The following is a 72,089-nucleotide window of genomic DNA, read 5'->3' as shown; positions in this document are numbered from 1 at the left end:
AACAATCCCCCACTATTTCAAAATACTAATAGTCCCCCACTATTTTGGAATAGGATATTACAAAAGAAATGGGTTAATGAAATGCTAGAGAGAAACAAAAATGCAATGCCTAAGATATTGGTGCTTTACTGGCTTAAACCAGTCATAAGGTAACATGTCTTATATCATGTGAAAGTGGTGGATTAAAAAATCTTTGAACCAACATCCCTTGTAGTAAAATAGATGACGTGCATCCACACTGCTTTTTTATTATATGCCAGTTCTACGGTGTTGCGCTTTTTGGCCCTGCGCTACCTGTGTTTCATGAATGCTCTTGGATACAAGCCTAAATATCCATAAGAACCGACCCAGCTCTATATTCATATAGGTGGATATCCATCAAGTATACATTGCAATTAAAATACACTATCTCATAATAAAAATAGACTATGGATTCCAATCAGAGTAAAATAACTTATCCTTTCTCATTGCAATTCAAGTTATACAATGTATACAAAAATACTATCTCATCATAAAGTGGGACGTCTCAAAATAAAAGATGATAGTATATCAGAGTGACTAGGTGACTTGTTTTTCCTTTTGAACCTACTTCATGGAATCTCCAATCACATAAGTAGGGTTGTCGTCAGTATCACCTTATATCTTAGGTAAAAATCTCATCCCCCTCGACGTTTCAACCACTTGCCTCCTGCTAAGCGGTTTTGTCAGAAGATCGGCCAAATTTAACTCTGACCTCACATAATCTAGAGCCACAACTCTATATTCCAGAAGCTGCTTTATAGACTTGAGTCTCAAACGTATATGTCTGCTTTTCCTATTGTACAATTTGCTCTTTGCCTTTGCTATTGTGGCCTGATAGTCACAATGCATAGGTACAGCTGGAGGCAGTTTGGTACCAATAGGAAGATCTGCCAAGCGGTTTCGAAGCCACTCAGCCTCAGCACTTGCTTTATCTAAAGCAATAAGCTCGGAGTCCATAGTTGAACGAGCTATCAAGGTCAGCTTAGAAGATTTCCAAGCGACTTCACCTCCACTAAGGGTGAATATATAACCACTAGTGAACTTAATATCATGAGAATCAGATATCCAGTTTGCATAACAATAACCCTCTATCACAAGTGGAGTTTGTCTAAAACGTATGTCGTAATCCATTGTGCCTCTCAAGTACTTAGCTAGTCTCTCTAAAGCACTCCAATATTCCTTGCTAGGACAATGAGTGTATCTACTTAACTTGCTAACTGCATAAGCAATGTCAGGTCTAGTGCAATTCATCAAGTACATGAGACTACCAATAATTTGGGCATATTTAGACTAAGAGACACTATGTTGATTATTTTTCTTAAGTTCACTATTTGCCTCATAAGGTGTCGACACAGGCTTACTATCATAATAGTTGAACTCTTTCATAAACTTCTCAACATAATGCTCTTGTTAAAGCGTATAGCCATCACAGTTTCAAATGATTTTGATTCCAAGAATCACATCAGCTTCTCCCAAATCCTTCATTTCAAATTGGGAAGATAAGAACATCTTGGTGTTTCTCACAACATCAAGGCTATGACTCATGATTAACATATCATCCACATATAGACAGATAATCACATATGTATTCACATCAAAAGTTTTAAAGTAAATACATTTATCAACATCATTAACTTGATATCCATTGGACATCATGACACTGTCAAATTTTTCATGCCATTGTTTTGGCGCTTGTTTCAACCCATATAAAGACTTAAGTAATTTGCATACCTTATGTTCATTCCCTGCTACTATAGTACCCTCAGGCTACGTCATATATATTTCTTCATCAAGATCATCATTCAAAAATACAGTTTTCACATCCATTTGATGAATAAATAAATTATGAATAGCATCTAGAGCCATTAGAACTCTTATAGAGGAAATTCTAGTTATAGGAGCATAAGTATCAAAATAGTCAATGCCTTTTTTCTGGGAGAACCCCTTGACTACTAGTCTAGCCTTGTATTTATCAATGGAACCATCTAGTTTCAATTTCATTTTGAAGATCCACTTGTAACATATAGGTTTCACCCCAGGAGGTAGATAAACTATCTCCCATGTGTGATTAGATATAATTGAATCTAGTTATGAGTTTATAGCATCTTTCCATAAAGGTGCATCTCTAGAACTGATTGCCTCATTATACGTTATAGGATCATCATCAACAAGAAACGTGTAGAAGTCATCACCAAAATTGGTAGATTTTCTATCTCTTTTACTCATCCGAATTTCTTGATCAGAAATGTCAAGATTTGTTGATTGTTGTTCACTAGGAGCAACCAACCTTTCAATACCAATTTTCAAAGGAAACACATTCTCAAAGAAATCAACATTTTAACTCTCTATAATAGTGTTAGCATCAACAAGGTTATTATAAGATTTTACTACTAAAAATCTATATGCAGCACTATTATAAGCATAACCAATGAACATACAATCAACAATTCTAGGTCCCAATTTTCTCTTTTTAGGCTTGTTCACTAGAACGTTTGCAAGATACCCCCACATTTTGAAGTATTTCAGGTTAGGTACATGACCTTTCCCTAATTCATATGGTGTCTTCTTCCCTGTTTTCTTGTTGGGTATCCTATTCTGTATATGGCAAGTAGATAGAATTGCTTCCCCCCACAAGTTCAGGGAAACTCTAGAACTTACAAGCATAGCATTCATCATCTCTTTTAGTGTTATGTTTTTCCGTTCTGCTACTCCATTAGACTTAGGAGAGTGTAGTGGAGTAGTTTCATGAATAATGTCATTCTTGTCACAAAAGTCCTGGAAGGGGTTAAACTCATATTCTCCACCCTTATTAGACCAAAGTCTTTTAATCTTACAGTTAAGCTGGTTTTCAACTTTAGCTTTGTACTTGAGAAACATCTTACCTACCTCATGCTTGTTTCTAAGTAAATATACCATGGTGTACCTAGAGAAGTCATCTATGAATGTAATATAATAAAACTTCCCTCCTCTAGACATGGTACTTCTAAATTCAACCAAATCCGTATGAAGAAAGGTTAGCAATTCAGTTTTATCTCTAGAAACAGTTCTGCAAGGTTTCTTTGTGGCTTTAGTCTCAGCACATATTATACATTTATCATTAGAAAAATCAGAAATATCAGATAATAAACCACATGTTTTCATCATTTTCATATACTGAACATTCACATGCCCTAGTCTACCATGCCATATATTAAAAAAGTCAAGCAAGTAAGCAGAAGCAGATTCATTCTCATTAATAATAATGTTGTCAAGTACATTTAACATGAAAAGACCACTGTTATTACAATAACTTTTTCCAACAAAACTCTCATTCTTACTCAGAACGAACTTGTCACTTTTAAAAGTCACCTTGACGCCAGCTTTTCCCAGTAATAACACAGAAATCAGATTCTGACGAATCTCAGGAATATGGAGAACATTACTAAGTGAAAGGGTTTTCCCTGAAGTTAACTTCAGAAGAATCTTGCATGTTCCCTCAACAGGAACAAACCTTGAGTCACCCATATAGACCTAGGCCTTTTCATCTTTCACTAGTATGTAATCTAAGAAGGCTTCAACATCACCATAGACAAGGTGTGTGGCACCAGAATCTAGTATCCAATTCTTCTTCCCAGTGGCCATGAACACCGGCCTGTGACACGACAACAGCTATGATGTCCTCTCCCCCAACTAAATTAGCGAGTTGGGAAGATCATCAGTGTCCTTCTTGTGCATGCACTGAAAAGCCCTATGTCCTAGTTTACCACAAACATAACAATTTCCATTTCCATTACCACTCCTTTTAAAAGAAGTGTCTTTGACCTTGAAATTCTTATTTTTGTTGTACTTCTGCTTTTTAGAGTTTTTGTTGGATTTGCTGGGATTACCTTCAACGATATTGGCTTTGGAATCGAATTCCTTAGACAACACCTCATCCCGAGTCTTGTTATTTTCCTCTATGTGAATGTGAATGATCACATCCGTTTGCATTTATGCTTCATACTATTCTTATAGTGTTTCCAAGACTCAGGGAGTTTCTCAATTAAACATCCAGCAATAAAGGTCTCGGGTAAATCAATACCCTCAGTTTTCAAATAGTTAACTAGCACATGAAAATCATGGATTTGAGACGTTACATCTCTATCCTCTCTCATCTGGAACTTTAGAAAATTCTCTACAACATATTTTTAAGTACCAGCATCCTCTATTATGTATTTTTTTGTTCAAACTATCCCATATATCATGTGCATTCTTATTTGAACAATAAATATCAAAAATTTCATTGGACAAGGTACTCAAAATAGCATGACGACATACCTTATTCCCATTGGGCCAAGCAGCTTGATTTCTTTCAAAATCATTAGAACCCTCCATAGGTGTTGTATCAGTGAGATACTTTGCATAGTTGAGTACATCTAGGGCTGAAAACACCATTTCTCTCCATCGCTTGAAGTGTGAACCGTTGAAGAATTCAATCTTTGACACATTGGGTAAGTTGCGAGCAGACAATAGAAGTGCAACATCCCTCATATTCGAAGTAACCTCCATGACTCCTGGATTGGTTTCTTTGTTCGGCATGTCTGGTGGTGTAGACATCTCGATTCTTTCCTTAAGATTGTTGGATGCGAATAAAGAAAACAATAAAGATACAAGGACAGCAATAATAGGGAACAACCAAGGCATGGTGGATTAGGCTATCCTTAAGGAAAGATTTTGCCCTGTCTAGTGGTGCAGAAAGGCAACAGTGGCTTCTTCCTCATAGGATACAATGGTTTAGCAGACTGACTTGCACTCGAATAGGCTGCTCTCTAGAACGGCGGTATAACTCTCTCTGGTAGCTAACAGTAAAAAGAGAAGAAGAAGAGGCTACGGTTGTTTCGCGAGTTCTGTTTCTCTAGATGTGGAAGTGCTCTATATGGACGCACAGTCCTGATTATATAGAGGTAAGGTCAGTCATAGCTACGCTGAAGCAAAACAAGTTTAGGCAATTAGCCAAGCCACACACAATAAGCACAAGCCCAAGCCCGACTCGATATGTGTGGGTGTGCGAGCGTGTGGATTTGTGTTTTGTACCCTAAGGACACGCCCTTATGGTAGAGGAAGTCCGCATATACTTACATAGCTAGTAGGGGTGCAGATGGATAGCCTAATGTCCGAATCCGATTCGTATTCGTATTCGAAAAATAGGATATTATCCGAAATTTTCGGATATTGGATTCGGATTCGGATAAATTTTCACATCCGAACAGATTTCAAATACGGATACGAATGCTGGTACTATCCATCGGATAATATCCGAATCCAATTTAATTAATATAAATATATTATTATATTAAAACTATAAAATATAAATACAAATTTAATTTAGTTTAGGGTTTTTTTTCTTTCTCAAACCTAATCTCAACGTCGCAACCCGCAACCACCACTCCTCTTCTCAAATCTCAAATCTCAAATTCTCAATGCACCACCAGCCACCACTGCTCCTCTTCTTCTTCCTAAAAGCACCACCACCACGCAAAGGTATGTCAAATTCTCAAATCTTCTCCAATCTTCTTTCTTTTTAAAACAACATTTGTCTGTGTCTTTACTACACTCGTGTACACGTGGTTATTCATCATCAAGTACCACCTCTCAAAGTGTAACAAATAAGTGGACTCTAAAACAATTCATCGCTTGTCAGGTTTTGAATTCTAAAAAGGCGTCTGGCTCTTAAGCTTGTCTAAGCATGCTTAGTGAATAAAAGATGAAAAGAATATGTTGCAAATGTAAAGGAACTATTGGGGAAGGAGTGGTTAGAATCTAAGTTGAGTTAGGAAATCTTAACTTCTATATTATAATTTATCTCGTAATCAAGGTTTTAATTATCAACTAATAAAAAACAACCTTCTAAGTTTGAATGCTGATACTGTACGAGGACCTGTTATCCTTTCTACTGTTCCTTTAAAAGCTTCGTGAATCTTTTACGTTAATACCATCTCTACTGAAATGAAGAAAAGTTTAAAGTTGTTCTGTTTATGAAGTTTGACAAGTTGTTCTCTCTCTCTCTCTGTCACTCTCTATTTTGGTGTTTTTGGTGTTTTGAGGTGTTGTGAATGAAGTGGTGTATTTTGAATCCAAGTGTTAGATTTGTTGTTGGGTTTTGAAGTGGTGTTTATTTCTTAAAGTGTTTGAAATGTTCAAAAGTTCAAACGGCCATATGAATTCAAATCAAACGCTTACTTTATCACTTTGAGTGTGTAGTATGGTCAGTTTAGTTGGACGTTGGAATTTTCGTTTATTTTTTCCTAATTTTTAATTGAGCAGTGAAGTAGTGAATGCCATAGTATCATTTGGAGTCACGAAAATTGGATAAAAATTTTGAATTTTGAAGAATTTTTGAATTTTGAAGAATCTAGCAGTGTTGTCTGTCAGTCTATGTCTTTAATATTGACTCTATTTATTTTATTATGTAGGTGGAAATGGCTACCCCAACCCCAAGCAGTGCTGCATCAGCTCCTTCACCTAGTGGTAGTGTGAGTCATATGCCTATCAACGAGCCTACGCCTATTGATGCCGATACTGCTGCTGTAGTATATAATCGGATGAAGAAACAGCTCCTACTGAAAGTGTTGATCCGTTAAAAGGTAAACGTTCAAAAGTGTGGCTAGAGTTGAAATTAAAAAATTAGGAGATGGAACCTCTAAAGCTTATTGTAAACATTGCAAAAAGAGTTTTGATCCTAGTAGTAAGTTGGGTACTACGCATTTGAGAAATCATTTGAAAGCTTGCAAGATAAAAAAACATTCTACTTCAGGTCAAAAGCTTTTGTGTAATTCATTTAGCGCAAATGAAGCTCCAAAATTAGCAAGTTGGAAATATAACCCACGTACAAGTAGACTTGACTTTGCACTCATGGTTACTAAGCATGATTACCCTTTTCTTATGGCTGAGCATGAATACTTTAGAGTTTTCATAAATGATATTTGTCCTATGTTCAAATGGGTCTCAAGAACCACTGTTCGAGAAGATGTCATGCAACTTTACAATGAGTCAAGAACTGAGTTACAAGGTTTTTTATCAGTTGCCCATCAAAAGTTAGTTTTACAACTGATATGTGGACTCCTGACTATCAAATTATTGGTTATTGTTGTGTTACTTGTCATTATATTGATGATGAGTGGGTGTCGCGAAAAAAAAAATCATTGCTTATCTTACTGTCCCTACACCACATAGTGGTGTTGTTCTTAGTGAGGTTATCAAGGCTCAAGCGTTGGCATAGAATGTTGATAGAAAGTTATTTGCCATAACCGTTGATAATGCTTCTAACAATAATACTATGGTAGTGGAGCTCAAGGATTGACTTAAGAGGAAAGGGGTTTTATGTCTTGATGGTAGTTTGTTTCATATAAGATGTAGTGCCCATATTTTAAATCTTATTGTGCAAGATGGATTGAATGTGATTGCTCCTTTTATTGTTAAGATCGAGAGAGTGCTAGGTATGGCAAGAATTCTCAGAGTAGGCATGAAAAGTTTTTGAATGCATTAGCTCAGACAAGGTTAACTGGGAAAGGGGTTTCTATGGATGTTCCTACAAGATGGAACTCTACTTATGACATGCTCTGTAGTGCCATCCGAGTGCGTAGAGCCTTTGAGCGCTTGGCAGAGTTAGCTTCCGACTATAAGCATTTACCTTCTCCTGAAGAGTGGGAAATGGGAACTAAAATTTGCGAGTGTTTGAAAATTTTCAATGATGCTACACTTCATTTCTCTGGCATCCAATACCTAATAACCATAAAAAGATAGTCTTACTCACAAATAGAGCGATGAAACTCTAAACGAAAGTAAAACTATAAACTGTTTCTTATACTAGACTTATCAAAAATATTTGTTTTCTACTCTCGAATCTATTAACGTAGAGTTGGAATAGAAGATTCGTTCCACTCCTAGTCTTTTAGCATTAAAATTTTCTACAATTGATGGTCTATCCAAGGTCAATGAGAGATTTACGAAGAGAATTTATACTACGATGTGAATTCAAATAAAAAGATACAAATAACAGAATGACAGAATGCTAAGAGTTGAATCTAGATAAAGAATTAGGGGAATTTGATTCCACCTTGAATCCAACTTAATAAACTAGCATAGATTTGTTGTAAACCAATTCTTACGTTCTTACGGTAAGAATTGGTCGTTCTAATCCCTAATTATACATGGCATTTCTACCAATTCATAACTAGCATGTGAGGTCGTCCACCCATTCTCATAGCGAATCAACAACCTTCTAGAGTGGAATAGATTCTTACAACGATTCTATACTACACAATCAAGTTTTCATTAAGGCTTCATCAAACCCCTCTAATAGAGGTTTAGCCTTGATTCATCAAACTATCATTTCCAATTGAATTAAAAATAGACATAATATAAAGATTTGAACTTACTAATTTAACTACTCAAGAATTCAATTCGAAATTAAACAACTAAGGAATGAATAACAACTAAGAATTGAAATGAGATCTAAACAAATGTAAATGACAAAATCAAAATGATCAAGAATAAACTATTTTATTTATCTAATCAAGGATAACGATTCAAATAATTAATCTAAAACAAGGAATGAAACCAATTAATTAACTAATTCCAATTCAAAAACTAGATCTACAAGCTATTCTAATGACTACTTTCTATTCTAAGCTATCTATCTATCCCTTTCTTAAGAGCTAAGTCTTGTTTTATGTAAAGGATGAGACCAGATCCACAATTTCGTGCATGGGCTAAGGAGCCATGTTTTGGGCCGGAAAATCGAGCCCAAAGCCCAATTTCTTCAGTCCACAGAGCCCGTTTCAGTTGGCATTGACTTTAGCAGACTTTTCATCCATTTTTGCTCCTTTGATTGGGTTAAGGCTTAGACCATTGGAAATATCTTTCCGAGCCGGTCGTTTTGACATAAGGTAGGCCCAAATCTGAGACCTGAGTCCAAAGACACGGTCTTTGGAAGTTCTGCTAATTTGTGCACTATTTCTGCTTGTGTTGACTTTTCAGCTTTTGACTGGGCTTTATAAAGGCTCTATCTCCTTAAATCTTGGCCTTTATCACAGAACTTCTTATCAACCATCCCTTTGCTCCTTTATATCGCCAAAATGGCACATTTCTGCACATAATTGAGTTTCATGCCTGAAATACATAAAAGCATGTAATTAGCATTAACTCTTATTTATTACTCGCATAATTGGTCTAAAAGTAGTATTATTAAGGGGTTAAAACTACATTTTTGAGCTCTTATCAAACCACCCCTAAATTGCATTTTGCTTGTCCTCAAGCAAATATGAGAAATTAGCATAAGTGACCAAAAATGGAGTTCTAACTAATCTCGTTTAGCGAAAGTCGCGATTGCATTAACCATATGCAACAAGGCCTTAAACCACTAGGAATTCCCTAGTGGACGAAGTTATAGCCCTCGTGAAAGTTTTCCAATTGAAGGTACTCACCAACTTCATCTATACTACAAACGACTTTAAATAATTATTGTTTCTTTATCTATGTCTCAATTATCTATACATCTCACTAGCAATGAATCTGAGAATAATCAAGTGAAACCTAAGCTAATATATGCATAATAATCTATCATCTACTTAATAAATATATATACAATGAGTAATACTATGAGATGAACTAGCGGTCCGTTTCTGAAAACTCGAATAGCGTCCTTAAGTAGGTCCTCACATAAATGTCAAGACAAAACTACTCGATTTTTTCCGCTCAAGTTTTCATACTCCGTGTAAGCGGTGGGCACACTTTACCTTACAATCTCTATGACACACAAGGAAGCCAGAGTCGATCAAACACATCTGCCACTTACTATCACACTAACCTATTCATAATTGAGCTAGATCTCTTTATTAGGTGTTGCGGGGATTAGGAGATGGTTTTAAGAAGGAAGAAAATGGTTATTCAAAAAGGACAAGTCTGAGATAATAGAGGCTTCATATTATGTAACTAGAGAAACCCTTGTTCTTTACTTTTGCTTCTACACTTTGTTTCCATCCTTAGCCATTTTTTTTTCTTTGGCTTTTGACTCCTTTGATTTTTTTTTTTTTTTTTTTGAAGTTCTAACTCTTTCTTTTCTTTTATTTATTTAGATGGAAACTTCTTTTTCTTATCTGAAGCGACTAACGAATTCTTGATTTCAAAGGTTCTTCTCTTTTCTATTCTTCATCTTTATTCTCATACTTATTCAAAGAATTGGGTAGGTTGATTTTTTTATTTTATTTTATTTTGTTTTGTTTTGTAACAAGGTAAAGGATTTGTGGTTTATGAAAGGCTAAAGAAAGGCTCAGAGGGGCGACTAGCGGAAAATAATTCTTAGGTTTGAATTTCTGGCTATATCGATCCAAAGAGGGCCTAAATTCTCGCATAGGATATGGTATAGTAATCAAGCAAGTGGACGTGTGATTTCTCTATCTGGATTTTACTTCTCCCTTGTGTCATTTCTCAAATGATCACTCATATAAGGCTTTAGGCTATATTCTCACAGGATTTGTAGAATAAGTACTCTAGCCTAGATTTCAGAAACTTACTGCCAATAATCATAGATACTCATGGAACATATGTATAGATAGATGCAAGGATTATTACCTGCATATTAGCCTAAGTTTCTAAAAACTATTCTCATGCAAAAGCTACGTGAGACTTCTAGATTATTGAGAGCATAGAGAAAGAAAACAATACCAATATTCCTAAGTGTATAGCATACTTTTTACTTATATTTTTAAAAATTTTGAATTTTTTAGTTAGAAAACAAGTGCATATTATACATATCTATATCCTAACAGATGGCTTAATTACACGTGTTTCTATGCCCCCCCAAACAAGAAGCATGCTTTGTTCTCAAAGTATTTTAAATAAAGAGGGTAGGAAAATACCATTGAAACGCGTAAAATTCCGGAACATCTGCAAAACAAGGTTATAACATACTAATATAGAAAAGAAAACTAACGCAACTCTATAAGAGTTCCACCCGTAATGGGGTTAATGAGAAACAAATTGTTTGGGACATAAGCAGACACTAACTGAAACATGCACGTACCTGCACTCCCGTTTAAACATTTTCCTCCTCATTTCCCTCTTCAAAGAGATGAGGTTCCTTCACATCCTGCCATGCCATGATAACTTGCCAAGCCTGCCACCGTGTGTCGTTAACTTGTGCTAACTTGTCTAGTGTTACTATGTCTGATGGGGTGTAAGGAGCAACCAAATGAGGTTGCACCTGCCATCCCGGCCAAGTCATTACTCGAAATGAACGAACCACCCAATTGGTGGGTCTCATGACTTCAACCCTTTTCCAATCCGTGAACTGGGTACATAATTCTGGTAGACAACTGAGCATGATGCAGCAAACCAAAACAAGCATAAGAAGATACTTATGTCGCATGCTTTGGGCTCTCTTAAGACTAGCCACTAATACTCGGGGAACGTCATATCGGTGACGTCCTTCAGCTAAAGCAAGGAAAACGTCACTAGCGGTACTATTTGCAGAAGTAAACTGCCACTCCCCTAGAATATTCATTAGGATGAATAACATGGTGGTGCCTACATTTAAGGACATGCTACCAAGGGCTATGTTGTAACGCCCTTGGTCCATTATACGAAATACCCCTCCCCCATAATACTCATGGAAATATGTATAGTCATAGAGGTATGAATTATCGGTCATATATCCCCACGTGTGAATAGGATCAGGTATTGGTATTCCCGAAACTAATGCTACCACATACTTATTGAATTTTAGGGGTATGTCATCAACCGTGATGGAGAATTCTTGTTATCTGATAAAAGTGATTTTACGCATTCTAACTATCTATGCGTAAACACAAATAATCAATTTACGTAAATACGTGTTTATATCAATATTCCTACTCTCAATAACGAAGTAATATATTAGAGTCAGGATTCGTTCCACTCTTAAACCCTCAAGACTTAATTAGAATTCAACTACTCGACACAAGGAACAATGGTGAGAGTAATGGGTGATGTGAAATTTCTAATATCATTATACTATCATTTCTATATGAAATTGAATACAACATAATCTAAAGATTCTAACTTTATGAAATTTAACTAAACAATAATCCAACCCAACATCAATAACTACGAAATGACTAACAACCAAGAAATGAAATTAGATCTAAGCAATAGATAAATGACAAAATCGAATTTGATCAATAATAAACTACTTAATTTATCTAATGAAGCACTAACAATATTTTAATACTTTAAATTAAAACAAGGGAAATGAAAACTAATTAAAATGGAGATTTAATTCTAGATCTAAAAATTATTCTAACCCTAAACTCCATTAACATTAGCTTCCTAACCTAACTTATTTTCTAACCTAACTATCTACCATTAACAAAGAGCTAAGCTTTTGTTTTTTATATGTTCAGATCCAAAAATCGTGCATGGGCTTGGAGCCATGTTTTGGGCCAGAGAATCAGGCCCAAAACCCAATACTTTCAGTCCAAAAAGGCCTTTTCAGCTGCAGTTGACTTCGATAGACTTTTTGTCCACTTTTGCTCCTTTGATTGGGCCAAGGCTTGGACCATTGGAAAGCTCTTTCCGAGTCGGTCGTTTTGACGTAAGGTAGGCCCAATTCCGAGGTCTGAGTCCAAAGATATGGTCTTCAGAAGTTCTGTTGACTTTGTGCACTATTTCTGCCCGCGTGGACTTTGACTTTTCATCTTTTGATCGGGCTTTACAGAGGCTTTGTCTTCTTGGAAATTGGCCTTTAATCACAGAACTCCTTAGCAACCGAACTTTGCTCCTTTATCTCACTAAAGTGGCACATTTCTGCACATAATGAACTTTGAAGCCTGAAATGCATAAAAACACGTAATCAGTATTAACTCTTACTTATTATTCACATAATTGGTCTAAAAGTACGATTGTTAAGGGGTTAAAACTACATTTTTGGGCTCTTATCATTCTCCATCCTGGTTACAATAGAACTTAACATTATTGTAGAAAAATTCAGTAAGCTTAGGTGAATACAAGTCGTCTTCACTTACCAGAAGATGTCTCCATCCGAACTGCATGATCCTCTCGCGGAACCATTGTCCATAAGACTCGCTCCCCAACAAGTGTTCGAAAGACTGCTCCGGTATTACTATAGGAGAAGTCATCACAAAACTACTCTCTAGAACAGTTGCAACTATCGTGGAACAACCCTCAGAAAACTGGAAATTTTTGGTGCCCATTGTGGGTCGTATGTAGTGCGCGCCAAGGTATGCAGGATGGGCGTGGAGCGCTCTGTTGAATTTCGAAGTTCGGGCACTTGGGGCGAGTGGTGCGCTCACTTTTAGCTTGGGATGGGAGCGGGCGCTCTGAAATAAAATTGGAATTTAGTGTTTTGGGCGCAGGTGGCTCGGGTTTAAATTTGGAGAGGGTGCAGTCGCCTCGTGGTAGAATTTCTCGACAAGATCTTGAGGGCTTGAGTGCGCTTCGTAGAGTCTGATAGGCGAAGTCTTGAAGGAAGGAAAAATAAGGTAAAGTGGGAATGAAACGTGAGAGATGAATGTGAGATGTAGTTGGGGTTGTGAGTGTAGAATGAATGCCGTTTTTATAGGTTTTAAATTGCCAAACCGAATCGGGAATTTGCCAAAAAGCTTTAAGGCAATTTCCGAAAATAATAAAATTTCCAAAACCGAAAACAGAAACAACTCATATTCTTGATTCTAAAACAACCCTAATATCTTTTAGGTTGAATTTAGGATAGAAACTGCCTAACTCATTGAGATTTCATCCTAACACAATATCTATTTATAGCGATGCCCATATCGGCAATATTCTCAACCCTCACTCCAAAACAACTTCTTAAAATAGATGATCATATAACGAATTATGCTAGGCTAAAATAATACCATCCCCAAACAATTCAGAAAGGTACGATTAATGATAAAAACAACGCATAATTCGAAATTAGAATTCAAATAACATACGACAACCAAATTCAAATTTAATTACTGAACTAATCTTTTTACATCAGTACTAAATAAAAACAAATACAATAAAACAAATCAACTTATTAGATCCCTAAACCACTCGCTGCTAGTAGTGGAATGCGCTCGAGAAGCAGATGGCCCTTGGGCTTCTGATGGGCCAGAGCCATTCGTCTTACGGCGACGACGCTCGTGCCTCACAAACTGCTCCTCCGAAGAAGAACCCCCCTGGGGTGGGAAGCGTGCAAGCATGTCATCTCAGAACTGGTGCTGAGCTTCCATCTCGGCCCTCGTCTGTTCCCACTGCTCATCCTCGCGCCGGGCACGAGTCTCGAAGTTATGATGCATGGTAGCCTGCCGAGTTCGGAGGTCTTCACAAATAGTATTGAGAGAACGCATGCCACGGTGAATCACAGCCATGCATTTTGCATCCGACCTACACCTCTCCAAGGCATCAGCATCAAAACATGTCGTGTCATCCTCATCCTCCGAGTCAGTCTCCTCGACTACCCTCTCTTCAGGCAACCTCCAAACTCTTTGGATACACTCCGTATAAATATGATGATTTCGGTGCTCCTTCAAGCAAATCCTACCAGACCTCGGAGTCGCTCTTAAGGTTATCATGATCTTCGTTATCAAAACAGGGAGAGGTGCAATACTCTTTCCAACTCCCAAAATCATGTTATGTAAAAACTCTAAAATATAGAACTCATACTTCTGCTCCTGGAGTATCTATAGAACGTGAAGGAAGTTAAGACCGATATCGCTAACTTTCTCCTTCCCTATGACATTCCTACCAATCCACTGAGCTACAGCCAGCTGGTTGGTTCTGAGAGACGACTGGCGAACACAATGCGAGCTCGTATTGTGGTTCCCTTCCACAATAGTCGCGTTCATCAAAGGTTCTACAGCAGTAAACTGGGAATCTTGTAATGTGGCATCGAGATGGTGTCTAGGCGGAATGCCAAAAATCTCAGTCAACAACCCAGTAGTAACCTCTCTCCTCCTCCCAGCCACCTTAACAAAATTCGATTCCCATTCAACTCCCTTGTCCTATAAAACTCTTGGACCAAATCTTCGTGGTAAAAATCGTCTGTCGAGTACCACAAACCACTCCAGTCTCTCCTAACCATCTCATCACCATAAAATTGCGCGAAGTGGTCGGCAGTAAAAGCGTGCTCCGGCAATATCCGACGTCTTTGAGCCATTGGAGTTTTTATAAGATGTGTAGGTTTGAATAAGGTAGGGGGACTTATTTTGAAACACCCTAACTAAAAATAATGGCAGGAGGCGCGGTGGTGGTGGTGGCAGTTAAAATTTTTGAATTTTCGATGGTTTTTGGTTGTTTAAGTTGGGGGAGGTGGTGGTGGGTGTAGTTAGGAGAAGATTTGGGGTAGGTTTTAACTTTGGGCGTGGGTGTATTTAGGGTTTCTTTTTTTTTTTTTTTTAATTTAGGTTAGATTTTTGAAGCTTTGTTGTTTGTTAATGGCGGTTTGGAGAATGAAACACGACTGTTGGTGGAAGAAGGAGACGCATGTGTGCTGCACGTGTGCGCGAGGTTGGGCCCAAGCCCACTTGATTTTCCGATTTTGTTTTTCGATATTTCGCACAACTTCAAACTTAAATTGCCACTTCGTTACCGTGCTGATTTTTTGCGAATGAGGTGTGGAAATAATCAGGAAAGAATTTCCAATCCAATGATCCATAAAACACTCTAGTCCGACCGTTGGTGACATATAAGAAAATGGAAAATGCCTCGTAGTGCATGCATGAAGTAAGTTATGCGAACGAATGAAATCTAATTTCATAGATAATGTCAACCCGGATCGGAATACGATTAAATAGCCTAAACAACACAAATGGACAGTTGAACAATCCAGGACGGAAACCAGACACCCCAACCCCAAACAAATTTTTGACAACAGAGTTTAGAATTTTTTTTTTAAGTGGGTCTTTTAAAGTCAGATTCCCGAGACTTCTTAAATTACTATGTTTGTGATTTTAACAATTTTTTTATTTTTTATGAATAAAATTTAATATAAAAAAAACAAGAAAGCAATAAAGGCATAATTCACACCATAGAGGGACATGACTCAAAAACTGAGAAAACATGCAAGAGTGGAAAAGGTGAATTATGTTAACTGTGGACTTAGGATCCGGTACTTACATCCACACACTCCATAGGGAGGGCCCGGTTACCTGAATGGTGCACTTATCAATATATGGAAATGAAAGGAAGTACACCAATAAAAAAGGTCAGTCCTCGTAGACAGGGTCCTGTAAAAGGATTTCTTCTACATCAGGGGACAATAGCTCGTGAAAATCTTTCAACCGTTGGCCATTAGCTTGAAAGGTATTGTTATCCTTGGGATTTACCAAGGTGATTACCCCGTAAGGGGTGACTTCAGTAACCAGAAAAGGACCAGACTAACGGGTTTTTAATTTCCCTGGAAAAATATATAGACGGGAATTGTACAGTAATACCTTTTAACCTACCACAAACTTTTTGCGCAAGATTTGCTTATCATGAACATGTTTCATGTTAGCTTTATAATCCTTTGCAAGATCATAAGAGTCACTACGGATTTCTTCAAGCTCATTCAATTGCAACTTGCGTTTGACACCTGCCTCATCAAAATTGAAGTTAAGCCTTTTTATAGCCCACATAGCACGGTGCTCCAATTCAGTGGGCAAATGACAAGGTTTCCCAAATACAAGTCTAAAGGGAGACATACCAATAGGAGTTTTGAAAGAAGTCCTATACGCCCATAAGGCATCCGATAGACGCTTCGACCACTCTTTCCTACCAAGATTTACAGTTGTTTCTAAGATCTTTTTGATTTCCCTATTAGAAACTTCTACTTGTCCGCTAGTTTGTAGATGATACAGAGTTGCTACCTTATGTGTAACTTCATACTTCTTTACTAGTGATGCAACAAATCTGTTGCAAAAATGTGTTCCTCCATCACTAATGATGGCCTTAGGAATGCCAAATCGACAGAAAATATACTCTTTTATGAAAAACACAACTGTCTTATGGTCATTGCTATGGCAAGCCATGGCCTCTATCCATTTAGACATGTAGTCCACGGCAACTAGAATATAAATGAAACTGTGGGAAACTGGAAAGGGACCCATGAAATCAATGCCCCATACGTCAAAACTTTCTACCACCATGATTGGATTCAATGGCATCATATTACGCTTCATGATTTGCCTAAGTTGTTGGCAATGAATGCACGCCTTGCAATCCACTTGGGCATCTTTAAACAGAGTAGGCCAATAAAACCCACATTGTAGAATTTTAACAGCTGTTTTCATACCACTGAAATGGCCACCACACTCTTTTTCATGGCAGAATGAGAGTACCTCATTATATTCCCACTGGGGAATACAACGATGAATAATCTGATCCGCACAATACTTAAAAAGGTAGGGCTCATCCCAGTAGTATAACTTAACTCTGGCCAAAAACTTTTTACGTTCATTTCTTGACCAGTCATAAGGAATAACATCAGACGCTAAATAATTCACAATGTCAGCATACCATGGTGTAGAAAATATAGCATACAAATGCTCATCCGGAAAAGAGTCCGATATGGAGTTAGAATCACTTTCATCGTCGTTTGTAAGTCTAGATAAGTGGTCGGCAACTACGTTTTCGACCCCTCGTTTGTCCTTTCTTTCTAATGTGAATTCTTGCAGGAGAAGAATCCATCGGATCAATCTCTGCTTAGCATCCTTCTTAGCGAGAAGGTACCAAAGGGCTACATGGTCCGTGTAAACTAGAGTCTTAGAACCAACCAAATAAGGACGAAACTTATCTAAAGCATAAACGATAGCTAAGAATTATTTTTCAGTAGTTGTATAATTCCTTTGAACATCGTTTAGAGTTTTACTAGCATAATAAATAATAGTGGATTTATTATCTAGTTTCTGTCCTAAGACAGCACCAACTGCATAATCACTAGCATTGCACATAAGTTCGAAAGGTTTAGACCAATTGGGAGGCTGTATAATGGGTGCGGAAGTTAAGGCGGCTTTCAAAGTTTCAAAGCCTATTTACAGTTAAAATTAAAATCAAAGATGGCCTCCTTTAAAAGCAAATTAGTTAAGGGTCTAGCTATTTTCAAAAAATCTTTGATAAAACGCCTATAGAAACCTGCATGGCCTAGAAAGGCTCTAATATCACGGACAGTCTGTGGTATAGGTAGAGTCGCTATTTTATCTAGTTTGGCCATATCTACTTCGATGCCATCACTAGATATGATGTGACCTAGTACTATGCCTTTTTTCACCATGAAGTGACATTTTTCACAATTTAAAACGAGACTCTTCTCTTCACATCGTGTTAAAACTTTAGACAGGTTAGTCAGGCATTCAGTGAAAAAGTCTCCATAAATAAAAAAAATCATCCATGAACAATTCCATGAAACGCTCTACCATGTCACTAAATATATGAAGCATACACCGATGGAAGGTACCAGGAGCATTACAAAGGCCAAAAGGCATTCGTTTATAGGCGTATGTTCCAAAAAGACATGTGAAGGTAGTCTTTTCTTGGTCATCAATATCAATAATAATTTGGAAATAGCCAGAGTAACCATCCAAAAAATAATAAAAAACATGACCAGCTAGAAGTTCAAGCATCTGATCTATAAAGGGTAAAGGAAAATGATCATTTCATGTCATGGCATTTAACCGTCTGTAATCAATACAGATCCTCTATTTCATAGGGCCATGCGTGGCAACATATTCACCCTTGGCATTACGTACCATGGTAATCCCTGATTTCTTTGGAACTACATGAATGGGACTTACCCATTCGCTATCAGAGATTGGGTATATGATACCCGCATCGAGTAACTATAAGACTTCTTCCCTGACCACTTCTTTCATGGCAGGGTTTAAATGATGCTGAGGTTCGCGGGAAGTCTTTGCGTTATCCTCTAAATGGATATGATAAGTGCACACATTAGGGTCAATTCCCTTTATGTCGGCTAGGGACCAACCAATCGCAGAACGATGTTCCCTAATCACCCTGATCAACCGTGTCTCTTCTTCCTTTGATAACAGAAAAGATATAATTACAGGATGACTACCATCCGGATCAAGTTGAATATACTTTAACTCAGGAGGAAGAGGTTTAAGCACCAGGGTGGGAGAAATATCAATAAATGCTTCTAGAGGGTCCTCATCTTGAGTAATGAATACTTGCTTAGGCAGCAGGTCTTCAAACTCTGTATAAGGAGCAACCGAAGGGTCTACGATTTGTGTAGACTCGAAGATGGTGTCGACTTCCTCTATGTAGGAGTCATCGACAAAATCTAAATTTCCAAAAGAAAGGAATTTATGCATATGGTTTTCTGGAAATGTGTTATTAAAGTAATCTTGAGCTAAGCTTTCGATCATGCTAACCTTTCCATCTATAGACGAATCTGGTAACTATTTCATCAGTTTAAAAATATTTACCTCAACCGAAAGTTGGCCAAAAGACAAGGACATCGACCCATCGCGACAGTTTATAAGCGCGTTGGCAGTCGCCAAGAAGGGACGCCCTAAAATAATCGGAACAGAGTCATTAGCGACTTTTGTATGGAGGATAACAAAATCAGCAGGATAGTAGAAATCCTGGACCTTAACAAGCACATTTTCAACCACACCCTTAGGGTATTTAATTGATCGATCCGCTAATTGCAATGTCATTTTAGTGGGTTGCATCTCTTGTAGACCTATTTGTTTGTATAGATAATACGGGAGTAAGTTAACACTCGCCCCCAGGTCTAGTAAAGTGGTTGTCATGTGGGAATCTCCTAAGGTACATTGTACAGTAGGACAACCAGGGTTCTTGTACTTAACGATTCCATTGTGTTCTGTTAAAGTTGGAAATTGTTCAGTTAAAAAGGTGTCTTTAGGAATATTTGTCTTACGCCTTTTAGTGCACAACTCTTTGAGAAACTTAGAATGGTGAGGTAATTTTTTAATTGCATCCAGAAAAGGTAAGTTTATCGTTAGATTTTTAAAAACTTTCCTAATCTCATCGAAGTTTGTATCCCTGTTTAACATAGCTAATTTCTTGGGAAACAGTGGTTTCTCTCTATATTTAGCGTATGGATCAACTGGATGCCTAACCTTTGCTTTCTGTTTCTTAAGTTGTGGTTTAACTGGTACCTCTACAGGGGTAGGCTCTTCAGTTTCTATTACGATATCTAGTACAATCTCCGGTGTAGGGACAACTGGTGGGGTAACTATGGGCATAGTTACTTTGTTATCAACCACTCTCCTAGAATGGAGAGTGGAGATGGCATTTAGCTCACCTACATTTTTATTTTCGTTACTAGTATTACCATTTACCTCAAAGGCTGTGTTTGGTGTTTTTAGATTAGGTATCGCTTGTCCTGGAAACACACCTATGGGTAGCACTTTCTCTTGAGCTAACTGCTGTAAGGAAAGTTGGATGGCTTGTAAAATCTGTTGTTGAGATTGCATAAAGGTATTGAAACGATCCGGTTGTGGAAGAGTGTTAGCTATAGGTTGTATGACAGGAACTATGTCACGTTGATTATTAATGGAACGATACCTCTATTAGCATTATAATTATTATTGTTATAATTATTATAATTACCCTGACCTTGTGCTTGACTTTGTCGTGGTTGCGCTTGGTTTTTATAATTATTATAATTACCCTGACCTTGTCCTTGTCGTGGTGGAGCTTGGTTATAATTGTTTGCTTGCCTAACATTTTGATTATTAAACCATGGAGGTGTTATTTGTTGATTATTTCTCCAACTTAAGTTGGGATGTTGTCTCCATGGGGCGTTAGGAATAGGAAAACTATTAATCGAGCAAATATTATCTTGGTGTGATTGTTGTTGTTCATAGGCGAGAGGACAATAAGAGTCGAGATGCTCTGGACTCAAATAGAAATTACATGGATTGGTGTTGACATTCATGATGGAGATCGCCGTTTGTTGAACAAAAATAGCCTCTACCTTTTTAGTTAGAGATTCAATTAAATTTTTAAGTTCCGGATCGGGTTTTATCTCAAACATACCGGCGCCTTTAACTGTTATAGAAGAACTAATGAACGGAGAAATCGTCACCCCCAGTTATTATTACGCTTAGTTTGATCTTCTAAAAATTTATAAGCCTATGAGGCTCCCTTACTTAGAAAACTACCCCCATTCATTATGTCAAGCACCTCTTTGTGGTGGTGTAACAATCCCTTGAAAAAGGCACGCTTTCGCGAGTTTATGATGTGGACACTCTATAAATAGATCGGTGAAACGATTTCAAGCCTCTGAAAATGATTCATGAGGATTCTGTCAAAAGAAATGAATCTTGGAAAGCATTTCATCGTTCTTCAGTGGTGGGTAAAAATGTTCCATGAATAGTTGAACAAATTTAGCCCACGAGTCCACAGAATTAGACACTTGAGGCTGATTAACCAAAGACGCTTTATTTATCGGTGAAGTGAAGGGAAATACTCTTAGTTTAATTTGTTCAGCACCAACCGTAGGATGGTGGAATGTAGTAAGGACTTGGTCAATCCTACGTGTAACACCCATATTTAAAATACATATTTAGTTATTAATTTATTAATTTAATTATTTATTTAAAATTCGCTGGATTGGATTTGGGATAGGTGGGCCTGGTTTCTGGGCCCGAGTCTGTGTTGGGCTTGGGTTTCAAACCCACCCAAAGTATATAATCACATTGTTCTGGAGAATAGGGTTCTTAGATAAATAATATAATAAAAATGGAGGCAGAGATAGAAACGTGTTTGCTCGAGCGTTAGAGCGCGACGATTCGGACGATGAGGGTTTCGTCGAGTTGAGTTTTATTACAGGTCAGTAGTTTACACGCTGTATGTTTTGCTGTATGTTTTTCGGTTTATCATGCTGTAGTAATTCTATAATAATTTGTGGTCTCGCCAATTTGTAAAAACAGTTCACTGTTACTATATTGTTGTTGGTATATTGTTTTGCTGGAAAACTGCGAAAAACTCTGTTTTGGGCGTTAATGGCTGCGTGAACCAAAGCCAAAGAATAGTTAGGACTGTTAAATTTCTATTGCAGGTGGTCTTAATATAGATTGGTGGGATGGGAAGATTTTGACTTTGATGTTTGGGTGCTGTCAAAGTTTGAAGAAATCGTCAATGGAGATCGAGTTGTTTCTATAAGTGGTGAATGATGTTGGAATCGAGTTGGTTAGTATATTATAGTGTTGGGTTTTGTTGGGGATCAAAACCCAACTGTTTAGGAGCGGTGGATGATGATGTCGAAGCTCTATAAACGTATTCATGGCGGCACCAAGAAATCGCCAGCAAGTTTATGTAACTGTTATTGTTGGTTTTTCATTTTTGATTGTGGATGATTGGGTTGATGTTTGGTTTTGGGTGTTTGACTGCTGTTGAAAGCTCCAAGAACATTAATGGCGGTCGGATCCAAAATTTTGGGGGTGATTTCGAAACTAGAAATTTGGAGTGTCTTGGTTAATTAATATTGTGGGGTTGTTCACCCTCACCAATTTCGGTGGGTTTGTGCAGGGGGGGGGGGTGTGGAGGCTTGTGGTGGTCGATTTTGGTGGTGGTGGAGGAGAGAACTGTTGGAGAAGATGAACAGTAGGTCGGTTTGGGCTTGGGCCGAAATGTTTTAGTTTTGGTTGGGCCGAAATCTAATTTCAGTTTTTGGGCCTTAGCTTGTTTAGTTGGTTAGGCCGAAAACTAAGTTAGTTAGTTGGGTCGAAACCAAATGGGTCAGTTTTGTTTGGGGCCCAATAATCTATTTTAGTTTTGGGCCGGTTTTGATATTAGTGGTTGGGCCGGACCAGTTTAATTAAGTTTTGGACCAGTTTTAGTTTTAGTTCCATGGGCCAGTTTCATTTGTGTTTTGGGCCAGTTCAGTTTAAGCTTTTGGGCCAGTTTCTAATATTTATTTGGGGCAGTCCATAGGACTTAATAGAGATCCAAATGGGTCTTTCAACATTTAAACTTTCGGGTTCTAAGGTTTGGGCTTGGCCAGTTGGGTCCGAACCATTACCTTAGTCATGAGCCCATGAGCCATGCACATTGCCTTTAGCCATGAACTATGGCTATGACCATGAACCTATTGAACATAGAAACGACAGTTTGACTTTGACAATGACAGTTTGACTTCGACCATGATGTGTTGACTTTGACCATGACGTGTTGACTTTGACTTTGACCGTTGACTTTGACCGTTGACTGTAGAATGTTGACTTTTTCCAGTTTTTTTCACATGTTTAAGAATATGGACAAATGTAGTAATAAAAGATTGTCGAACTTTGTATAACCTTGTTTGTCATTTATCTAATTAAGATTTGACGTAAGTAGTGTGTAAAGCATATAAATATTGGCACGTAACTAGAGGGAAATTCTGATAATAAGAATTTGATATATATGTTTTTATGAGTATTAAACTACATACGGACTTAGATTCATGGACTTTAGTTTTGAGCTTTTTGACGGTTGATCAGTTTGACTTAACTTGTGATTTGGACTCGAATAATTATGCGTGATATTTGGACTTGAGTTGTTCCTTCTTTTAAAGTCATTTCATTTTGATATTTGGTGGAATGGTCTTATATTTTGATTATTTATATACTACTTATATTGTGCACCAATGGAAATAATGCATGCCTTTGATGGTGAATTGAGTTCACATAAATATATGGAATGAATACATTACATGATTGATTGCTATTATGAGTTGCTACTGAAATGAATTGTAGTATGTAAGAAGGTTTGAGACGATATTCCATATGGTGTAGTGTAATATATGATTGGCACGCGAAATAATAAGTTTCGAGATGTGATATAGAGATACTTGGATATCGTGCAATGAATAGTATTGGCACGTGATAATATGAATTGTATTATAACGAGAAACATTGAGCTTCAGTACAATTAAGTATACTGGCATGAGATAGAATAAGAATTATTATGAGTCATAAATGTATGACACCTAAATACATTACGTAACGAAAATCCTAGAACCTGACTACCACAACTCATGTGATTTGCCCTGTGTGGGCGCATGTGATATGTGATAAATTAGAAATGAACTAAAATGAATAGTCTACCTACGAAATGAACTACGAATCCACAACGCAAGTAAACTAAACTTTTTACTTGATGCTATCTTGTTTATCAAAGAATGATTTCTACTCTCAACCAATTGAGATATAGTGGAGTACGAAGTTCGTTCCACTCCTAGTTCCCTAGCATGGATTGTTTTCTAAGTCTAACTAGTCAGCTCTTAAGTCAATGAGAGCTTTACTTAAGGGTGTTATACTACGATGAAACTAAAATGAGTCTACGTTGAATTTAACTACTTAATACTATGGAAATATGCTTGTTTTGAATCTAGATAAAGGATTTAGGGAATTGAATCCACCTCGAATCCAACTTAATAACCTAGTATAGATTCTTGTATCTCGATTCTCACGCGTTCTTAAGCAAGAAATTCGAAGTTCTAATCCCTAGTGTTCATGGCATTTCTACCGAAAGTACTAACTAGCATGTGAAGTCATCCACCCATTCTCATGGCTTAAACACGACTTTCTAGAGTGGAATAGATTCTACAAACAATTCTACACTAACAACTAAGTTTTCATCAAGGCTTCATCAACCCTCTAATGGAGGTTTTAGCCTTGATTCATTAAACTAACATTTCCCATTGAATCTAAACTAAACATAATATAAAGATTCTAACTTTATGAAATTTAACTAATCTAAATTAAACAATAACAAAAATCTAATTAACAACTAAGCATTGAATAACAAGTAGTAAATGAAATTAGATCTAACAATTGTAATTGACAAATCGAAATTGAATCAAGAACAACTATTTTATTATCTAATTCAAGGGAGAACAATCATTCAATACTAAATTTAAAACAAGAATAAAACTAATTACTTTAATATAAAAACTAGATCTAGAACTAAGGTTTAATGGAGGCTAACTAATCTAATTTATTTTCTAACCTAACTATCTACCATTAACATTAGCTTCCTAACCTACTGCCATTAACAAAGAGTCAAGCTTTTGTTTTTATACATCCAGATCCAAAAATCGTGCATGGGCTTGAGCCATGTTTTGGGCCGAGAATCGTGCCCAAAACCCAATTTTTCAAATCCAAAAGGCCTCTTCAGCTGCAGTTGACTTCCACAGACTTTTCGTCCACTTCTGCTCCTCTGATTGGGTCAAGGCTTGGACCATTGCAAAGCTCTTTCCGAGCCGGGTCGTTTTGACATAAGGTAGGCCTCAATCTCGGAGGTCCGAGTCCAAAGATATGGCATTCGAAGTTCTCACTGACTTTTGCTCCTTTATCTAAAGTAAAGTGGCACATTTCGCACATAATGGACTTTGAAGCCCCGAAATGCATAAAAACGCGTAATCGGTGTTAACTCTTACTTATTATTCACATAATTGGTCTAACAAGATGATTATTAAGGGGTTAAAACTACAGTTTTGGGCTCTTATCAAACCACCCCCAAAAACAAAGATTTTGCTTGTCCTCAAGGAAATATGAGAAATTAGAATAAGTGACCAAAATGGAGTTCTAACTACTCGTTTTATTTGAAAGCGATTGCATTGACCATATGCAACAAGGCCTTAAACCACTAGGAATTCCCTAGTGGACGAAGTTATAGCCTCGTGAGAGTTTTCCAAATGAAGGTACTCACAAACTTCATCTATACTACAACGACTAAGAAAATAAAACTATTGTTTCCTTTATTCATGCTCAACTATCTATACATCTCTAGCAATTACATAAGAATAACCAAAGTCAAAACCCTAAGTTAATATATGCATAATAATCAATCATCTACAATAAACATATATACAATGAGTAGTACTATCAAATGTTTAGCAGGTTTGTTTCGAGAAACTCTCGGAATAAGCCCTTAAATAGGTTCTCACAATAATAGTCAAGAAACAACACTGATTTTTGCACTCAAGTTTCTTTACTCATTAATGCAAGTGGGCACACTTTACCTTACAAACTTCAATGACAACAAGGAAGGGTCGATCAAACACATCCGCCACTTACTATCACACTAACCTATTCCTAATCGAGCTAGAGGTCTTTATTAGGTGTTACGGGATTAGGAGATGGTTTAAGAATGAAGGAAATGGATATTCAAAAGGACAAGTCCGAGATAATAGAGTCTTCAGATTATGTAACTTAGAGAAAACTTTGTTATTTTCTTTTGCTTCTATACTTTGTTTCCATCCTTAGCCATATTTTTTTTTTCTTTTCTTTGGCTTTTGACTCCTTTTATTATTATTTATTTTTTTGGAGTTTTTATTTTATTTCTATTTTTTTTTCTTTGGATGGAAACTTCTTTTCTTTATTTTCTCAAGCAACTAACAATTTTTTTTGTTTACACGTGTTTTTTTTCTTCTTCTTTCTTCACTCATTCTATTCTCGGACTTATTCTAAATCGGGTAGGTTGATTTATTTTTTTTTTTATTTTGTTTTGTTTTGTAACAGGGGTAAAGGAATTGTGGTTTATGGAAGGGCTAATGAAAGGCTCGTGAGTGGCGACTAGCGGAAAATAATTCATAGGTTTGAATTTCTCGCTATATCGATCCAAAGAGCGCCTAAATTCTCACTTAGGATATGGTTTAGTGATCAAGCAAGTGGACGTGTGATTTTCTATCCGGATTTTACTTCTCCCTTTGTGTCATTTCTCAAATGTTTCACTCATATAAGGCTTTAGGCTATATTCTCACAGGATTTGTAGAATAAGTACTCTAGCCTAGATTTTAAACTTCATCGCTAACAATCATAGATACTCATGTAATAAATTTATAGATAGATGCAAAGATTATTACCTACATATTAACCTAAGTTTCTAACAATTATTCCGATGCAACAACTATGTGAGACTTCTAGATTGTTAAAAGCATGGAGAAACAAAAACAATACCAATATTCCTAAGTGTATAGCATGACTTATTTATTTATATTTTTAAATTTTGAAATTTTAACTAGAAAACAAATGCATATTATGTATATCTATATCCTAACAGATGTCTTAATTACACGCGGTTTCTATGCCCCCAAACAAGAAGCATGCTTTGTCCTCAAAGCATTTAAATAAAGAGGGTAGGAAAAATACCATTGAAGCCGCGTGAAATTCAGAAACATCCGCAAAACAATAGAACGCACTAATATAGGAAATAAAAACCGACGCGAACTCTATAAGAGTTCCACCCATTATGGGGTTAACCTAATGAATTTGTTTTGGGACATAAGCGCATTACTCAACAGAAACTAAAACTTACCTCCACTCCCGGACATGCATATTATCTACCCAATAGCATCATGGGTCTTGTATTTCAGCCGGCATGGCAAGTCCAAGAACAATTGCTTGCAAGAACCATAAGCGTTCCTAGCCTACGTGTGTGATCACCTCACAAAACCAAGCACCATAAGTAGTGCTTTGGAACAAATCTTTGAAAGACTGTTCGGTATTATTATAGGAGATGTCATCTCAAAATTACGCCTGGAATAGCTATGAATGATCCGAAACTACCCGTAGAAAACTGGAATTTTTCTGGTCCACGGAGTCGGCGCTGAAGCCAGATAGTGGCGCGAAGTTAACTAAATTTTAGAATTCGCTCTTTGTATTTTGAATTCCAGTGTTTGGCCGAAGTCGCTTTTAACTTGGCGCTGGCGCCTCGAAAGCAAAATTCAGAACAAAATATACACATGCCGAAAGCGCTTCCTAGAAGCAAGCTTGAAAAGCGCTTCGGAGTTGCTGAAAATTGAAAAATGAGGCTAAACGTGGGAGTGAAAGGTGAGTGATGGAAGTTAGGTGTAGTGTGGGTTGTGAGTGTAGAATGAATGAAGTTTATATAAAATCATCTTTGGAATAGATAACACCACCCCCAAACAGTTTGGGAAGGTGGGATCAACATTAACTAATCACGACAATGAAAATAACGACATTATATTCATATTGTCATTCAAACAACATTTCACTACAAAAGTCAAAATTAACTACGGAATTTAACAACGTAACATCCTATCTACTAAAAATAATAAAAGACAACATCAAAACAACAAACAAGTAGAAATCTAGCTACTCTTCAAGGAGCGCGAGGTGGGGGTAAGAATAGGAATTTGAGTGATCAAGAATGGAAAAACCAAACACTTTATTCCCCAAACAAATTTTTGAAAACAGGTTTGTAAAAATTTGTTTTAAAACGCGGGGTCTTTTAAAGTCGAGATTCGAGACTTGCTAGATTACTATTTTTATATATCTTTAAACTTTTTTACTTTTTATGAATTAGGTTTAATATAAAGGAAAACAATAAGCAGTAAAGACATAATTCACACCATAGAGAAACATGACTCAAAAACCGAGAAAACATGCAAGAGTGGAAAACGTGAATTATGTGAAACGTGGACTTAGGATCCGGTACTTACAGCCACACACTCCATAGGGAGGGCCCGGTTACCTGAATGGTGCACTCAATAATATATTGAAATGAAAGGAAGTGCACCAAAACACAAAATTGAGTCGTTTTATAGTCGATACTCGAGACTTTATCTAAACATATGTATGAACATGCAGTTTATCATATATCAACAACCGAAATAGTTGTGGATCATTCCATAAATAAATATCACAGCAAACATATCCAAACACAATCAAGCACCAAGATTTCCTAGGACACAAGGCTAGTGGAATGAAAAGCGAAGCCGATAGACCTATAACATAACCGAAAGCATACACCTTAGGTTTCATCTTTGAACGAGAGGGTGTCCTAGTGAATAAATGTGGAAAAGTGAATGGTTGTGGAAGATATGGTGGATTGGGATAAGTTTTAGAGAAAAGCATGGAAAAAATGAGGATGTGGGTTTAGCACAAAACTCATTCATGGTGTAGTTAGGACCTGTCTCAAGTCTGAAAATGAAAGTGTCAAGTGGTTTATCCCGGGAAGTATTTGTTTACTAGGTGGATTTAAAAAATCATGAAGCAATGTGAGAAACTAAAGGATCGAAAGTGCAAACTCGAGGTTCCTTTGAAAAGGTGGAGGGTGGGGAATATTGGTGATGGAAGGTGAATGATTCTCAGCTAGCTCTCAAGTCCATATCATCGTAAATCTTGATATACGCAAGACATTCCTCAATAGGTGGGTCAAAAAGGATCACCGGGATAAAGATTGAAAAATTCATCTTCCGCCATAGCATCAAAGGATGAATGGTTGTCGGGCAAGGGGGACTCATGAAGTGGTAAAGAAGTGGTGCAAAAGAGTTGCGTGAATTCTTCTTCGATTTCGCCTACTACCGTGGAGTCATTGTTAAAGTCGGAATTTCGAAGGAAAGGAATTTGTTAATCTGTTTCTCCCGAAACATGTTTTTGAAGTAATCTTGAGCTAAGCTCTCGATCATGCTAACCTCTCCATTTGTAGGTGAATCGGGATATCGCGGTCCTCGTTTTGAAAACATTTACCTCAACGTAAAGATGGCCAAAGGACAAGGACATCGAACCATCGGCAGTTTATGAGAGCGTTGGCAAGAGCCAAGAAGGGACGCCCTAAAAAATGATAGGTACAGAGTCGTTAGTGAGTTCTCGTGGTCTAGGACAACGGTCGGCCGGGTAGTAAAAATTTTGGACTTTAACCAAAGACGCGTTCTCAACCACACCCTTAGGATACTTAATAGACCCGGTCGACTAATTGCAACGCCATTTTAGTAGGTTGCATCTCCTCTAGACCTATTTGTTTATACAAATAAAATGGGAGTAAGTTAACACTAGCCCCCGTGTCTAATAAAGCGGGTCGTCGTGTGAGAATCTCCTAAGGTGCATCAGACAAGAGGGATCGACTGTGGTCCTTGTACTTAACAATTCCATTATTTTCGATAAAGCGTTGGGGAATTGTTCCGTTAAAAAGCGTGCTTTTGGTATATTGGTCTTACGCCTAGTAGTACACAACTCCTTAAGAAACTTAGCATGGTGTGGTAGCTTTTAATAGCTTCGAGAAAAGGGAAGGTTTATAGTTAGATTTTTGAAAACGTTCCTAATCTCCTCATAATTTGTATCCCTAGTTAACATGGCTAATTTTTGGGGAAACGGTGTTTTTCTCTATAATTAGCATATGGATCAACAGGATGTTTAACCTTGGCTTTTGTTTCTTAGGTTGTGGTTTAACCGGTACCTCTACAGGTTGTAGGCTCTTCAGTTTCTATTTCGTATCTAGTTCGACATCCGTTGTAGAGAGTATTGATGGGGTAACTATAGGCATAGTTACTTTGTTATCAACCACTCTTCCGTAACGGAGAGTGGTGATGGCATTTAGCTCACCCACGCTTTTAGTTTCCGCACTAATATTACCGTTTACCTCAAAGGTCGTGGTTTGCCGTTCTAGGGTTGGGTATCGCTGGCCCGAAACACGCCTTTGGTTGGGCTTTCTCTTGGGCTAACCGTTGGTTTAAATTATTAACAGATTGTAGAATGTGTTGGTTAGATTGAGCCATGGTTTGGAAAAGTTGTTGGCTCACTTGTATGAAGGTGTCAAGACGATCCGGTTGTGTGGTGTAATAGTCGCGGGTGGTGTGGACCGAACTATGTCGCGTTGATTATTTATTTATAGGATTGTGATAGTTATTATTTACCTAACGATAATTCTATTAGCATTATAATTATTATAACTATATTGACCTTGTGCTTGACCTTGTCGAGGTTGTGCTTGGTTGTTATAATTATTATAATTACCCCGACTCGCCCTTGTCCCGAGGAGCTTGGTTATAACGCAGTGTTGGCCTAACATATTGATTATTATTGTACTCCGGAGGTGTGACTTGTTGGTTATTTCTCCAACCGGTTGGGATTTTGTCTCCCGGGTTAGCTAGGTTCACTATTAATAGAACAAGAATGTTCATAGGCTATAGGACGGGGGGAGTCGGGATGCTCAGGACTCCAACAGAAACTACATGGATTTGAATTTACATTCATGACGGGATAGGCTTTTGTTTGTACATAAATGGCCTCAACCTTTTAGTTAGAGATTCGATTAAATTTTTAAGTTCTAGATCGGGTTTAACCTCAAACATACCGGGTAGCCTTAATCGTGGAAGAAGAACTAGCGGAGCGGAGAGTAATCGCCACTACCCCAGGTTGTTATTTCGCTTTAGTTTGATCCTCTAAAAATTTGTAAGCCTCATTGGCTCCTTTACTTAGGAAACTACCCCCATTCATTATGTCAAGGACTTCTTTATGGTGATGTTGAAGTCCTTTGAAAAAGCAACTAACTAACGGTCTTTTGCTAGGTTATGGTGTGGACACTCTATAAGGAGATCGGGTGAAACGATTCCATGCCTCGTAAAATGATTCATGAGGATTTTTCGTGGAAGAAATGAATCTTGGAAAGCATTTCATCCGTCTTTAGGGGTGGGTAAAAATGTTCCATAAACAGGTGAACAAGTTTAGCCCACGAGTCCATTTAATTAGGCTTTGGGCAGTTAACCAAGACGCCGCCTTTATCGCCTAAGGTGAAGGGAAATACCTTCGTTTAATCGTCCGCACTACCAACGGTAGGATGATGGAATGTTGTAAGGACTTGTTCAATCCTACGCGATGTGTTGGTAAGGTTTTTCATGGTCTAGACCATGGAAAACGGGTAACGATTAAATATGTTTGGGGAATTGAAAATCCCCGTTTGGTCCGCTAGAACGATGCAAGATTTAGGGCTATCGCCAAAGCTTTATAAAAGTCGAGAGAGGAGTCTCTCTTTCTTCACCATAATATCGGTGTAGTGTGTGAAATTCTAGATAGGTGTTGTATTTATTTCACGAAAACAAGCCCGATTATACTAGAATTAAAACTCCTCCGACGTAAGATGCGAGGAGTGGAAGAAGGAGTACTGAATGCCTCCTTGCTACGCCGTTTGAATAGCGCCTTGTTTACGCGTGTTCAGTGTATATAAGAGATTAGAACACTGAAAAACTTGACAACTCGGTTCGAATCAAACCCGTGGAAACCGAATTTCAATAAGGGCTGGCGCTTCGACTTGGGCGCTGGGCTTCGGTGTAAATTCGAAGTTCCAAGAACTTAGCTGGTCGCGCTCTCATTGAAGCCGCTGCGCCTTCGGTGTAAATTCGAAGTTCCAAGAACTTAGCTGGTCGCGCTCTCATTGAAGCGTAGAGGGCTTCGTTAAGAAAGAAAATTCCAAGAACTTAGCTGGGTCGCTTCTCTTTTTTTCTTCGGTGTATTGTTGAAATTCCAAGAACATAGCTGGTCGGGTGCGCTTCTCGCTGGGCGCGCGGTATTTTTTCCGAATTTTTTCGACAAAACTAATAACCACAAGATGAATCAAACAAGGGTGGGTGGGTTTAATGGGACTTAAAATGACTACTTCTACAAAGAAAACAATGCTAAAGTGCAACTAAGATGGCAGGCCATTTGATAACTGTAAAATGGATAGTCTACCCTACGAAAATGAACGATGAATCCACAACGCAAGTAAACTAAACTTTTACTTGATGCTATCTTGTTTATCAAAGAATGATTTCTACTCAACCAATTGAGATATAATGGAGTACTAAGTTCGCTCCACTCCTAGTTCCCCTAGCATGGATTGTTTTCTAAGTCTAACTAGTCGCTCTTAAGTCAATGAGAGCTTTACGGGCGGTGTTATACTCACGATGAAACTAAAATGAGTCACGTTGAATTTAACTACTTAATACTATGGAAATATGCTTGTTTTTGAATCTAGATAAAGGATTAGAGGGAATTGAATCCACCTCGAATCCAACTTAATAACCTAGTATAGATTCTTGTATCTCGATTCTCACGTTCTACGGCAAGAAATTCGAAGTTCTAATCCCTAGTGTTCATGGCATTTCTACCGAAAGTACTAACTAGCATGTGAAGTCGCCCACCCATTCTCATGGCTTAAACACGACTTTCTAGAGTGGAATAGATTCTACAAACAATTCTACACTAACAACTAAGTTTTCATCAAGGCTTCATCAACCCCTCTAATGGAGGTTTTAGCCTTGATTCATTAAACTAACATTTCCCATTGAATCTAAACTAAACATAATATAAAGATTCTAACTTTATGAAATTTAACTAATCTAAATTAAACAATAACAAAAATCTAATTAACAACTAAGCATTGAATAACAAGTAGTAAATGAAATTAGATCTAACAATTGTAATTGACAAATCGAAATTGAATCAAGAACAACTAATTTATTATCTAATTCAAGGGAGAACAATCATTCAATACTAAATTTAAAACAAGAATAAAACTAATTACTTTAATATAAAAACTAGATCTAGAACTAAGGTTTAATGGAGGCTAACTAATCTAATTTATTTTCTAACCTAACTATCTACCATTAACATTAGCTTCCTAACCTAACTGCCATTAACAAAGAGTCAAGCTTTTGTTTTTATACATCCAGATCCAAAAATCGTGCATGGGCTTGGAGCCATGTTTTGGGCCAGAGAATCAGGCCCAAAACCCAATTCTTTCAAAGTCAAAAGGCCTCTTCAGCTGCAGTTGACTTCCACAGACTTTTCGTCCACTTCTGCTCCTCTGATTGGGTCAAGGCTTGGACCATTGCAAAGCTCTTTCCGAGCCGGTCGTTTTGACATAAGGTAGGCCTCAATCCGGAGGTCCGAGTCCAAAGATATGGCATTCGAAGTTCTGCTGACTTTTGCTCCTTTATCTCGCTAAAGTGGCACATTTCTCGCACATAATGGACTTTGAAGCCCGAAATGCATAAAAACGCAGAATCGTGTTAACTCTTACTTATTATTCACATAATTGGTCTAACAAGATGATTATTAAGGGGTTAAAACTACAGTTTTGGGCTCTTATCAATATGATTGGCCCTTGTGTAGGGTGTATATATAAGATGTTGATTGACCCATGTGTTGGGCAATCGTAGCCGAATAGTGGCTTGATTATTCCGTTCGCAATATTAGAACGAGACGCACGATATTTTATGCTGAATAGTGGCAGTACTTGCATAATGGCTTTCGTGTGAGGGTAACCTGGTGTGTGGCATCCCGCTCAGGGTAGTTACGCACGGAGTGGTTCATTATCTGAGGGGAGGCATGTGGATGTACATGTTCGGCATTGGGAAGCGATTGTGGTAGCCAGGGAAACTAGGTAAGACATAGATACGACGTGATTTTAGGGACACGCAAAGAAAGCCTTAATTAATATAATTATGGTAATATGTTAGTTAATGATGTATCTTTAGATAGATGATTGCATATGGTTTTGCAGAAGGGTGGGTCAAACTGATTACTTGGGTAGAGACGACTCACCCTGTAATTGAGCATGAAATGCGGTACGTATATAATATGCTTGGTTGGTTATTTGTTTAGTTAGAACCTAAGGCGCCTCGATGGAGGAACTACATGCCTTATTTATTATGCTTATAGTTGTTGTGTGGTTAGTGGAAAGTTAAGGCGCCTCAGTAGAGGAACTACAAGCCTTAATTATTGTACTTAAGGATGTTGTTTTAGTAGTTGAAAGATAAGGCGCCTCAGTGGAGGAACTAACTGCCTTATGGATTGTGTATGTATATGTAAAAGTATATGTTGTATTTTAGAGCTACTCACACTAGCATTTTTATAATGCTAACCCGATTTGCATGTTTGCTTATCGGGTGTGTTCATTAAATGAACATAGTTGATAAGTCTTGACAGGTTTCATGTTGAAGAAGGTTGGTTGCTGCTTGTGGTTTGTGTTAGCGTCGCATTTCAAGATAGGCTTTGTTTTCCTCTGAGGTGATATAGATTTTCAGTTGAGATAAGGTTATTTGCATTTTCATTTGTTAATTTTTGTAATGAAGAGGACTTTTGTTAATTTGAAATTTTTATTGGTTTTTAAATTATCCGCATGTTTAAACTGTTTATGGGTTTTTGGGAGTTGAGAGTGCGTCACACCTCGAAGATCGAAGAGTCGGGAACAAATATTGTTTTTCCGAATTCTGTCGAAATTCGGGGTGTGACACTACGGCCATGTGCTGATAAGGTTTTTCATGGTCTAACCCATGAAAAACCGGTAACAAATTAAATATATTTTGGGGAATTCGGAAATCCCCAACTAGGTCTAATAGAACGATGCAAGATTTAGGGCTATCGTTCAAGGCTTTGTAAAAGTCCGAGAGAGGAGACTCTCTTTCTTCAGCCATAATTTCAGGTGTGGTGTGTGGTATATTAGTTAGAGGTGTAGTTCCAGGTGGGTGGACGCAGGTCGCGCTCCATGTTAGCCTTGGTAGGGCGCAAGTCGCACTCAGGCAAAAAGTGGAATTCCAGACGTGTGGGCGCAGGTGTGCTCCAATTTGGCTTGCCCAGGGCGCGGGTCGCGTTCCAAGTAATTTTTCGAGGAAAATTTCAGTGCTAAAACGGACAACCACAGTGAGAATCAAACAAGGGTGGGTGGGTTATGGGACTTTGAAAAACTATCAATTCTAAATAAAACAATACTAAAGAGTACTAAGATGGTAGCGGCGCCATTTGATAACCATAAAAAGATAGTCTTACTCACAAATAGAGTGATGAAACTCTAAACGAAAGTAAAACTATAAACTGTTTCTTATACTAGACTTATCAAAGATATTTGTTTTCTACTCTCGAATCTATTGACGTAGAGTTGGAATAGAAGATTCGTTCCACTCCTAGTCCTTTAGCATTAATGTTTTCTACAATTGATGGTCTATCCAAGGTCAATGAGAGATTTACGAAAGGAATTTATACTACGATGTGAATTCAAATAACAAGATACAAATAACGAAATGACAGAATGCTAAGAGTTGAATCTAGATAAAGAATTAGGGAAATATGATTCCACCTTGAATCCAACTTAATAAACTAGCATAGATTTGTTATAAACCAATTCTTACGTTCTTACGGTAAGAAATGGTCATTTTAATCCCTAATTATACATGGCATTTCTACCAATTCATAACTAGCATGTGAGGTCGTCCACCCATTCTCATGGCGAATCAACAACCTTCTAGAGTGGAATAGATTCTTATAACGATTCTATACTACACAATCAACTTTTCATCAAGGCTTCATCAAACCCCTCTAATGGAGGTTTAGCCTTGATTCATCAAACTATCATTTCTAATTGAATTAAAACTAGACATAATATAAAGATTTGAACTTACTAATTTAACTACTCAAGAATTCAATTCGAAATTAAACAACTAAGGAATGAATAACAACTAAGAATTGAAATGAGATCTAAACAAATGTAAATGACAAAATCGAAATGATCAAGAATAAACTATTTTATTTATCTAATCAAGGATAATGATTCAAATAATTAATCTAAAACAAGGAATGAAACCAATTAATTAACTAATTCCTTCAAAAACTAGATCTACAAGCTATTCTAATGGCTACTTTCTATTCTAAGCTATCTATCTATCCCTTTCTTAAGAGCTAAGTCTTGTTTTATGTAAAGGAGGAGACCAGATCCACAATATCATGCATGGGCTGAGGAGCCATATTTTGGGCCGGAAAATCGAGCCCAAAGCCCAGTTTCTTCAATCCACAGAGCCCGTTTCAGTTGGCTTTGACTTTAGCAGACTTTTCGTCCACTTCTGCTACTCTGATTGGGTCAAGGCTTAGACCATTAGAAAGCTCTTTCCGAGCCGGTCGTTTTGACGTAGGGTAGGCCCAAATCTAAGGCCTGAGTCCAAAGATATGGTCTTCGGAAGTTCTGCTGACTTGTGCACTGTTTCTGCCCGTGTTGACTTTTCAGCTTTTGACTGGGCTTTATAAAGGCTTTGTCTCCTTAAATCTTGGCCTTTATCACAGAACTTCTTAGGAACCATCCCTTTGCTCCTTTATATCGCTAAAGTGGCACATTTTTGCACATAATTGAGTTCCATGCCTGAAATGCATAAAAGTACGTAATTAGCATTAATTCTTATTTATTACTCGCATAATTGGTCTAAAAGTAGTATTATTAAGGGGTTAAAACTACAGTTTTGGGCTCTTATCAATACCCAACTGCAAATTTGCATTTTAAATATATTTCTGATATTCATCATGATATTCTTGAGTGGTTAGACTCTGATTTTTATTATATCCATGTTATGGCAAAGGCTATGAAAGAAAAAATTGATAAATATTGGAGTGAATGTAATTTATTGATGAGTTTTGGTGTTATACTTGATCCTTGATATAAGATGGAGTTTATTGAGTATGCTTTTACTATGATTTATGGTAAGGAGTCTACACAAGAAGAAGATGTGAAAAATTCTTTGAATGAGTTGTACACCATGTATGCAATGTTCGATTCTTCTATGGTTGATGTCGAATCATCTTCTAGTCTGTTAAATTCATTTTCTGGTGACCAAAGGAGTTCTAAGATGGATGAAGGTTTCCAAAATTTCACGAAACAACATTCGGAAACTTCAAAAGTTCTGAAAACAGAGTTGGAGAAGTATCTAGAAGAAGATTTATTCCCATTTGATGCTAATGGGAAAGGTTGTGACATATTGGTTTGGTGGAAAAACAATGGTCCGAAGTTTTCTATATTAGCAAGGATGGCACGTGACATTCTAGCAGTTCCTGTGTCGAGTGTTGCTTCAGAATCTGCATTTAGTTCCGATGGTAGAATAATTACCGACTCGTTCATCATTGGGTGTTGATTCTGTGGAGGCGTTGGTATGTTTGAATGAAGGATTGGTTGCCTAAACTTAATGGTAACTTCCTTCTCTTGAACTTTATTTAAGAATATATATATATTCAAGAATTACATCATGTCTAACTTTCTTTATATCTTAATTCATTTATGCATTAGTACCGATTGTTGTTGGCTTGGATGCTTGACTTGTTATAGAACAACTTTTAGTCTCGACACTATGAAACAAGGTAAGAATAAGACTAGTAAGGTTAATTTATATCTTGTCTACCTTTTTAAGTAATTAGTGATACATATGTTTCTTTATGTTTTCGTGAAGTATTTAATTATTTATTTTCAAATATAATCTCTAAATGAGTTGGTTGTGATTTTACCTCTATGCAGGTGTTAATGTGTTAATTGATTGGAACCATTTTGGATGCGAAAAGTGTTGTATGGGTAGGGGACAGATTTCTATGTTTATGTAATAGAGATGATCTCTAGTTTGTAATAGATTTCTATGTTTGTAATAGGTTATGAGTGTATTTTCTTAAGTTAAAAGTATTTTCTTAATTAAGAGGTTGAACTGTTGAAGTTTGTTTGACAGGTTGATTTTGTGAATGAACTTAATGAAGCATGAACTGATGAACTGCTATGTTAATGTTAATTTAGTGTTTAACAGGTTGATTTTGATGAATAAGATAATGCCGCAGCTTTTAACAGGTTAATTTAGAACATGATTTGGATTGTACAAGGTGATAAGGTCCATGAAATCACGAAAGCCCATCACGAAATCATGAAAGCCCATGTTTAGTGATCGGATCGGATATTATCCGAATCGGATATCGGATTCAGATATTATTTTATACATCCGGGTCGGATTCGGATTATGATGTCAGTGATAAATTTCAGATTCAGATTCAGATGTAGGCATATCCGAATCCGAAACTATCCGTCTGCAGCCCTAATAGCTAGTGGTGGATAACTAATGTGGGACTATCTTCTATGCACAAATATGGAGAGAACACTCTATATTCTTCTCTTCCACTTTGCACACACACTTAGTACTTTGAAATACAAGAGATTCCAACACTTGGTACTGTAAGAACTTGGTCATGGAGATCCATAAGCTTGCAGTCACTTTGAATTTATCTCCTTTGAGCAGTAAATGTCTTCAGGTAAACCAATCGTGCTGCGGATAATCTTGCAAGTTTAACTACTGAATTGAATGTATCCAATGTATTTATTCAGCCTTTTGATGCTGCACTATGTCACATTCTTGAAGAAGATAAAAATGGTTCCATCTATGTAAGGCTATGAGATTATGAATGCAGGTTGAGGTCTGCCTAACCTCTTAACTTTTTTCAAAAAAACAAAAAATCCTAAATATCCCTATCTTTAATGACAAATAGATTGAAATTAATTTGTTAGCTTCCAAAACTAAAATGGGATCTAAAATGACATTGAAGCAAGATTTTCTTTTCAGAGATGAGATCAAGAGCAGGGTCAACTGCGACAAGAACCTTATTGGAATCAACTCAAATCACTATTTTGTTTCACATACACTTTCAACGAATTCAAACTCTGGTCAAATAATAGCTACAAGCACCGTGAACTCCTACTATTGTAATATAATTCTATTTCGTCCAACAAATTGAGTGGAAACTCTGCTCTATTGCTCTCATCCTGCCCATTATTCATATTCTATATTGGAACCGTTAAATTTGTTTCTGCTCTATCATCAGCTTTCTGAAGGGACAACTCGAATCTTTGGTACATCACCTTTCAACAAATCCATAATTAACTGATTGAAACGCTTCTTGGTGTCCATGGACAACAAAGTATGCCTTGCCAAATAACGTCCAAGTTCCATGCGAAGACTCCTAACGGGCTAAATATTTCAGAATTGACTATGTTGTAAAAACACAAAAACAGAAGTAACGTAAACAGTGCTAAAACAAACACTAATCTCAGCTTTTGCATTCATGGGCAAAGTAAAAAAACCTATGCTGCTTCTCAACGGACTCATCTAATTTATCTGTGCAAGCCAATATGATGAAGATTCAAGCGTATGAAGTCTACATTTGCTGAAAAGATGATCTCTGTTTCGTCGACAATCAAAATTCAACTTAATTACATATCATGTGCTTTTTTTTTCGATAATCTTTTACATATCATGTGCTTGAACTATATTTTCCCTTTGTTTTTTTTAACTAGGTTTCTAATCAAGAGGTTGACTAAAATTAGAGTTACACTTAAGATTCTTATCTCGTTTTTTTTATAACAATCCTCAAGTGCTGACTGAATTAATTTGACCTAATCAAATTACAATTGGTCCTAGTTCCCTGTCAAAACCGATCGATTATTCTGTGAGACGAACCACAAGTAAGACTATCATTTTCAATTTTTTCGTTATCGACAATATCGAAAATAGATTGATAGAGTCTAGTCCTCCATTCCACTCTATATTTGAACAATTAAACGATGCCGTCCGGGGAAGGCAACAACCTATGTCTAGCGCAATGGAACACACTCCTCAGCTCTATTCACCTATGGCAAAAAAAAATCGTAAATCTGGGAATCTACAAAATTTGACTCGCTTTTTTCTTTTTCGTTTTTGTATGACGGTGATTATGGCAAAGGTTAGAAGCATAGAAGAAGTGCTAAAGAGAAGATTTAAAGGGCCATTTGTTTTGGTATTTGTTATTGACAGACCCATATTGTGTTTGGCAGACTCCAACAAAAAAAACAATTATTACAAATGTGTCATTGGTTCCAAAAAATCCAAAAAAAAACAAATATTACAAGTGTGTCATTGGTCCCAAAAAAATTGAATTCGAAAACTCCAAGTTTAAACGACCCGGCTAAGTCGTTCATTGTGCAAACCCAACGATGTGGCCACACCGTTTGAGATTTTTTTTTTCGACAATACCTTATATATTCATTAAAACCACTAAACCAGTACAGGGGTAATCTTCTTTGTCAGGATACATTGTGGTAGCTGATCCAGTTGTTGCAGTTGGGAGTCCCATTTTGCTAACTGATGAGCCTCACCATTAGACCTCCTGTTTATCCACTTAAACTTACAAAACACAAAATCAGAGCTTAACTTAACTACATAATCTCTCAAGCTCTCATACAACCATGAACAAGACTGGCTATTTAAAGCCTTTATAACCTCTGAACAGTCCCCTTCTATGCACACTGCACCCACCCCACCTTAAAAGCAAGAGCAAGTCCTATGCCACCTCAATTGCAGAACCATCTCTGCTTTCCTCTCACGACTGGCTTGGAACTTTCTAGTGCCTGCCCCTATCACTCTACCTTCCGAGTCCCAAGCTATTCTTCCAGCTGCTGCCTCTCCTGATGTAACCTGAAAAGCAGCGTCAAACCTTATGTTAACACAATCATTAGGAATCTCAGGGAATATAGAGTCTAAATCATATTTAAACTGATCAAAAGTAGACTCAGGGGGGTTAGAGGTCTCATTCTGATTATTGTTTTATGCAAAGCCATTGTTACATTTGCAGGCCTCCAGCTCACTTCTTCTAAGAGTTCTTTCTCTGTTTGGAACCCTTTGTTCAAACTTAGCTTCATTTCTTGTTTTCTAGATGTTGTATAGCAGATAGCAAGCCTGAACTCCTGCCTGAGAAATCTGTTGGCTCTTGTTATTGCACCAACTAAGAAATTTTGTAATCCATTCTTTGGCATTATTACTACCTTTGTTTTCCATTCTCAGACCTAAGCCTGAAGAGAACCACAGAAGTCTAGACCATTCACAGTCAAAAAACAGATGACTATCTGTTTCCATACTTTTGTAGCACAAGGGACAGGAGAAGTCCCCCAACATTTTCCTAGAATCCAACATTTCCCCCATTGGCAAAGCATACATGTACACTTTCCAAAGGAACATCTAGAGATTGGCTGGTATTCTAGCTTTCCAAATGTGCTTCACAGTATGTTTATTAAAGCTAGAACTCTGCCCTATATCATTATCCATCGATATGTGTTTGTAAGCAGATTTCACTGTGAATCTCCCTGACTTCTCCCCATTCCAAACCATCTTATCCTTCCCTAGACCCAAAGGTCTGATTATAACTTCCTTAATTCTTGCAACTAGGAAAGGAGGGAAAAAAGCTGTGAGCTTGGCCTCATCCCATCCAGTCCTATCCTCTTGGAACAGGTCAGCCACATGGAGATCTTCAAGTCTGGAATCCTCCATCCCTAGTTCTCTCAGAGTCTTGGGTTTCCCATTACAGATCACCCAAGGGTCATCCAGAACAGATGTGGAAGTACCACTATGGATCCCCCATACCAAACCTCCATTAATAAGATTGAAAGTTTTGTGTATGCCTTTCCAAAAGAAGGAGGCATACCCAGGTGGTTTCCACACTTCCCCAATCCAATTCTTTCCATATATACTAGCAAGGGTCTTTGTCCATATAGATTCAATATAAGTAGCAGCTTTCCAAGGAAGCTTGGCTAGCATAGCTACATTTATATCTCTCATTTTTCTAAACCCCAATCCTCCTGCAGACTTGGGTTTACATAAGTTGTCACACCCAATGGTATGGACACTTTTTGAATTTTCAAAACCATGCCAAAAAAACTCTCTACATGCTTTGTCTATTTTGTCACAGGTAGACTTGGGAAGCATATAAGTAGACATAGCATAGAGAGGAGTGGCTTGTACCACAGACTGGATTAGGGTAGCCCCCCGACTGAGAAGTACTTAGCCTTCCCAAACCTTTAATCTTATTGTGGATCTTGTCCACTAAGAAGTCAAAATCCTCTGCCTTCCTTTGAGAAAGCATAATAGGGATCCCTAAATACTTATCCTTTGGGTCAAAAAGTCTCATTTTCCAGAACTTTTTTAACTTTATTTTGTTTCTAAACTTAATGTTTCTACTAAAAAAAATGCTTGACTTATCAAAATTAATCAGTTGCCCAGAAGCAGCACAATAGTCCTGTAGGATGTCCTTAAGGTGACCCCCATCCTCAAGATTACCTCTAGTGAACAGGATTAAGTCATCAGCATAAAGGAGGTGGGATATGGGAGGAGAAGCTCTCCTGATCTTAATCCCATGGACTTTCTTCTCATCCTCAGCTTTGGCAATCATCCTTGATAGAGCCTCAGACATAATGATAAATAGATAGGGTGATAGAGGATCCCCCTGTCTGAGGCCTCTTTCAGGGATGATCTTATTAAGAGGGCTCCCATTCAAAAGGACTTAGAAGGAGACAGTAGATATACATTGCTTAATCAAATTCCTCCATCTTTGGCTAAACCCCAACCTCTCAAAGATGTTATCCACAAGAGACCATTTCACTCTATTATAGGCTTTTGCCATATCCATCTTTAAAGCAACCCACCCATGATTCTTGTCTTTCATGTTTTTCATGTGATGAAAAAGCTCACAAGCCAAACCAGTATTATCCCCTATATTTCTCCCTTTTATGAAAGCCCCTTGAAAGGGAGAAACAATTTTATTTAGGTGCCTCTTTAACCTATTGGCTAAAATGTTAGAAATGACTTTGTAACAAAAATTGCAAAGACTGATAGGCCTAAAATTTGCCACAGTCTCTAGATTGTTTATCTTAGGAATAAGGGCAATATAAGTTTCATTAAAAGTGGGGTTAAGCTCCCCCTTAGTAAAAAAATCCTTCACAAAAGCAACAATACTGCTGCCCACTATGTCCCATGTGTTTTGATAGAAACACCCTTGGAACCCATCAGGTCCAGGAGCCTTAAGGCTGCCCATCTTTTTAACAGTTCTCCAAATCTCCTCATAAGTAGGAATGGCAATAAGGCTCTCATTCTCCTTAGCTGTGATACAGGGTTTGAACAGATTGAGGATGCTATCATTTCTTTAGGGATGGTCAGAGTTGAAGAGATATCTAAAGTAGGAGTTTATATTCTCCCCTGCTTCAGTTCTCCCTACACTCCAGCCTCCCCTTTGCTTCTGTAGCTTCTCAATGCTATTTTTTCTTCTTCTGAAGATGGTTAAAAGGTGGAAAAACTTAGTGTTCTTTCCACCCTCCTTCAACCAATGAATAGTGGATTCCTGTTTCCAAAAACTTTCCTCCTTAACTAACCACTCAAACAGCTCAGTTTTTAATCATTTTGCTGTTTCATAGTTGGATAGGGAGAAAGGTTTTTTCAACACATCTTCCAGCTCTTTATTTACTTTTTTAATATTAGTAAAGATGTTGCCAAACACCTTCTTATTCCAAATAGAGAGATGTTGTTTAGTTATCTTATGTTTAAGGATAACATTAATATTAGGCAAGTCATGAGAAATAGATTTCCAAGCAGTATCTATAACAGGCATGCAAGTATTATCAGTGAACCACATATTGTAGAATCTAAAAGGTTTTTCATGTTCCACTCTAATATCATCCTTAGCATTAAGATTTATCATGATAGACAGGTGATCAGAGCTAGCATTAACCACATTGTACACATGCATGTTAGGAAAGAGGATAACCCAGGCATCAGTAGCCATAGCTCTATCTAGTCTCTCTATTATGTGACTTTGAGGGGCTTTGTTATTGCTCCAAGTATACTTTGGGCCCTTAAACCCTAGGTCAATCAACCCAAGATCATTTATCAGCCCATTAAACTCCACCATACTCTTATCAAAAATACTCCTTCCCCCAATTTTTTCATTGAGAGATGTAATGGCATTGAAATCCCCAAACATACACCAAGGTCCAGGAATCAAGGCAGCTACATCCCTAAGCTCCGACCAAACTTTATGTCTATTACATGCTAATGGTTCCCCATAAACAAAGGAAAAAAACCAAGGTTCAGTGCAATAATAATTATTTAGTTTACCTGTCACCTGGTTCCTAGTTTCCCCCAAGATTTCCAGGTCCACGCCTTCTTTCCAGAGAACAGCAAGACCCCCACTCCGGACCCATGCGGAACACACGATGAACAGCCCGTACTTAACCATCATACTTATCCCTTGCATCCTTTCAAAACCAACCTTTGTTTCAGACAGAAATATAATATCAGGATCAAACCTACCTATTAAGTCCTTTAGATTCTGAACTGCCGTGGAGGAACTGATTCCCCGGCAATTCCAGGCTTGTATCATGGTTGACGAGGCAGCTGTTGTGGGACAGCTGCCACGAACCCTGGAGGAGACACCAGACCCCCACTGCTTCCAGGCTCTTCACTACCACAAATATTACTCTTACCAACTCCACTTTCCTCATTATCTTTACTGAACTTACCTGAACATTCCCCCTTATGCTGTTTCTTATCTATATAGGATCCTTTTTTTTATTACCAAGGAATCATCCACAGCTATTGGCTTTGGTTGTGGGAAACTTATCTGAGTAATGCTGTCCTCAGAATCATACCCACCTCCTTCCAAGCTTCCATGAGCAAGATCCACAGGCATATTCCCAACAGACACTTCCTCTTGCACCCCACCATTCTGAAACCCCAAATTAGCACCAGCCTCTAGAGAGTTATATTCTTCCCCCCATTCTGTAAACACATCTGAGGGAATTTGATCTTCTGGGATGGAGTGACCGGAATCAGATGGGATGGTAGAATCCAGGGATCTATTCGAGATAGATGGTTCAGTTGATACCTTTGAATCACTTGATATGCTAATCACTGGTGCTTCTTCAGGGATGAGCAAGTGTCCCAAATCTCTGGCTCTCAGATCATCAGCCTCTCTTTTCGCTCTTTTTGATTGTTTGACTACCCTTCTAATACAATCATTTGAGATTGTATACAATCTCAATCGTTTGAGTGTCCCACCGTTTGAGATTTGAACTTTGAAAAAATATAAAGTTCTGTTTTTTGGCATTTGAGACTTAGTCCAAACGGTGTGGCCACACCGGTCAAGAGGCCTAAAAATAGAACTTTATATTTTTTCAAAGTTCAAATCCTAAACGGTGTGGCCACACCGTTTGGACTAAGTCCCCAACGATGTGGCCACACCATTTAAGACTTAGTCCAAACGGTGTAGTCATATCGTTGGAGACTTAATTCAAACGGTGTGGCCGATTTGAACTTTGAAAAAATATAAAGTTCTGTTTTTTGGCCTCTTGACCGGTATGGCCACATCGTTGGGGACTCAGTCCAAATGGTGTGACCACATCGTTGGATTTGCACAATAAACGACCTAGCTGGGTCGTTTAAGCTTGGGGTTTTCGAATTCAATTTTTTGAGACCAATAGTACACTTGTAATATTTGTTTTTTTTTTTTGGACTTTTTAGGACTAATGGCACACTTGTAATAATTGTTTTTTTTTTGGAGTCTGCCCAACACAATATGGGGTCCGTCAGTAATAGGACTCTTTGTTTTTGCCTTTACCTCTTATAAGATGTGGCCCAGTGATTTTGGACATTTTTTTAGTTTGTTTTTTGGGTAATTGCCTGAATCAGCCATAATAAACACACATTGTTCTCCAACCGGCCATGCCATTCAACTTTGACCAATTCAACGGGTTTTTGACCCTTTTGCCCTTCCTTGCCACACTCTCTCTCCTCCTGCCACAATCTCTCTCCTCTGCAACACACTCTCTCTCCTCTTGTACTTCTGATGTTGACATGCACAGTCATATCTATCCGTTAGATTCTCTTAGCGATACGTACCAGCGATTAATGACCGTTGGATTTCAACCCAGCAAAAATGAAAACGGACTTTAGCTATTGTGGGATCACGAACCAGCAACTTATGGATCTACTATCAGCAACTTTTACGTTGTTTTTGTCAAGGCCCAAAATATCGATATCGATGAATATATCGGTGTACCCAAAAACCGATATATATCGGATATTTCGGATATATTCATTTTTTTGGTAACCAGTCCAAACTATTTAAAATATCAAAAATATTGGATATATCGGAAATATAATATCAAAAATATCGGATATATATCGGAAATATATTGGAAATATCGGATTTATATTTTAAAATGGTCAAAAAGTCAACCGATATATATCGATTATATCGGAAATATCGATTATATCGGCGATATAAAGTTTCATATCGGAAATTCCTATATATATCGGAAAAAAAAAGGGTTCTATATTCGGTGGATATATGTCGGAAATATCGATGTCGGTGTACCAAAATACCGATATATAGCGGCAATATATCGGATATATCGGCGATATTTTGGTCCATGGTTTTTGTTGTACGAACATGCAACAACATTCACCTCAATTTTTGTGTCAAAATATAAAAGTGTTTACAAATCTCCAAAGCTTCCAGTTTTTTTACTTCATCTTCTTGGTTATCCTCTCCTTCTTGATTTTGGTAAGGTTTTTCATGGAGGACAAGAACACAAATCTTGATAATGGATTTTTCTAAAGTTCATCTTCTTGATTATCCTCTCCCTTTATGGTTCTCATTGTTTATTGATATGTTTTGAACTTTGGTTTGTTGTCTTCAGTGTTGGTTTCTTTCTAGGTCGTCTTGGGTTTGTTTTTACGTAGTAGTGTATAGAGTTTTTTAAGGTTTCCATAGTTATGTTTACTATTTCTATGTTGATTTTGTTCTTGTTGCATGGAGTGAAGAAGTATGTAACAGGTGAGGTGAAATTGAGAGTGTTTGATATGTATATTTTTTAGAAGGATTCATGTGTCTTGTGGAAGGTTTGTCCAAGCGCATGAAATTGAGTTTTTGTATGATGTACTTGATTAACAAGTCCCTTTCTAGATTGATGAAAAAATTGACTACTTGAATATGATTCAAAAACAGAAGAAGATACCTGAGCAATCATTGCGGTAAGCTTGGGTTCAGTCACGGTTCCGTCAAGTTTTAGCAATGAAGACTCCGGGGATACCACCGTAAACGACACTTACATGTACCGTCAGCAACTTGAGTTTGTTTTTACATAGTAGTGTATAGAGTTTTTTTAAGGTTTCCATAGTTGTGTTTACTATTTCCATATTGATTTTGTTCTTCCCTTGTTCTTTTTACATGGAGTGAAGATGTAACAGGTGAGGTGAAATTGAGAGTGTTTGATGTGTATATTTTCTTAGAAGGATTCATGTGTCTTGTGGAAGGTTTTTCCAAGCGCATGAAATGGAGTTTTTGTATGATGTACTTGATAAACAAGTCCCTTTCTAGATCGATGAAAAAATTGACTACTTGAATATGATTCAAAAGCAGAAAAAGATAGCTGAGCAGTCATTGTGGTGAGCTTGGATTGCCTTTTCAGTCGCGGTTCCGCCAGGTTTTAGCAATGAAGACTCTGTGGATGCCACCATAAGCGACACTTATATGTACCGTCAGCAACTTGGGCTTGTTTTTAAGTAATAGTGTATAGAGTTTTTTTAAGGTTTCCATAGTTGTGTTTACTATTTCCATATTGATTTTGTTCTTCTCTTGTTTTTTTTGCATGGAGTGAAGAAGTATGTAACAGGTGAGGTGAAATTGAGAGTGTTTGTTGTGTATATTTTCTTAGAAGGATTCATGTGTCTTGTAGAAGGTTTTTCCAAGCGCATGAAATTGATTTTTTATATGATGTACTTGATGAACAAGTCCCTTTCTAGATCGATGAAAAAATTGACTACGATTCAAGGCGTGATACAAAAGCAGAAGAAGACAACTGAGCAGTCATTGTGGTGAGCTAGGATTGCCTTTTCAGTCGCGGTTCCACCAGGTTTTAGCAATGAAGACTCTGTGGATGTCATCATAAGCGACTTGGGTTTCTTTTGAAATCCCACTTCCACTTCCACTTCCACACAGATCACCTTATTGAGTTTTGGAAGTATGTTTCAATGTATAGGTTTCTGCTTGAATCGATGTAATGGTATTTTGTGGTTTGTGAAATAGCCAGTTTATTGTGCTTGAGTGTCAGCACAGAAATTGTTGATGTTCATATGTTTTGTTTGTGATTATATCAGGAGTACCCTTATATCATTGTTGTTGTTTATAAGGAGATAATGAGACCCTAATAGAAAGGAAAGAAATATGGGTAGAAATCTGTATGGAAACTCAATAAGAAGAAAAAAGAAAAAATGCATTTAGCATTCACAAAACAATGGACGCCTTATTGAAATGGAGGTAAATTGGCGTTTTATGTATGATATATCAAAGAATCCGGGAAGCCATAAACAAGAGCACAATTAAGACTATCAGATTAACTTTAATATACACCTATAACTTATGTACAAAATAGTATTATCCAATAAAAAGTTAAACAAAAGTTAACTTTGATAAGTTTATTAAACCCTTTATTCAATATCAAATAAAGCAAAAGTGTAGCATTTAATAACACATACTAGCATCTCAATTCTATATTTCACTATTGTTCCCACCCAACTCTGTTACAAGCTTGTTTGTAGTTTAATATTTAAAAAGTTTTCTTATACAAATAGCCAAAATGTTAGGATGTCCCACCCTTTGTAAAATGACCAGACTCAGAAGTTGCCGATAGTTAGTACATTAGAATATGTCTGTACTAAGATAAACTAGTGAGATGAAGAATCTAGTTTGGGTAGGAAAAATCTTTGCCACGTGTTAGGAACGATACGATAACATTAATTATTCGCCGAACTGTTGAAGAAATGATGGTTTTTTTACCTTTAACTGGCACGTGTTGGTAGTAATATGTTTGAGGGTATAAAGACGGTTGAGTGTTCATTTTTGGACAAAAAAAACCGCCCAAAATCCTAATTTTCCGACCATTTCCAATCTTTCAAAAATGAGAAAGCTTAATTTGATTGTTCGTATGTCACTCGATAAAATGCATAAATTGTTCAAGACATTTACTACTGAAGAGAGGGAAGATTTTGAGAAGTCTTGCTTCGGTAAGTTTTTAAGTATTAATGAGAGAATGCACACCACTACTACGCTAGTGTATGCTGTTTTGGGACACCAAGTAGGTAAACTTTGCTACCGAATTGGTAAGAAGGATTTGGTGTTTAAGAAAAGTGATGTTTCTCTTTTAATGGGTCTTAGTGTGAAGCCGGTTTCTAATTCATTCTACACGGCAGACATCAAGATCCCATCCTAATTTCGTGCAAGGTTTTTTAAAGGAACCACGGTTTCTAAAACAGAAATATTGGAAGCTAGAAACTTGGCAAAATCTAGTGTTGGTGAAGAAAGTTAGAATGATGTGTTTAGGCTGAATAGGTTGTATATACTGTTGCAAGTTGTGCTTCCAGGATCTGCTAGGACAGTTGATGGGAGGTATATTGATCTGGCTGAGAATTTAAATGCATTTGACAGCTTTCCTTGGGGCACACCTCTGTTTGAAATGTTGGCAGAGTCTTTAGAAGACATGTCTAACCTGGTGAGTGTTAGAAAGGATTCTTTCGTAGTTTATGGTTGTTTAATTTGTTTTGTTATTTGGGTATATCTTCACATCCCATCTCTTGGGGCTCAGAGACAAGTTGATGGTAGGTTCCCCAAAATACTAGATTGGGTAGACTTGCCTTCCAGAAACATACATCTACATACTTATCAGAAAAAGCTTCAGCCTCTTAAGGGGAAGGCAGTGGTGTTGGAAAGTCTAGATCTTTCTGAAGGAGAACTTAATGAAGAAGTGCTAAAGGATGCTTTGGGGCAACAACCCATGCAAAGTGGTGCAACAGTTTTAGGGACATACAATAATGAGGAACTTTTTCAAAGACAGGCAAAAGTAATTAAAGGCCTTGTAAGTAACTTGTTTTCTTTTGACATTTGAAGTACTCACATAATCTTATAATGTTATAGAAGTTGTAATATGATAATGGAATTGCAAATATTGTTAGGACCCATGTTGTTAATGAAGCACTGATAATGTGTTGTTATTGAACTGCATGTTGTAGCATTGTTTCATATATGAGGCAATAATATGTTATGGTATCATGAGTGAGCTATTGTTAAACAATATATATCAGCAACTACAATGTATAAATAGTGAAGTGGGATCTTGCATGTTAAACCCAGAATGATAATAGGGTACCTATGATACCCTTTTGGGTAACCAGTTTAACATGGGTACCCTTTTGCCATTTGAAGTACTCATATAATCTTATTTAAAAGTTATAGAAAGTTGTAATATGATATGGGTACCCTATTATATAGTCTTGAATTGGAAGAGGAAATGTTGTTAGGACCCATGTTCTTATATGAAGCACTGAGAAATGTGTTGTTCTGGAACTACATGTTACAGCATTGTTTTATATATGAGTGAGCTATTGGTAAATATGATATGTCAGCCACTACAATCTATCTGTAGTGGTTTACAAATAGTGAAATGGGATCTTGCATGTTGATCCCAGAATGATAATAAGGTACCCATGATATGGGCAACCAATTTTTGACATTTGAAGTACTCATATAATCTTATTTAAAATGTTATAGAAAGTTGTAATATGATATGGGTACCCTATTATATAGTCTTGAATTGAAATTGCAAATGCTGTTAAGACCCATGTTGTTATATGAAGCACTAATAATGTGTTGTTATGGAACTGCATGTTGCAGCATTGTTTCATATATGAGTGAGCTATTGAGAAACATGATATGTCAGCCACTACAATCTATCTGTAGTGGTTTACAAATATTGAAGTGGGATCTTACTTATATTCTTTGTTATGTGCTTTGATTAATCTAAAACAGGTCAGTAAGGAAGTTAGGGTTATTGGGGATATACTCCAGAGTGAAATAAGGACTGGCATGGAAACAATAATTCAAGAGATTGCTCATGGTGGGTTAAAAGGTGGTATGGAAAGTTCAGAGGTTGAGGTTGCGCAAGGGCCTAGAACAAGGGGTAGAACAAGGATTTGGAGTAGAACAAGGAGCAGAAGTTTAGAGGTTAAGGTTATGAAAGGTGCTGATGCTAGAACAAGGAGTAAAACTAGAAGCCCAAGCCCAAAGAAGCCAAGCAATGTAGGCTCTGATGCTAAACTGAAAACACTAACAAGGTCTACCCCGAAGAAGTCTACCCCGAAGAAGTCTTCCCAGAAGAAGGTTCACTCAGAACCTAAGAAAGGGAGTTCATCTATTTCTAAGAAAGTTACCTTTGAGGTTTCTCCTAGTTCCTCAAATAAAAGAAAAAGAACATTGGACAAAGATCAAAGCCTTGAAGTTGTGGGAGATACTTCAAAACCTGCTCAGTATGAAAGAAAGAAAAGGAAAGTGGTCAAAGCTTGTGGTACTCGAGTTCAGCCATCTAGGGCAAGCAAAAATGAGGCTATAAAGGCTAGTGAGAGGCAAAATTTGAAGAAAAAGTATCAAATCAATGAGAGAACAAGGGAAAGGGAGCTGAAGCTGAGACACCCAAACAAAGAAGGAAGTTGATCCAGGCTGAGTCAGACGAAGATGAAGATGTTGCACAACAACAAAGAGGGCAAAATGATTTGGAGTCAGTTGCTGCAAGTGCTTTGCAGGAGATTAGTGAGGTCATACCCAGAAGGACATACCAAGAACATAGTGTGGAGCTAGAGGAGGACCTGATGGGGGGGTACAGACTGATATAGTACCTTATGCTGAATCTTCAATGCTTGATCATGTTCCCTTTTACTCTTCTTTGTCATCTGGGGATCTTGATGGGGTATTATATCCTTTGGCATCTGTTTTAGTCCTTCCTCCTGGTGATCTTGATGGGGAAGAAGTCTTGAATAGAGAAATGGAAAAATTCAGTTTTGTTTCTCTATTGGCTGGAAGTACAGAGCTCTCTGACATAACTGAATTGCTAGCCCTATCACCATCAGAAGGAGTAAGCACTAAACATGATGTGGCAGCTGTAGATGATGATCAGAGCTCTCTGACATAACTGAATTGCCAGCCCTATCACCATCAGAAGGAGTAAGCACTAAACATGATGTGGCAGCTGTAGATGATGATCAGAACACTGATGGTCAATATGATGCTGGTGATGTGGAGGACCCTGATGTGGTACTCATTCACACTTAGATGGAGAAGGAAATGGATAAGAAAAAAGTGCAGAGAGTGGTATAGATAAGAAGGAGGAGGAGAAAAACAGGGAAAAGAAAGTACTATTTTATGGGAAGAGAAGATGGGAAAGGATCGCGTGACTCATTAATCAAGGTTGCTCTCATCATCAACCTTTTACAGAAAAAAACAACTACCACAGGTGAGGTAAATGTTGTCAATTATTACTGGAGAAAGTGCAGTAGGAAGAAGAATCAACAGAACTCTCCAGATATGAGAGTTTTTGGGTATGATCAAGTTATTTCAGTGCATAATTTTCATTCGTTACATGGAAGACAATAGGTGGATGGTGAGTTAATGAATCTACCATTAGTAATTTGCTCTAAAACTATCAGCAACTTGGTATTAATGTGCAAAGTAAACTACTATAAAAAGTTAATTGTTACTAATTCCTATTTGATTATTTTATAGGTTCTCAGCTTATATGTCAAGCTATTGATAAGGTGGTATAAGCAGCACTGTAAGGAACATGTCATTCCGGAAGATGAAGTGTATACTGTTGTGGAGGATGTTTACATTGTTGTGAGTTCTCTATACTTTAATAATAAGTTTCTGTTGAAGCTTACTCACTAATCTTACTTAAGTTTGATAAGCTTAATCATCGCTTTGTGGATGTAGAAATTCATGATAAAAGAGTATGGGATATTCAAGAATAAGCTACAAGACCCAAGTTTTCGAGCTGCAAGCCCAGAGGAAAGAGTGGTTAATGGTTTGTACCATACAGATGAAATTATGAAAGAGTATTTGGACTCCGTTGATGGAAGGATTAGAAATCAACTGCACCCAGTACAGGGTAAAGGAGTAATTGTACCTCTTCAAGTTCATGGTAGTCACTGGATTGTTGATGTCTTTAACTTTAAAGAGATGAAAGTGTGCACCTATGATTCTCTTGGTGGAAAGCAAATTTCTGATGAACAACTAGCTTTGGAGAGAATGATTCCTTATGTGATCAGGTGTGTTGATCAAAGCTCCACTGTTGATTTGAACACACCATGGGTTCGTGAATTTGTTAGTGTCACACAACAACCAGATTCCAACAGCTGTAGGTTATATTGCCTTGCCTTTATTGATAGTCTTCTTAGAGGTGTTCCTGAGAGGGTAAACAATATTGACATGCAACCATTTAGAATGCGGCTGAGGATTGAAATGGACATTATATCCTGTGGATTAAATCCAGATGAAGTGTCTAAGAAGAGAACATAATTTGAAAAGAGGTTGACAGAAGAAAGTCCGCAAGTAGATAACCAAGTGTCCAAGTATGTAGCAGCTACTGGGACAGAGGTACTGAAGCAAGTTCACATTGGCATAGAGCTAGAGAGTGAAGCAGATTCAGCTGGAATTGACAAGGAGCCCAAGGATCTTTGAAGCACTCATCGAGATAAAGGATGATGAAGCTGGAAGTGAGCAAGTGGACAAAGATGTTGAACCTGCTACTCTGAACCAAGTGGGGACGGAGAAATGCCCACAAAGTAAAGCAGATGCAGCTGTATGTGAGAAGGAGGATGTTGAACCTACTGCTGAGGAGGATGTTGAACCTGCTACTAAGGAGGCTGTATGTGAGAAGGAGGATGTTGAACCTGTTTATGTGGAGGATGTTGAACCCACTACTAAGGAGGATGTTGAACCTGCTGCTGAGGAGGATGTTGAACCTGCTACTAAGGAGGATGTTGAACCTGCTGCTAAGTTGGTCCAAGTGGAGGCTAACCAATGCCAACAGAGTGAAGCAGATGCAACAGCTGGAATTGAGCAAGTGAAAGAGGATGCAGAAGCTGCTACTTAGGACCAACTCAACATGGAACCAGATGAAGTGAATCATGATGAAACAGCTGGAAGACAGGTACAGCTGTAGGATGCAGAAAACAACAAAGCTAAAGATGCTGAAGATGGGTCTGCTGACCAGCAGGAGAACATAGCTGAAGATAAGAACTAGGGGACATCGAAATGCTCTCATTTTCAGATGTTTGTTATTATTCCGTTATTATTTTGGAACTTATGTGTCTAATTTCGCAGTGCTCCGTTCTGATAAATATAATATTTTGAGAAATGCTCTCATTTTCAGATGTTTGTTATTATTCTGTTATTATTTTGGAACTTATGTGTCTAATTTCACAGTGCTCCGTTCTGATAAATATAATATTTTGAAGTCAGTGGTTTGTTAAGATAACGTATCTAAACAATAGACAAAACACCTGAAATTAGTATTTGTTTAGATAATTTTCAAATTACAAACCTAAGTGTTTCAATTGAGGCGTTAATTTTATAGTATTTGTTTTTTTGCTACCTACCTTACATATTGATAACTTCAATAGACAAAACACCTGCAAGTATAAACAACAAAATACCATTACATTGATTCCCAAATAACTTACATAGTCATTGAAAGGCAAAAGAAAATCCAAATAACATTATTTTGAAGGGGTTTGAACTCAGTGGTTTGTTTAGATAACGGCCCTAGATAATGTCTCTAATTTTCAAGATACAATCCTAAGTGTTTCAATTGTAGCGTTAATTTTAACCCTTAATTTTATAGTATTTTTTATAGTATTTGTTTTTTTTTTTGCCTACATATTGATAACTTCAATAGACAGAACACCTGCAAGTATACCCAACAACAAAATACCATTACATTGATTCCCAAATAACTTACATAGTCATTGAAAGGCCAAAGAAAATCCAAATAACATTACAAGATTAGTTGCTGATAGTACTTATAGCTATCGCTGATGGTTAACTCAAATGTTGTCTTCATTGGTAAAATCAGCTGGAACCCCAGCTAAAAAGTCAATCCAAGCAGCATCATCTGTCGCATTAGGGTAGGTTGCTCTGTTGTGTCCAAGGGCACCACAACGGCTGCACCTTCTCCTTTGCACTGGCACACCCTCTCCTTTAGAACGTTTCCTCTTCTTTTGGGGCCTGCCAGGCATTACCTCATCTGTGGGAGGACGAACCATGATGTTGTAACTTCCCCAATGCCACTATTCTTTGCCCTTCATCGGTGTCCAATTCTCTTGATAGGTATCCATCATCATATCCTTTGAGTAGCACGGCAGGTAGAAGTCATATACACAAAACCGACCATCGTCAATGGCCTTCATTGCATGGCTGCAAGGAATACCAACTTGTTGAAAAAAACGACATGTACAACATTTTTTTAGTAGGTCAACTGTATCCGTGCGCCCTATGCTGGTAACTGAGTATACGTACTCACTAGCCCTTATTGTAGTGAACGGCCAACTAACATAACTAGAGGAAATGATTACATCCTCAGCTGATTTCGTCAGCTTTGTTTTCAGCTTCGAAGCCATGACCCGATAGTCATAAAAGTGCCTCATAATGTTCATTCGAATACCATTTAGCAGAGATGTAATTGGCATAGCTCGCTCAGGCATAATCATCTTATTCCAACTCTCGATATGATTTGTATAACAAATTCCAAACCTTCTCATTTCAGCATAGGCAAATGACCACTGTTCTTTCTGAATCTTTATTATTTTTGTGTAACCTTTACTATCACTACACCAAATGCGACACATGATTCTACCAAAGTCAGCTTTATCATAAGTTTCTGCAACGGCCTTAACTCTCCCTTTGGTGTCTTCTTTGCTAACATTGTTGGAGATATGTTGTGTACAAAAGCAATGGTACACATTTGGAAGAATTTTTGGCACTGCCTGGAGAATGCTAGTATGCCTATCTGATAATAGAACAAACTTATCTGTAGGACCAACTACAACATCTCTGAGTTTTTGAAGAAACCAATCCCAATGTTCATTACTCTCTTTTGGGACTACACCAACTGCTATTGGAAAGCAATGACTATCTCCATCAACAAAAAGAGCAGTTAGGATGACAGACTTGTATCTGCCCTTCATGAAAGTTCCATCGATCATAATCAATGGACGAAGGCACCTTCTATAGGCATGAACAATTACGTCATAGCTCACAAACAAACGCAACCTGTGCTCGCTTGTTGTTATTATATCAGTGTGGCAATCTGGATCAATTTTCTTTAGTTCTTTAAAATAAACTGGCAGCATCTGGTTTGATTGACTGAAGCTTCCCCTTATCTACATCAAAACAAAATACACCAGCTCAGGTTACATATGCCTAATAGTTACACACCATGACAGATACAAGTTAATCTAAAAGATGATACATGTTCTTCATAGCATACTATAAAGAATAATTCGGTGTACATAGTATACCCTAAGCAAGGAATTGTACTAAGACTTTATATATTGCTACTAGTTATCCTAATAGTTGCTGACAGTTACAATTGTACTCTGACCTTTTCTAACGTAATTTCTCTGGCCCTCCATGCAACTTTATATGTCACATCAGTTAGTTGTGACTATTTCACCTCCAACTAAAGGTTCTTTGCAGTCAGTTCTTCATTGTCCTTAAACTTGGACATAACAATTTCTGAAACCCACTTTGCGTCTGCTTGTGAATTTTTAGAAACATCCTTATCTTGTGCACAAGTGTGTGCATCTCTAAAAGTTATAACCACCCACATATCAGACCTAGTTGCAGGTTTTGCATACAAATGAAATGGACAGTTAGTTGCCTTATAGTTGATTACCAAATTTTGGGAGGTGGTATTGCAACGACGTAAAGCAAACATGTGTGCAATTGCATAAGATTTCATGTCTTTCACTAGATCATCTCGAGTGGCGTAGTGCTGACCTACTTTAGGGGGTACAAACTTCAACCCCTCATTACAAGGATTTACAACCTTACTTTGGTTCGTAGTGGTTTTTGGACTATGAGAACCACACAAAGGATCATATCCTTGACGTAGGTCTTCAGAATTCAGATCTTTAGCACCAATAACCTTAGCATCAACCATTCCCTCCAATTCGAAATCAATCTCACCTTCCTCATTGCCATCATTCATAACTGTCAAAGGTGTGTCCCCCCACAAATACTCTTGACTTCGATTTGGAGTCGACCATATATCGCCATCATCATGATCGTATTCTTCTACTTGATCATCTTTATCATCTTCAACTACCATAACTTCACCCGCAGCATCTTCATATTCATTTTGAAATTCAACATCCTCATTACTTCGAGAACTTCCGATTATGTTTTCTTGAGGAATGTCAGCTGTATCAACTAAATCATTTAGTATTTGAACTTCATTTTCATATTCATTTTGAAATTCAACCTCCTTATTACTTTGAGAACTACCGATTATGTTTTCTTTAGGAATGTCAGCTGTATCAACTAAATCATTTAGTATTTGAACTTCATCTTCATCTTGAAATTCAACCTCCTCATTACTTCGAGGACTGGCAATTATGTATTCTTCAAGAATGTCAGCTGTATCTCCATATGGATTTTGAGAATCAAACTCTTCATAGTCTGGTTGATCAGCATCTTCAATACCAGTGGGATCATCCTCTACATTATAATAGGTCAACCATTAGTGCATGGACTATCAGCAACTGAAACTATAATTATCCCCTGTAATGTTTATACTGCTCACCTTCAATGACAATTGGAAGATGTATTCTTTCTTCTATTGATTTGCAACTACCAACTGCACTTGAGCTTCCCTTTGGGAACAAATCTAAAATGGTTACTAAATGTGAGTAATTGAACAGACATTTATGCGTAACTAACATATTTACAGGTGTACTACTTGTTCCCCATCCCTCACTTGCCATGACCTTTTCGAACGTCTCCAAGCTGTGTGGGACATTTTCAACGACATTTTCATTTTCCACATCTTGCAATTGACGAGTTGCAGTTGAAGGTTGTTCTAGCGAATTTGTCGCGGGAACACAAAGCATTTATAACCACAAGAACCAAACCATTTACTGGAACTAAGAATAACTAAAATAAAATTAGTGATTTACCTATTGGTTCGTCCACAAGTTTAAATTGATTGAAAGAATATTTCTGTCGAGCTAGCACTTTTTCTTTCAAAAAATATTGTTTCCTTGGAGAATCAATAATTGGAATTTCTTCATTAAGTTTCTTCTTAATACAATGTTCTCCACCACTTGATCTAGGACAAGCACTCTTTGGCAGCAGAGAAGGTTTAAACGGCTCACTACAAACTTGTTTCTTCTTTGTACTAGGAATTCCATAACTTGATCCAGGACTTGCAATTCTAACCATTTCTTGTTTAAATAGCTCACTACTAGCCGGTTTATTCTGCACTCTAGGTTGTCCACCACCTTTTCCAGGAGTAACACTATCTATTTTAAATGTATTTCAAGATTTAACTTTTTTTGTTCTTCCACGATGGGTTGTCCAGGACTTGATCTTCTAATTTGTCCTGCTCCCATACCACATGGTGTGATGATAATTGCTTCATTAATAACCCAAACTTTAATTGCTTTAGTTGGAGTCTTCTTCTGCTTCTTAATCATGTTCAAGTAGTCGATTTCTTCATCGATTCTACAAAGGGACTTGTTCATCAAATATCTAACAGAAAAACTCAATCTTATGCGCGATGACACAGCTTCAACAAGACACGTGAATCCTTCAAAGGGAGTATCCACATCAAACACTCTCAATTTCACCTCACCCCCTAGATACTTCATCACACCATGCTTGTCAGATTTCATCTCGCCATCATAATAAATAAGCATATCGAATGAACCTGAAAAAATACAAAGTCAGCACAATAAAAAGTATGAGCTTTTAATAAAATGACAGTAAAGTTCTTTCATTTATGACATTGTATAACCCTTGTATAAATACCATAACTATGACAACAAAATCAACTTGGAAATGGTAAACCACCATGGAAACCTTATAAAAAAACACTCACACTTCTACGTAAAACTACAAAGAAGCAAACTGAAATATAAACCTACATAGAAACAAACCAACACTAAAGACAACTAAACAAACATCAAAACTGACCATTATCGAGGTTTGAGTTCTTTTCATCCATCACAATCCTTAGAAAAATCGAAAAAGAGAAAAATAGAGTAGAAGATCAAAAAAAGAAGGACCCAGAGAAAAAATGTAGCTTTGGAGTTTTGTAAAAACTTTTTGAGGTTGGCACAAAAAACGAGGTAAATATTGTCTCGTCTTTAAATTACAAAAATAACGTAAAAGTTGCTGATAGTAGATCCATAAGTTGCTGGTTCGTGATCCCACAATAGCTAAAGTCCGTTTTCATTTTTGCTGGGTTGAAATCCAACGGTCATTAATTGCTGGTACGTATCGCTAAGAGAATCTAAAGGATAGATATGATTGCGTATGTCAACAGGAAGTACAAGAGAGAGAGAGTGTGTGTGCAGAGGAGAGAGAGTGGCGGAGGAGGAGAGAGAGTGTGGTACAGAAGGGCAAAAGGGTCAAAAACCCGTTGAATTAGTCAAAATTGAATGGCATGGCCGGTTGGAGAACAATGTGTATTTATTATGGCCGATTCAGGCAATTACCCTTGTTTTTTGCCTCTTATAAGAGACATTCTACTAGAAATGTCTTATAAGAGGCTCTAATTCTATAAGTACTAAAATTGGATCTACTTCAATTCTATAAGTCTTATAACTTAAAAATGACTCAAACACCACCGTCCATATACCCCTAGCCTCATTTCTCTCTTCTTCCGTTTTCATTATCTTCTTCTCCAAATAACTCAATTGCCCTAGCCACCACTGGCTACCACCACCACCACCACCACCACCACCGCCACTACCACCACCATCATCACCACCACCACTACCACCACCATCATCACCTCCACCACCACTACCACCGTATTACTAAGACTATCACCACCACCACTATTGTGGTATTAAAACCACTACTATCACCGTGCTATTAAGACCAATATCATCACATCTACTACCACCGTACTATTAAAACTATCACCACCACCACCACCACCGTGGTATTAAGACCAATATCATCACCTCCACTACCACCACCACCGTGCTATTAAGACCACTACCACCATCACCGCCAATTAAGATAGTTTTCTAAAATCGATATTCTAATTATCAAAATTGATTTGAAACCGAAAATCAAACTATATATTTGTTTCAAATTAATCTATTCAAGTTAAATGTGATGTAAAACAGGATTATATTTGTCAAATAACTATCTATAGGATGTCATGTATTTGTTTTTTCTATTTTTACAAGTGCTTATAAGAGGAACTTAAAATGAAAAACAAACCACTTTATAAGACCATCTTATAAGACCGTTTTATAACACATGCTCTTATAAGACCCTCTTATAACTTAACCCAAAAAAACAAATAGCCCCTTAACTTGATGTGGTGCGAGTTAATGAAAGGATCAATTAGTCAATTCTAATGCCACATCAACCAAAATTTATATACAGGGATGTGTTTTGAAACTTGATTTCCTTGTTTCCTATTTGAGCAAACATTGTTTCTTATCCTCCAAAAGTCAAAAATGAACGCTTTTGGGCCAACTTCGTGATTTCATATTCGGCTGGGCCATCTGCTGGTAGCATCCTTCTGAAAAACGTTCTTGGAAGTCTGGTTTTAAAAATCATAGTTTATTACCATTAAGTTGAGAACAATGGCTATTGGAATGATAATAACTTTTATGTGCTTATTGTGTGCTTTACGGAAAAACAGCCTTTTAAAGGGTGAATTGTTCAAACGACAATTGATCAATCGAGACTGTATGCCGTGTGCTCTGGGCGGCTGGCAGAGTAATAATACCCATGGCCGGCCAACGTTTGTATTTCTGCACGCACAAGCCAATTAAGTATGGCAAACGGCAAATCCAGGTTGGCCCAAATACGAGACTATGACTCATTCAATGGTGATATCGGCATATAGAAGAAAGAAATTCTTTTTGTGGTAAAAGCCGAAAGAAATTCTGTTATGCCTAGTAAACGAAGAAACTTCGATAAAGTCATTGTCTCCTCTATGTTACAGTATATATATATATTACGCAGTCTACTGTCTACAGTATATATATTACGCAGTCTCAAAAGTCCAAGTCACTTTCATTAACGCGCACCACATGACCTTCCATATACAAGTCAAAGTATTGCCACTTGCTAGGTCCATCTTCAATTTGATCTCTCTCTCTCTTCCCCTTATAAATGCATGAACTCAATTATTTGTATCTCACATTCTTTCACTATTCTGCTAGTTCTTCTGCAAGCTTTTGAGTCTTCTCCAATCATGTCCTCAGCTACTCCTTCTCCAGCTCGTTCTATGGAGCAAACTGCAACATGGGCTGTTGCAGCTGTGTGTTTCGTTATGGTTGCAATTTCCATCTTTCTTGAATATATTCTCCATGTTATTGGAAAGGTTAGTTTATTTTTATTTTATTTCTTTTTTCTTTTTGCGATATTGGAAGAAGTTAGTAGAGTTAATCTATACGTCATGACTCAGGATGAATGTTTAAAAGTAACTTTATAAATTTGGTATAAGAATGTGTTTTTTGGTACGTAGTCTAATTAAGAAATAGTGCACTTAAAAGTAAATGTTATTTGATTGATTTTGTATGCCCATATAGTTTCGGTTGTTTTTATTTGGGTGCTAATATTCTCGCCCCTCAACTTGATAACCTCCCCCAAAACTAAAATGCCCCATATGCCCTTCTATCAAAACACCGAACCAACTACTACTTCTACTCTTTTCTCTTTTAGCTCTCAAACCAATTTGATGTTAATTCGAACAAATTACTCTAAAGACTTTGGTTGGTTTTGAAACCATTTTGACGTTAATTTGAAAAACTAGTCCAATGACCTCTAAACAAGAAGAAGTGAAGAACTGCCTCGTCGATCATTCCTCTTTCCAGAACTGACGATGGTTATGTGGCTACCACTTTTAACTACTGCAACTCTTATTCTACGCAGAAATTGTAGTTTGACAATTACTGAGGGAGAGCGAAATCATGGTTTGATCAATGTGACAGTATTTAGTTTCATTGTATCATTTAGTTGGCTGCATTTCAAATGGACATGAGCTGCACAAATGGTGCTTGTTGAAGGAGGAGTTAGACTATTGTAAATTAGAGGAGCATTTCGGGTATTCTGTTTTTTGGGTGGGGAGTCGATAACGCATAAAGTTTTGTTGTTAGAAATGACTTTTGGTTGATTCTCCTTTTAAACTAGCACTTTTTCGAACATTAACGGAGTAGTATCCCTTTTTCTTTTTCTTTTGTTCCCCTGTACCGTACACTAGCTATAGCCAATTTGGTCGGCAAGACATTTCTCTTCCAGTTTTAAAGTTCCAATGGTAAATGTATTTTTTCCCTGTGCGTGCAGTGGTTACAGAAGAAGCACAAGTTAGCTCTTTACGAAGCACTAGAGAAGGTCAAAGCAGGTGAGACTAGCTCTTAAACAACACCATCTTGTTTATATTACCTTTTCACTAGCCTCATGCCCTACGCACGTGGAGCAATCTCAAGCCCCACCATTAATTTTCTTTCTAATTTTAAATTTACAATAAAAATGAATTACTATTTTATCCATATGTTCAATCATTTTTTCGGTCTTGGAGCCCACTACACACTTGTTAGAAAACAAATTTGACAATTGTAAAAATACGGTTTGGCACCTAAAAAAAGAAAAGAAAAAACAAAAAAAATTGTGAAATTACCAAAATACTCCTACGTCCATACCAATCACTATTCACTGGACTCCTCATTTTTCTATATATTAAAGATTAGTTGTAATTTAAATTTTAAATAATTTGATTTTGATATTATATTCACTCTAGAATTTTGTACTTTTTTATTTTCATAGTCAACTCTTTCAAAATCAGTATATTTTTCTTCCCCTATAATTTATTTCCCATATCAAAACGATGATTACTAGTTATAACACGTGTCTTACTTCTTTTTTTTCTCCAGAACTTATGCTACTTGGCTTCATATCCTTGCTCCTAACAATAGCAAAAGGACCTATCTCCAGTATTTGTGTACCAATCAGTGTTGGTGATACTTGGCTTCCATGTAGTAATGGAGAGAAATACGAGAAAGCTAAAAAAACTGATGGCTATACAGACAAATGCTTAGACAAGGCACGGAATCATGATCACACTCTTCCTTCAATCTGTTGATTTAACTTTTTGATATGGTCAATTACTATATTACTAAATAATCTTACTGGACCTTGGCCCGTTGTGTTGTGGTCTCGTGTGGATGCAGCCAGGTAATAGAGTGGCACTCATGTCAACATACGCAATTAACCAGCTTCACTACTTCATATTTTTCTTGGCTGTTTTCCACGTGCTATACAGTTTACTCACCATGACATTTGCTAGTGCTAAGGTAAAACTGTTTCTACCCACAGCTGACTCGAGACTGGAACATGTTTCTTCTCTTGTAACATTGTTTGTTTGGGATTGCAGATGAGAAGATGGAAGATGTGGGAAAAAGAAACTAGGACAGCTGAGTACCAATACTCACATGGTAAGTAATGTTGATTAAGTGATTTATACACATTTTAAATTTTATCGCTAACTGGTTGTGTTTGTTTGCGAGTATAATTATTTATTATGAGAAGTGATTTTCTTGAAATTAAGTGATTTATTGGCGAAATGGTTCAAACTATTTGATTTAACCATTATGTGGTTGCACATGACAAATATGAGCAATCAAACGCTGTTTATTATGGAATCTAATGAGAAAATGATTTCCTTACTTTTGCCTGCCCTGGCTTGGAAATACTTGCGTAAATCGAAAGGAAAATGTAAGTAGCGTGCCACACTGACACTGACATTATATTTATTAGTACGCAATGGTAACCGAATTGAGTTAGTATTGCTAATATTGGAAATAAATGCTGGTGCAAAGTCAACTAGTTCAAGTATGAACTATGAACGTATCAAAGAAAGTTTGCAGTTTGACTATGAACTATGAACGTATCAAAGAAAGTTTGAAGTTTGACCAACTTGCGAAATAATAAATTAAACAATTTCATACTGACTTTATTTGAACAATGATTATTCCAAGTAAAACCGGTTAAAATATTATAATTTTGAATTTGTGTGCCTTGTGCGTAACAGATCCCGAGAGATTCCGGTTTGCAAGGAATACAACTTTCGGGCGAAGGCATTTGAGCTTTTGGAGCAGGTCAACCGTTTTACTTTGGATTGTAAGTATTATATTTAACCACAACGATGAGCTCTCTCTATTTGATTTCTTGTACACCATAATATGCAATTGACAGTTTGACACTAGTATATATCTATAACTAGTGAATTTAACCAACTTTTCTAATAAACAATATGAGATTGCAAACTTAAATGCGCAGTTGCGTTCCTTTTCTGTAGTCTATTAGTCAATTTGCCATACAAATCTTAAACGTGCTACAAGTCAAATAATACAGTCGCACCAACATATTGATAGCTCTTTTGGAGCTGAAAAACAACAGCACTGTTCGTCAATGGAAGTAATTAGTTTTGGCAATTTGTTTCCTTCTTGAAAACGATTGAGAGTTTTAATGTAAGGCCCGCGGATGTCCTACACTGGTGCGAACTTGAGGACCTTCCAATGGAAAACAAGGAATTTATAACTCATGGCCTCATGGGCCATTAAACTGGCAAGATGGGCGTGCGCGTCTAACCTTATGCACTTTTGTAGTTATCAACCAGGCATGGTTGTTCACATTTCAATATAATAAATTAAGTTAGAAAATAAGAATTTTTTTTTGGTAACTAACGAGGAGATGTTTGCTGCGCCTATGATACTCTTCGTCCATTCAATTTGGTTTTAGCTTACTAAAACAAAATTTTGGATTAGCTACGCAAGATACGATTTTCATTTGAGCTTGGCATCCGCATTTTCAGGTGTGCTTCTTCAGGCAATTCTTCAGATCGGTGCTTAAAGTCGATTACTTGACTCTGCGACATGGATTTATAATGGTGAGCATCACTAAATTGTCTTACTTAAATAACTGATAACTCTTAATTACCAAGTTACTAGTACTTGTGTACTAACAAATCCATCCCATGGTTAATTTCAGGCGCATTTGGCACCCCAGAGTGCAAGCCATTTTGATTTTCAGAAGTATATTAAAAGATCATTTGAGGAGGATTTCAAAGTTGTTGTAGGAATCAGGTAGGTTTGGTTGTTTATTTAATTTGGTTCTTTAATTTGTTTACTAAATAGAAGATGTGTGATTGATAGTTTGTTGCCTGTATGTGCAGTCCAGTAATCTGGTTGTCTGCGATTCTCTTCTTATTAACCAATACTAACGGTAAGACTCACATAATCTAGTGCCCCATCTAAACGTAATTCACCACCAACTTCTACTAAAGAAACATTTATCTTAAAAATCATTTGCACGCCCTTGTACTACATACTGACTTAAACGAAACTTGTATGCTTTTTGTGGACAGGATGGTATACTTCTTTTTGGCTACCCTTCATTCCATTAGTAGTGAGCATCACTTCCGTATTTATACTTTTATCTTTTCATGTGGAATCAAATGTAGGTGAAGTTAATGGGTATTGTGGTTTTTGCAGATATTATTATTGGTCGGGACAAAATTACAAGTAAACATAACAAAGATGGGATTAAGGATTCATGAGAAAGGAGATGTAGTAAGAGGAGTTCCAATGGTTCAACCAACTGATGAAATGTTTTGGTTCAATCGTCCAAAATTCTTACTCTTCCTAATCCACTTCGTTCTATTTCAGGTAATTTTACAATTACCCGGCCAAATTTGTAGTATTTCACTTGGTGAACACAAATGACACAATTTGTATGTAACGTTCTAATTTCCTTAGCATCCCATCCTCAAGCTATTCAACAAACAATATTAGTTTCTTTAACGTGGTGTACGTGGGCGTTCTAATATTCCTTTTCCGATGCATGCGTTTTTCTCAATGCAGAATGCCTTCCAACTAGCCTTCTTTGCATGGACTACTGTAAGTAGTAATTTTGAATTGTATTCTGAAAATACTAAAACCAGTTCTCATCCACCGTCCCCCAACCAATGAGGCTAATGAATTCTTTATTAATCTTCATTTATAGTACGAATTTGGGCTGAAATCATGCTTTCATGAGAAGGTGGAGGATGTAGCTATCAGGATTGCAATGGGGTAAGTTTCATTTTCATATTTCATTCTTTTGAAGTGCAATGACCATTTAAGGCAAGTGCCAACTAGCAAAGTTGGTAAAACATTTGGAGGATACTAGAGGTTTGGGGTTCGAACCCGCCAGCAATGGCGGAGCCAAAGATTGTCTCTAGGGGGGGCCTAGTTACATTGCCGAACCTAAACAAGTACTTGTATTTTTTTTTACACTGTGGAACAATATACACGTGGAACAATATACACTGAGAAGGTATGGTAAACAAAATAGCTATGCATCTAAGAAGGCAAAAGCCTTAGTATTGACCAACAAAGTAGGATTGTAGGCTTAAACAAGTACTACTTTTTTTTTGTATTTTTTTTTTGTCACATGTTCAAGGGCCTACGCCCTACCTGGCCTGGGCATAGCTCCGCCACTGCCCGCCAGTATCGATGAGTATCTGATCTCATTTAAAACCCATTTAAAACAGGGTTGCCAAAATAAAATCTAATGAAAATGACCATTTTTAAAGTTCTAATATCACATTATCTTGTTTGTTATAATCAGGGTTGTCATAGAGTTTCTCTGTAGCTACGTGACTCTCCCTCTATATGCCTTGGTAACACAAGTAAGTGTGACGTTTAACATTTAAGATCACATTATCTCTATAACTAATAGTTATGTATCTAATCACCTTTCTACATGGTGCAATAAATAAATAGATGGGTTCAACCATGAAGCCAACCATATTCAATGAAAGAGTGGCGACAGCTCTAAAAAAATGGCACCATCAAGCAAGGAAGCACACAAAACAAAGTGCGCATGGGAATTCAGCATCTGTGACCCCATTATCCAGCATGCCAACTACTCCTACACGCGGCATGTCGCCCGTCCATCTCTTGCGCCACCATCGAGGTGAGCTGGACAGTGCGAACCCGTATCATTGGGAAAGTGAAGGATCACCTTCCCCTTCTGTATCTCCCAACCGTCGGTTTCATTATGCTCTAGAAGATAGAAAAAGGGAGGCTGAGGAAATGGGTTTGACTTTACCAAAAAAAGAGGAAATGGGTTTGACAGAAATCCAAATATCATCACCACCTCATGAACTCCTCACTAGCCGTGAAACTGATGTTGGTGATGACTCTAGAGGGCATCACCAAATTAATATTGAGTTAGGGGATTCTAAGGATGATTTTTCTTTTGATAAGAGACCAAGAGTATGATTGAGCAATATTTTTACAAAGGTTTATATGTATATAATCTTATAACGTGTCTTGCGTTTTTTCTTACAACATTTGTACGTAGATTTTGTTATTCAACACAAAAAGACCGGAATTCTTTCTGCCACACTCCGTGCATTGTTGTTCTGTCTTGCTCTGTGTATCAGGTAAGTAGCAATGTTGCTCCCCCTGCAATTCGTAGAGACAAAAACACCTCCAAAGTAGCTATACTTGTCTCATGCCTGTACCTTGATCCCATGGAATATTTTAGTATCATAATAGTAGGGCAACCGAATAATACTCAAAGTACAATGACCATACTACATGCCAATCCCAATATACTCTCAATAAATTTGCATCCCATTTGCAAACGTGAATTTTGGGTGGCAGATTTGTGTCTTAGATTCAATCCCAATATACTGTCAAAAAATATACATCCCTTGCATAGTTAAAGAAGCATGTTGACCAGGCCGGTGTGTTAGTATGTGGAAACAGCAACAAGTTGAGGACAGAAGGAACAGTAGCAACCAAGGCGTGTATGACATTGTACTTTCGCCCCTTTCAGTGGTGCAAAAAGCTACAATGGCATTTTCTTCACAGGATACAATGGTTAACAGAAGGCGGATTTGCACTAAACAGACTTCTCTCTAGAATGGTAGATAACTCTCTCTAGCGGGAGTAGCAGCTAATAAAGAAGAAGAGAAGAAAAAGCTAGGGTTTGTATTTGCGAGTCAATAGATCTGGACGTGAGTCTTGGTTTTATAGAGATCCAGACGGTTCAGCTTCTAATACAGTATTAGAATCCTACTGTGATTAGAAAACAGAAACGTGGTGGAGAAGCAAAAACACTTTAGGGAATTGGCCAAGCCCACTACCCACTAACCTATTACATAGTAGAAGCCCAAGCCCGAACCCGGTTGACATGACACGTCACGACGCGACACGACTCGGCTCGGTGCAGTGCAGGCGGGCACGGTTGTGGCTTTGTGTGCGTCCTCCCTCCTAACACAAAAACCTTTGTACCCTAAGGGAACACCCTTATGCTAGAGGAAGTCCTTAAATACTTGCAAAGTCAGTGGTGGCTTACCAATGTGGGGCTATCAAGAAAGCACAAAAGTGGAGAGAACACTCAATGTTTTTGTCACACCCAAATTTCAAGAAAATTTAAAATAGGGAATTATCCAAGATATAATTATCTCAATCGTCACCCTATTCAATTATCTGAAAACCCAAGATGAAAAGAAACCCTAATAACATATTATCAACCACGATATTAAAATCTGAGATCAAATTTAAAACCGAACGGAACAATCCTTTAATCACATTATTAAACTACAAATAAACTAACCAACTCTATTACATCTGTCTCAAAACAAAACCTACACTTCAAAAAAACTTAAACCAAAAGACTCCAAGAGCAAATCCAAATCATGTGTCCTCATCCACTACACTCCGCCATCTATGTTTTTAAGAACACACTCACGTTGCAAAACAAAGCAAATATGGGTCAGCAAATTAAATTTGCTGGTATGAGTAAGACTAAAAATATAAAAACATTATGTTCTATATTTCAAATAAATGAATATACTATTACAATCATTTCAACTTGGAAGACAAGTTAGTTCCATTTTCTCAAAACGGCATGTAGTTTCTTCTCAAGTAAGATGTCACCCCCAATATATAATTCCAAGAATCTCATATAACAGTACTTATTATTCCCACTTTCCAAAATAACTCACAACATAAATACCACTTACATTTTACTTATAAAATACACATATGATAACCTAATTAAATATGAGTTTGATACACCTTACCTTTAAGCCAACACGTCGTCTTAGGGTAAGATATTTACGTCCCTGCATAAAATATTAATAGATCTTACCCTCCTGCAAAACAGAGTTATATATCACAACAAAATAATTTATCTCAGCCAATCAAATTTCTATCCATAATCAAACCTCATTTAATACATTTAAGTCTAATTGATGCAACCTGATTCATCCAACATATTTGGAGAATACCACTTATCATAATACCTATATCAAGGGTAGTCATTCATATGATATTATTACGTCATAACATTTTTGCATGTATAATCATAGATCTCAGACTATTACAAGTCATTAATATTTTTGTAATAACATATCAAGTTATAGTCATTTCGCAATCACATAAAATATCACAAGCATTCACTAATATTATTCACAGTCACATTTCACATCACACAAATTCACATACTTTTAGTTCATTCAATTCTACAATGTATCTAGTTTATTAATCACTTATTTATTGACCTCACCTTTAGTTCCTACTCCACGATTTGCACTTCACACATTTGCCAAATCACACATACCCGTGTGCCTCTCTCACACCGAGTACCACTACAAGACATATGTCCCAAGCGGGGATATCGCCTCCAGGAATATATTTACATCTTGCAAATTCGTAACTAGTGAGTCACAACCATCTCTAGGCTTTCCATGCGTATAATCGCAGCCTCTTATGGGCATTCAATATATCAGGTCATTCATGGCACATTCAATGAATACCTTGGGTCATTCTGGCCACATTCAAGGAATACCCATCATACACTAATAGGTCATTCATGGCACATTCAATGAATAACTTGGGTCATTCCCGCCACATTTAAGGAATACCCATCATAACAATAACAGGTCATTCATGGCACATTCAATGAATACGTATAGTCCCCCACTATTTTGGAATAGGATATTACAAAAGAAAGAATTTATGAAGTGCCAGCAGAAAGAAACGAAATTGCAATGCCTGAGATACTAGTGATTTACGACCTTAAATCAGTCATAGGGTAACATGTCTTATCTCACGTGAAAGAGGTAGATTTAAAATATTTGAACCAACATTCTCTTGTAGTAAAATAGATGACATGCACCCACACTACTTTTTCATTATATGCCAATTCTATGGTGTTGTGCTTTTTGGCCCTACGCTACCGGCGTTTCCTGAATGCTCTAGGATATATGCCTAAATATTCATAAGAACTGACCCAGTTCTACATTCATATAGGTGGATTTTCATCAAGTGTACATTGCAGTTAAAATATACTATCTCATAATAAATTGGATTATGGAATCCAATAAGAGTAAAATAACTCATCCTTACTCACTACAATTCTAGTTATACAATATATACAAAATTACTATCTCGCCAAAGGGTGGGATGTCTCAAAATTAAAAGACGATAGTATATTAGGACGATGAGGTGACTTGTTTTTCCCTATGAATCTACTTCATGGGATTACCAATCATATAGGTGGAGTTTCCGTCATTGTCGCCCTATATTATAGGCAAAAGTCTCATCCCTCTCGACGTATCAACCACTTGCCTCCTACTAGGCGGTTTAGTCAAAGGATCGGCCAAATTTAACTTTGACCTCACATAATCTAGAGCCACAACTCCAGATTCTAGCAGCTGCTTTATACACTTGTGTCTAAGACATATATTGCTTTCCCATTATATAATTTGCTCTTTGCCTTTGCTATTGCGACCTGACAGTCACAATGCATGGGTACAGCTGGAGGCAGTTTTGAGCCAATAGGAAGATCTGCCAAGAGGTTTCTAAGCCACTCAGTCTCATCATATGCTTTATCTAAAGCAATAAGCTCAGACTCTATGGTTGAACGAGCTATCAAGGTCTGCTTAGAAAATTTCCAAGCAACTGCACCTCCACCAAGAGTAAAAATATAACCACTAGCTAGTGGACTTAATATCATGAGAATCAAATATCCAGTTTGCATCACAATAATCCTCTATCACAGGTGGAGTTTGTCTAAAATATATGTCATAATTCATTGTTCCTCTCAAGTACTTAGCTAGTCTCTCTAAAGCACTCTAATGTTCCTTACCCACAATGAGTATATTTGTTTAACCTGCTAACTGCATAAACAATGTCAAGTATAATGCAATTTATCAAGTACATGAGACTACCAATAATTTGGGCATATTTAGACTGAGAGACATTGTATTGATTATTTTTCTTAAGTTCATTATTTGCCTCATAAGGTGTTAACATAGGCTTACTATCATAATAGTTAAACGTTTTCAAAAATTTCTCAACATAATGCTCTTGTGAAAGCGTATAACCATCACTGTTTCTGATGATTTTGATTCCAAGAATCACATCAGCCTCTCCCAAATCTATCCTTCATTTCAAATTGGGAGGATAAGATAACATCTTAGTGTTTCTCACAACATCAAGGCTAGGACTCATGATTAGCATATCATCCACATATAGACGGATAATTATATATGTATTCACATCAAAAGATTTAAAGTAAATACATTTATCAGCATCATTAATTTAATATCCA

At 37.3% G+C, this 72,089-nt stretch overlaps 4 protein-coding genes across 5 annotated transcripts; 2 read left to right on the top strand and 2 right to left on the bottom strand.

The window, feature by feature from the left end:
* The first annotated feature begins 37,180 nt into the window (after positions 1–37,180).
* On the top strand, positions 37,181–37,645 carry LOC147481879 (zinc finger BED domain-containing protein RICESLEEPER 2-like). Its single transcript, XM_086579104.1, has one exon. It carries the CDS (start codon positions 37,181–37,183, stop codon positions 37,643–37,645), a length of 465 nt encoding a protein of 154 aa, XP_086435230.1.
* Positions 37,646–42,251: 4,606 nt separating this feature from the next.
* Positions 42,252–42,758, bottom strand: LOC147481878 (uncharacterized). The gene has a single exon (XM_086579103.1). It carries the CDS (start codon positions 42,756–42,758, stop codon positions 42,252–42,254), a length of 507 nt encoding a protein of 168 aa, XP_086435229.1.
* A 12,755-nt stretch (positions 42,759–55,513) lies between these two features.
* LOC147481877 (uncharacterized) lies at positions 55,514–56,575 on the bottom strand. Its single transcript, XM_086579102.1, has one exon. It carries the CDS (start codon positions 56,573–56,575, stop codon positions 55,514–55,516), a length of 1,062 nt encoding a protein of 353 aa, XP_086435228.1.
* A 4,961-nt stretch (positions 56,576–61,536) lies between these two features.
* Positions 61,537–67,865, top strand: LOC147481876 (MLO-like protein 12). Of its 2 annotated transcripts, XM_086575448.1 has the most exons (15): positions 61,537–61,800; positions 62,763–62,820; positions 63,350–63,519; positions 63,647–63,769; positions 63,850–63,910; positions 64,507–64,595; positions 65,290–65,364; positions 65,466–65,560; positions 65,650–65,699; positions 65,842–65,882; positions 65,969–66,142; positions 66,338–66,373; positions 66,480–66,547; positions 67,086–67,146; positions 67,241–67,865. In XM_086575448.1, exons 1-15 carry the CDS (start codon positions 61,594–61,596, stop codon positions 67,739–67,741), a joined length of 1,809 nt encoding a protein of 602 aa, XP_086431574.1. In that variant the 5' UTR covers positions 61,537–61,593; the 3' UTR covers positions 67,742–67,865. The 2 variants fall into 2 exon arrangements, with proteins under 2 accessions (XP_086431574.1, XP_086431575.1); XM_086575449.1 differs by lacking the exons at positions 67,086–67,146; positions 67,241–67,865 and having other exon boundaries at positions 61,558–61,800; positions 66,480–66,551.
* The last annotated feature ends 4,224 nt before the right edge of the window (positions 67,866–72,089 follow it).

The sequence above is a fragment of the Coptis chinensis genome, chromosome 8 (assembly GCF_015680905.1).
Source record: "Coptis chinensis isolate HL-2020 chromosome 8, ASM1568090v1, whole genome shotgun sequence".
Classification (NCBI taxonomy): domain Eukaryota; kingdom Viridiplantae; phylum Streptophyta; class Magnoliopsida; order Ranunculales; family Ranunculaceae; genus Coptis; species Coptis chinensis.
The sequence above is the reverse complement of the archived record's forward strand: the minus strand, read 5'-3'. Positions and strand labels throughout refer to the sequence as shown.

Coding starts and splice junctions, on each gene's coding strand:
- LOC147481878 (XM_086579103.1), bottom strand. CDS start 42,758: ATGTCTGAGGCTCTATCAAGGATGATTGCCAAAGCTGAGGATGAGAAG.
- LOC147481876 (XM_086575448.1), top strand. CDS start 61,594: ATGAACTCAATTATTTGTATCTCACATTCTTTCACTATTCTGCTAGTT. Junction 65,561..65,649: donor AAAGTTGTTGTAGGAATCAG/GTAGGTTTGGTT, acceptor CTGTATGTGCAG/TCCAGTAATCTGGTTGTCTG. Junction 65,883..65,968: donor TACCCTTCATTCCATTAGTA/GTGAGCATCACT, acceptor TGGTTTTTGCAG/ATATTATTATTGGTCGGGAC.
- LOC147481877 (XM_086579102.1), bottom strand. CDS start 56,575: ATGCTGCCAGTTTATTTTAAAGAACTAAAGAAAATTGATCCAGATTGC.
- LOC147481879 (XM_086579104.1), top strand. CDS start 37,181: ATGGAGTTTATTGAGTATGCTTTTACTATGATTTATGGTAAGGAGTCT.